We start from the raw sequence: 72,089 nt of genomic DNA on the forward strand, positions 1-72,089 counted from the left end.
TGAATGTGTATGTGCTTACCAGATCTCTGGGCTCCAGGCACACAAGTCTTACTGCAGGTATCCTCCAGGTGGGATCTGTAGTGAAGTGGGTTCTGTAGGAGTCTCCAATGACCAGGCAGCTGCAGAGACAGGAACAGGAGTCATGGCAAGCCTGCATTGGAAGCACAGCGGAATGGGCAGCACTAGAGGACTAGCAGACCCCTCACCAGTCAGTGACCACGTCCCATTGCGGGCTGGAGTCCAGTTCAAGTGGTCAGTCTGGCTGTAGGGCTGCAGGAGCTCAACCTGCAGAAACACGGGCTCCAGCAGAGACTGGGACACAGGGAACGCAGAGTAGAACTGGGAGTAGCTCACATCTAGAGGAGGAAAAAAAAAAAAGCTTTGTAGGTCACTGCTATGCTTTTGAAGCACTTGAGGACTCACTTCATATCAAGGACAGAGGCTCATGGGAGTTGTAGTCTAATCTGTTGGATGGGCCAATGTGTTCAGCTTTGGGAGTTTAGAATGAAGACTACAGAGCGCATCAGCGTCCACGAGAAGCGCCGCGCACAGCAGTGCGAATCGGGAAGAGAGACTTCAGCGTTAGTATAGGTCCGTGTAACGAGCGCGCTGCAGGGTATGCGCTAATCGAGTGAGGGGAAATGAACAATTAAAATTAACCGTTTAAGGTAATAAGACTGCACTTACTGTAAAAAAAGAGCGCGACGGCCATTGTATCTGTCCTCCACGCTGATTGCCCGAATAACCACGACACCTCAACACCACCGACATCGTTTAACCGGACCCGACCCGAGTATATATACTGGAGACGCCGGGTCTCGGCAGCGATAGCAGGTGGGATTGATCAAGCAATTCCGACCCATTGCGCGCTCTGGAGGATCAATTGAGGAAATCGACACGCATTGCGTCATTAATTAAATTAAACTCAGAAAACAAAATACTGCTAATGATGATGATGATGATGATAATTGGGGACACCCGATCAGCAGTTAATCACGCGTGATTAAGACCACGTGTTGACTCTTCAGTTCAATCTCAGTCAGGTGCTGTGATCGGGGCGCGTGTGAACGGAAGCGGTGTGATTCTGAGGGCTTTATAAACCCCGGGGCGCGCCGTGTCCCAACAAGCGAGCGAACGAACGCAGCGGCTTCTTTCTGTTGGAGAGAAGCGCGGGTTTGTTAGTGACTGGTGATCTGTGGTGGACACGGCTGGAGAAATCGTATTGAGATGGGGTTCAGGCTGCTTTTAGGGTGAGTTTAATTTTTTTAAATTGAATTTTAAGATAGATATAGATGTTGTTTCACTATTCGTGGACTGTGGTTATCACATTTTCAAGCAATTCCACCAATTCCTCTATCTGTGCACATTTAAAATAATTAACAATTTAGCATAGTCCTTGGTCTGTAAGTTAATTTGAACTTTAGCATTCTACTTCAGTTAACTGGCTACTGCGGATGAGTGTGCCGGATGTCTAAGAATTCATATGTATGTGATTTATTATTATTATTATTATTATTATTATTATTGTTATTATTATTATTGTTCCAGAGTTGCCTGGTTATGCGCGGTGTTGCCGGCTGGCTTGGTCGCTCAGGACTTGTCGGGTAAGATCAATATTCACTCCGAAGAACAGTCTCCAGTCTGCAGCGTAATATATCTGTATCACTTGGGTTCATGTGGTACTTGTGTGTCTTTGGTTCACAAACCCAACTCTACACTAATGTTGGGGTATTTAATGTTACCCAGTTGGGCTAGTCCAGGACTCCCGCTAACTGGAATCTGTGTATTCTGTCTATCACAGTATTATCAGATATGTTTAATAAATTGATTGACCGCCCTTGTATACAGAATAAAAGGGTGATGGCTCTCGGGGCAGATCAGATAATTGACAGTCACTCGAGATGCTTAATGAAGAGAATTAATTGAACTGGGAACTCTCCCTTGATGATTTGGCATGTAACGTTTAGACTTCCTGAACGTTGTAGTTGGTTCAAGTTATGAGTATTCTATTAATTGATTGAATTGGCAGCTTTGTTTAGGCTTATGAAACGCTATATAGCCAACTTAAAAAAACGTTTTATCTATTCTATTTAATATGGTGTGTGACTTTGTGTTGCCGGTGTTCTTAAATAACGGAGCGGCTCTGTGCGTTCATTTCTGACTTCAGGTAACTTTGTGACCGAGTGCCGGGATCGGTACTTCTGGATGTCAACCAATGGCAAGTTTGCCGGCGGTAACTTTCGCTTTGACGTCATCGGTAAGTTGGGTCGGTTTAAGAAACGGCAGCTGTGCGGGCATTTGGGTTTTGAGTATAGGGTAAAACGTTGGGTCTTTTTTTTTTTTGTTAATAAAAACCTTGTAGGGTATCGGAATTAAAGTAATTTAAAGGAAACTCTTATTGGCTGGTTAAGAGTGCCACAGATAAACGGAATCTCTGAAATGATTTCAATCCCTATGGGATTTGCTCGGTAGCCCGTTGCGATGTTCTCCCTCATTTTTATCCCCCTTCCAGATAGAAGCGGGGTTTACCCGCTGAATGACAGCTACGCAGCGGCGTGCGGGTTTACGTATTCCTTCAACCTTCCCGGAGACTTGATCTTCAGAGCGTCGTTCTTGGCCTGTCACGTGGAGAGCGTGGTGAGTACGTCACTGCAGTAAAAAAAAAACCCGCTTCACACTCGTACACTGCAACGCTGGACTGAAAAAACACACATGCACCTATATAATCCTGTTCCCTTTATCAATTACAATGTTCATTAAGTCTGCAATCGGCAGGTAAACATCTCGCAATGGCAACGCATTCATTTGAAGTCGGTTTGGTGCATTAAGTTCCTTTCAATTGAAAGAGGTGAACTATCTCAGAAATGGTCTCCCATTCCTTTTAGGGGTGCAATGGTCTTGTCATCCACCCTGTTTTTGGAAGTCCTAGCCCCGTATGCCACTTGTGAAGAAGTCTCCCGTACCGACCGGTTCTTTCTCTGTTGTCTCTAGAATGACGTCTCCTATGCGCTTCAGTACCGCTTCGTGAGACTGGACTCTCTGGGCAGAGAGACGGTCCACCCCTTCTCCCTGTCCTGCAGGATGGAGAGCCCCTGGAACCCCCGTGAGATCGTCTGTGAGGATAACTACATGGAGGTGAAGGGGACCCCCGAAACTAGGGTTCACAATTGAGCAATGTATCTGCTCCTATTAATAGATCAATCACATCCTAGTGATTTAAGGATGGAAATGACTCCTATTGCATAGCAGTTTCACCCATTCCAGGTTTTATGATCAGCTTGATTTTACCCACAGTGTGTAGGTAACAACCTTGGGTGTCTTAATTGTAGTAAAACCAGGATTGGATCAAACTGCTTTGCATTGGGAGTCTTATTTTGCTCCCTGGGCAGCAGTGAAGTGGTGGTGCTGTACCCTTGAACAAGGTACTTTACCTAGTTTGCTCCAGTAAAAACCCAACTGTATAAATGGGTAAGTGTATATAAAAATAATGCGATATCTTGTAACAATTGTAAGTCGCCCTGGATAAGGGTGTCTGTTAAATTATTCTAACTAATGGAGTTCCACTTCAGGGGTAAACGCAATTCCTGTTGCATAGCAGTTTCACTTCCGGTCCAGGTTTTACTGTGAGCTTGATTTTAGCCACAGTGTGCCTAGGTAACAAGCTTGTCACAAAACCAGGCACGTCTCTGCCTGCTATGCATGGGGAGTCTTGGCTCCAATCCCTGCTGTTCAAACCTCCTGCCCCCAGGTGTCTGTCAGGAAGAATGTCCCGGTCATCGCTCAGGAAGGACTGGAGAAGGAGGACTGGGAAGCGGCTCTCTCCATAGTGAGTGAACTTTCAACTGGGATGGGGGGTGGGGGGGTACAGGGCTTCCCAGGTCCTGGAGGACCCCTTGTGTGTTTAATTCCGCCTGAGCGCTCAATTGAACTATTGGCTTAAGACCTTTAATTGTGTTCGGCGTCTAAATGGTTGGCAGTGTATTCAACTTTTAGAAGTAACTTAAGTTGAGGACAATTGCAGGTTTAAGCACTATTAGATGAATGAAGGGTGTAAGCAATTGATAAACTGGTTGGAATGAGAATCTGCAAGTGCAGGGGGTCCCCAGGATGGGGGGGGGGGGGTCTGGTGTAGAGCAGGGTTGTCAAACTGTTCCTGGTGGACCACAGTGTCTTCAACCCACAGCTCTGAAGCACTTCGTTTCATTTGATTAATAGGACGCATTACCATCTCTCCCGGGCCTCTGTTTGTATAGGTAGTGTACCTTGAATGAATTTTCTGGAATCCACCAAGACCATGCATAAATATTAACCCTATCCAATTGGTTCAAGTAAGTTCATTTGAGAGAAGCTGGAATGGACACTGTCCCTCGGAGTGGAGTTTGATGCCTCTGGTGTAGAGGTTTCTTTCTGTAGCGCTTGCAGTGCCTCTTGTGGACGCTCTCTGAACTGCACCTCTTGCAGCTCCCCCGAATGGCTCTGGGTCTCGGCTGGCTTTTCGTTGTGTTGCTCTGCAGGCACAGGGAGCGGTGATGTCCGAGTGGCAGGTGGTGTTCCACCAGACCGGGATGCCCCCCAAAACCATGACCGCCGAGGACGCCCGTACTGCAGGATACCTCGTCAACTCCACGTCCAGCCGCATCATCTTCAGGTCGCCCTACGGCATGCCCATGTCCGAGGTGCTCCTGGTGAGTTCTTAAAATACTGTGATCCCAAACCAGCTTCCATTATTTAATAGCGTGCTTTTGTGTGTTAACATCTGAGGGCTCTCCAGAAATATACAGCAAGGCAAAAAATAGGATGTTGACGAACTTGACGTTTTTAAATGCTGATGGATTTAAAGTTAAATCTCTTTTGCTATTAACTTAATTTTCTGAATTTTAATTTTTTGGCTATAGCTGCCTTCTCAATTTTGCATAGGACTAGGAGTAAAATCGAGCCCAATTTAATATGCTGTTTTGAACAATTTAGATCTATTTAATGTGTAATGTAAAGTATTTTGTATTGCAAGATGCCATAATAGTAGTCTAGGAATGACTTAAGCAGAGGCGCGGGGCTCGTCGCGGTCTCTGCTCCGGTGAGGCGCGGGGCTTGTCGCGGTCTCTGCTGCAACGCTCTTCTCTATCCTCAGGTGTCGGGGATCCCTGTGGAAGCCATCAGAGCCACTGTGTTCTACAAGCAGAGGTGGATGCTGCTATTGGTGGACACTTCAGCTGCCTGCGCCAAGAGTGAGTCGCGAGGAGCACAGCAATCCTAGGAGGGCTAATGGTCGGGAAGCATTACCTGAGCTGGGAACTTAAGTGGAACAGTCTAGTGCATTGTACACTTGACTTTGAATTGGCTACACTTTGACACGCTATGTGGAACTCATTCTTCCACAACCTATTAACCCATTAAGTGACATTGTCCTCATTTTGAGGGTGGGTGTAACTTTTTGTATTTGAGCATGTGACTGACATAGCTCCATGTTAAATCTCTACCCTATAACAGTATGTCAAACTGCATAAATTCTCCAAAATTAGTTCTGGTGCTAGTGTTTTAGAAGTGCTTCATCTTCCATGCATTAAGACCATAAACATATTGTCATCTGACTTTTTAAAAAGTCTATAAAAACAAATCCCTTTTCTACACCAAGGGGGGGAAAGAATAGTATACCATGGCAAAATGCCTTGTGTTTCATCTCTTTCCAGACCCCTCTGTTTTCGATGGCACCTACTTGAGCTGGGTCACCCCAAGGCTCATCACCCCGCTGGTCCTGCATCCCACCAAGTTCCTGGATAAACTGATCACGATGGGGGTGGAGGGGAGGGGCCTGGATGAGGTCGCTGCTACCAGCAGGGGGTACCAGCTGCTAGTCAACAGCACTGCAGTGGAAATCCGCGTTCCCTTTGGAGCTGTGGGGGGGTATCGCAAGGTAAGATAGCCAGGGACCCTCTGGTTGGGTCTGTCTGTGGAGGCTTGGTGATTTTTAGAGAAGGGCTTTTTCCTGGCTTGACCCTGAGCGAGTCACTTCACCTCCTTGTGCTCTGTCCTTCGGATGAGACGTAAAACAAATGAGGTCCTGTTGGAAGTGACTCTGCAGTTGAGGATGCATAGTTCACACCCCCCCCCCCCCCCCTAGTCTCGTCAAGTTGCTTTAGAGAAGCGTCGTTCTAAATCAAAAGCCCCTTCTCCCTGGGGAAGGGGGTGTAGTGGCAGCAGTTTTGCGTGTCTTCTCCCTGTATCCGGGGAAAATCCCTTGTTAACTACTTGGCCTAAGTTATTGCATATGAGAATCTGGGGATATAGGGGGGGGGGGGGGAGTCTGTTTTGTTTCTTAGCAGATGCTTTTATCCAAGGTGACTTGGAGACTAGGGTGTGTGAACTATGCATCAGCTGCAGAGTCACTTGCAACAATATCTCCCCCGAAAGACTGAGCACAAGGAGGTGAAGTGACTTGCTCAGGGTCACACAATGAGTCAGATGTTGTACTGATTTCTATATCTAACCCCTGTCTTTTTACAGAGTCATGTGATTGATAACAAGTACAACCAGGTGTATGAGATTGACCTTTTCCTGGAGCACCAATGGGCTGACGACCTGTGGGAGGTGACCCAGCACCGCTCCTTCAAGCCAGCCCGCTCCCCCTACCTCCCTGAGACCCCTTATGTGGTGAACAGTGAGTACTCTCCACAGCCCTGCACTGTAGGGGTAACCTTGGAGCACGCGATTGGGGGGTGAACAGGGTTAGAAACTCTAGTGTTGCTGCACCCAGTCCTGGGGTTCAGAGCTCTGCAGTTATGTTTCTTGCGCTTCACCTCTCTAATCCCTGCTCTCAGACACCGTCCCGAGTGAGAAGGGCTTCACAGTGACCCTTGGTAACTTCAAGCCGGACGTTGAGCTGAAGAACCTGACCCTCAACGGGGTTCCTCTGACCCTTCCCGAGGCCCAGAACAGAGGCGTGAAGATCAACGAGGTCCAGCACCCCAACGGCACCAAGGACTTCGTCCTGAAGGTCCCCTTCAACAACCCGCTGGTCTCTGTAGAGGTGAGGATTTTACCCACTCGAATAAGGAGGTACCAAACCATTGAACACAACCATACCAATGGGGGGGGAAAGCCTCCTGTTCATAGTGAAAGCCAGCTTAATTTATATACACGTGACCATGAGGTGTCGCAGGGGAAGGCTCTCGAACAAATCTGCAACATGAATTATACAGGAAATCTAATATTGCACATGGACTGTATCATGCACGGTTTGAGAGTGGCCTGTCTGCAGCAGGTGACAGTCCAGGATTTTGGGGGGTGGGGTGGTTCTGTAACCTTTTGACCTGATTTTCTCTTGCAGTACATTGGGGCTCTCGTCAGGAGGTACACCTTGAACATCAACTACACCTTGAACATTGTCCCCCAGAATGAGCCATATTTTCACCCGGCTGCTATTGTGTGCGATGTAAAGGATGTTAGTAAGTGAACTGGAGGGGGGGGGGGGGGTGTGTGATTTCTTGACTAGTTAAATCTGTAAGAGCTTTGCCAGGTTCACCAACTTGCAACAACCCCATACCTGACATGGGCTACATTGTGACATTGACTTTTCTGTCTTCAACATTGTACCACCGATCTTGTATTGTATGTCGCCGACTGTTTCAAAGCCAATTGGATACAGAATGTGCCAAACTACAATGTGGAGATTTTGTAGTCAACATTTGTTGACCGACCTACCAATCCCTTCCCTCTAGATCTTCCTGATGTCAAAAGCTTTTGTACGAACCGCAGCGTGGTCTTCGAAGTGACCCCGGGCAACATGGACTCCAGCTGGGAGCTGTGCATTGGGAGCCGCCCTCTACCCTACACCATCGTTGAACCCAAGATCACCATCGAGTTGCCACTCTTTAGCATTGGCTACATCTATGAGGTGAGGATCTCCCCAGGGGTTTAACAATGAATCCAGGGCTAGCACTGTCTGGTCAACTGGTAGCCTCTACCGAGGGACTTCTATGCCCAGCCATGCAGAGAATTGACCATTGGGTTGGTTAGTTTTAGTTGCCATTAATCTTGCTACACTCTGTAGGACTGATTTGTTACTGATTGAAATTCTCGCACCAACGCAGGCTTTCTGTAGGTAAATCTAAGTGACATCTTGTTTTCTAATACATTTTGAACACTACTCCTAGATGCACCCCCAAACTGAGGCAGCATGCTTGGTTTCAGAGGTATCAAACTCCCCAGGCTTGTTCACTTCAAGTACGTTGCTCCAAGGGTACTGCCAGCCGTGACGTGTCCCTTGCTTCCTCCCTCCCCAGGACATCTCTCTGAGGGGCCTCACCGTTCGAGTGGAGCTGAACATGAGGAACGTCAAGACCTTGCAGGTCGAGAAGCAGTTTGTGCAACGCTGCCCAATCCCGACCAGGGAGCTGCTGGGTGAGGAGGACTCCTTCACTGTGGTGGACGCCTCGCAGAGTCCTGACCACGCTTCTCACCAGAACTAGCCACTCCAAGGATCCTATTGCCATGCATTCTGAGCCTGTGGGACTTCCGTTCTTGAATGTCCTTCAGATTTTTGAAGTGGTCCCCAGTTTATGGCTGATCTAGTTGCAGAGTTCAGGGTCTTGAGTTTTCATGTCTGTTGGGAATCCTAGCTCTGATATAAGAACTCTAATTAAGTAGCCTTTTGTTTTTGGAGACGACTTAATTGACAAGTTGAATTCACTTGTTGCCACTGTAAATATTTAGTTAATTGCAATCTTGATCAATGTGTTGGAATTCCTTTGGGGAACCCTGCTTTTAACTTGCATGCAAGTCCTAGCAAAAAATGGTTGCACTGTAGTCAATCTGGCTGCATGGAAGCTGGGTGTGAAGAGCTAGCTTGAGGTAGGGTTAGGACAAGGAGTTGAGGAGAATGACACTAGTCCAGCTTGAAGTGTAGACCTCTGACTTGCAGGATCTGGTGATGTTATTGGGGTAGCATGGCGTTGCCTTGATTCTGTCTGGTCTCTAATTCATTCTCCTCCCCCGCCACAGTGTGCTTTCCTAACGGAGTGGTGACGGTGGTGGCTGTCACCATGGAGCCCATACCATTAGTGGATCCCAGCAAGACAACCCTGCTGGACAAGACCTGCAAACCCAAAGAGTTTGACTCGACCAGGGCTCTCTTCACCTTTGGGGTGAACACCTGTGGGACCAGGAGCCAGGTGAGCTGGGGCTTCCTGTGTGGTGTTGTGGGTCAAGGCAATGGTCCTTCATACAGGTCTGGCACTGGTAGACCTGCACTGGATCATTTGGTTGTGTTTTTTAACATTGTTTTATCCAAAGCAACTGGGGAGTGGTTGACTATGCATTAACTGTCTGGTAGTCTTTAGATTTTGCTATTGGGAGGTCAGCTTTGTATTGCCAGCATGCTTTTCTGGCTCCTGTGTTTTCAGATTGTGGGTAACTACCTGATCTACGAGAACGAGGTGCTGTATACCAGAGCGCTGTTCCCACCCAATGCTCCAGTCATCACCAGGGACTCTGAATACAGGTGAGCACAGGGAGTCTCCTGGTTCACAGGGAACTGTGGTGATGTCATAGGCTGTGACATCACACAGCCCATTTGCCCTGAACCGGACTACCCAGCTGGACCATGCAGTCCGTTTTACACACGACTCCAGCCCCTGATCTAAACCCGTGTGTCGTTACCTCGTAGGCTGACGATCCGCTGTCGTTACCCCCTCAACGACACCCTGACGCTGGCTGCTGAAAGGAAGGCGGTCCCTGCTCCAGCCCCCTACTCTGTGCGGGGGCTTGGGTCCCTGCACGTCCGATCTTATGACCCTATGAGCAGAGGTACAGAGTATCTAGCAAGCTGAACCAGGCTTGTCTCCTGGGACTAAAGGATAGAAAATCTCTTCAACAGTTTGCTTTGATCCATTGTTTGTGCTGCCAGCTGGTTAACTTTGCTTATGGTAAATGACTGAACACTCTGTGTGGAGAGAGATGACTTCAAGGTCTTCATTGAACATTGGCTGCATCAAAAATCATTAAATGTTCTACTTGGCATTTACTGTTTCAGCTGAGCATTTTAAATGGAACATTTCTTTAGAGATCTGTCCATTTTGAAATGGATGTGCTTTTCATGTTGTATGGTAGCCCTCTCTCTGTCTTTTTAAGCCTTTTAGCATTTTACCAAATCCTTATTTTGTTTTGCAGCCAAGAGTCCCAGAGATGTTCTGAATCTGAAGGCTCGGCTAGCCAGGGGTGAGTTGAACTCTGTCTTCACTTCCACTTGGCAAATTCTGCTCTGTAGTCTTCATTCTAAACTCCCAGAGCTGGTCACATTGGCCCACTGTCAGGATTAGACTACAACTTCCATGAGCCCCTGTCCTTGCTATGAAGGGAGTCCTGAACTCCAGTGCTTCAAAAGCACAGCAGTGACTACAATTTTTTTTCTCCCCTCTAGATGTGAGCTACTCCCAGTTCTACTCTGCATTCCCCGTGTCCCAGTCTCTGCTGGAGCCCGTGTTTCTGCAGGTTGAGCTCCAGCAGCCTCATGGCCAGACTGACCACCTTATCCTGCAGGACTGCTGGGCCACACTGGCCCCTGAACTGGACTCCAGCCCTCAATGGGACCTGGTCACTGACAGGTGAGGGGTCTGCTAGTCCTCTAGCGCTGCCCATTTCAGCTGTGCTTTCAATGCAGGCTTGTCATGACTCCTGTTCCTGTCTCTCTGCAGCTGCCTGGTCACTGGAGACTCGTACAGGACCCACTTCCACCCAGTGCCGGCCAGCACTCTCACCAGGAGCTCCCCCCAGCTCCAGAGGCTTGAGGTGCAGGCACAGCAGTCTAGCAAGGACTCTGCCTTCTGGAGACAGGTTAGTGCCCCCTCTCTGACTTGAACCTGGGACGATTCACTCCATGCAAAGTGCTTCAGTAGGAATGCTTTTATTAAACTTCAATAGGAAAGAGGGATTGATGCACTACTGACTTCAGCCACAGTGTGGCAGTGTTCTCCTGTTTAACGAGAGCTGCTTCTGTCCCTCCCCAGGTGTATTTCCATTGCATGGCTGTGGTTTGTGATCCCAACCTGGAGGATACCTGCAATAAGACTTGTGTGCCTGGAGCCCAGAGATCTGGTGAGCATCTGGAGATCAGTCCTGTAATACAAGCAAGCATGACCAGCTGCAGTACAGCATCAACGCTGCTGTATTGAAGCTGCTATCGTTGAGTGAAGGGAATACAAAGCCTAATCTATTTAAGATATGAATATTCTGATGGGTCCTTCCTATGTGTAATATATACAATTCTCTATTTGAGTGTTTGTAAGATTTTTTTTTGTATTGTGCTGGTAATGCTCTCTGCATTGAGTGAGTATTTATAATGATGCATTTTTTCATGCAATATCTGTTGCAATTTTAATCCGAACCATTAAACCTGAACACTTCATTACAGTAAAATGAATGCAAAGAAATTTGACTTTGTATTCTATAAAACCCACAAGTCAAACCTCAGAGCTGGCAATAGTCCTTTATCTGTACCCTGGTGAGAGTTGTTTCAATTTTGTCTTTCTCTCAGCCCGTAGTGTGGATCGATACAGCCAGATCAGAGGCTACGTTTCTGCCGGGCCGGTCCAATTGGTAGCAGAAGGACAAGTCCTGGACCTTCAAACAGCAGGTGAGACCTTGAGAGAGTTCTGTTGAATATCCTGGTCATTTGAATTCTAACCCTCCTCATCCGATGCTATGGAGGGGATGCCTTTCTATATATATATATATATATATATATATATATATATATATTTATATATGAATGAGGCTTGCTGCTCCAGAGCTTAAAGGGGGTCTATTAGCAGGAGATTCAAATCCCAGCTCAGCCACTGACTCGCTGTGTGACCGTGAATAAGTCACTTCACCTCCTTGTGCTCCGTCCTTCGGATGAGACGCCAAACAAACAAGGTCCTATTGGAAGTGACTCTGCAGCAGTTGTGATGCAGAGTTCACATCCCTAGTCTAAGTCGCTTTGGCGAAGTGTCTGCTAATCCACTAACTTCCAGTGTTTGCAGTAATAAACCACTAGATGGTGCTAAAGGAGCACAAAGCTTTATTTATTTTACTAGAAGCATGATCAGACTGTATCGGTAACCGGCTCAGGTATGTGTCTTATTAAAATATTAGTGTAAACAGAAATAGACAAAACTATCCAACTGGTCTTATTTCCATTCCTGTGATGCTAAATCGCTATCCTATAGCCGGTATGAAATATCAGTTCTGATTGTCCTTCAGAACTGGATGCAGCAATTTGTAGCCAAAACTAATTATTTAAATTGAGGACTTCTCACACCCCCCCAAACAAATAATAAATTCATGGATTTGCATAAAGATGGTGTTCAAATGTTAGTTTACTCTTTTAATGTTTAGTACCTCCATGCTAACTTGTAGAATTTCTTGAAGTTGCTAAGCAACGCTGACTGTAATTGGAGGCGTCTTGTGGCTCCCACGGGTCCTAGTGCTCACCCCGTCATGTTTTGAATTTCAGGTGACTCCCCCTTGGTTCCGGCGCTGGGCATGGCGTCCGCTCTCCTCGGAGTTCTGCTCGTCATTCTTGTTGCTGTCGGATTCAGGAGATGTTAAACTTGCTGTCTACCCCAATAAAGATTTTTGCATCTCGATTCTTGTGTGTCCTCCCATTGCTTTCTTGTACCCTGAAGGTACACCAGGAATCCAGCGCTGCTTGCTGTTCAAACAGTCTTTTAAGATAGTGTTTGGCTTTCATTCCAATTGAGCTCTTCATTACTTGATTACACCCTTAATTGAAATTATTTGTTTACTTAAATTTCTTAAATCTCTGCAGATTCTAAGTTATCTAGAAAAATCTTAAATCCTATATATAATTATAGCTCTGAAGTCTAGTAAGTGAATTTAGTTCAGTTGCGTAATTCGGCGCTCTGTTAGAAAAGTGACCGATTGAGGGGTCTCCCAGGACCGGGATTTGGGGAACCCTTTTTTTGAAAGGGGTAAAAGCTGCTAGCGTCTGGTCTCAATTCAAACCGATGCATACAGCTCTGGAGTGAATGGGTACCCGGTCAAACTCCACGCTATCGCTGTCAAACGTGACGCGTCCGGGTAAGGGAATGGCACGCAGAATTAAATCTACTGCATTCTGTAAGCAAAGTGCTAAAGACTTACTTACAGAAAGTTAAATTGCAAGGGAGGTCTGTCTGCGCTCCTCCTGTTCATGGTACCTGCACTCGGTCGGGTCACGCAGTGACGTCAGTGTAGGCATGGCTAGGTGGGTGTCCGTTCTATACTCCCCCCTCGCTCTGTGTGACGTGTCTCTCAATCGCCCCTGAATTCACAGCTGTGTCCCGTTTGCTGCACTTAAACTACCAGTTAGTGTAAAGTAGATGTTTTTGGGTATCTATGGCTAAAATGCAGTAACACCGCATTCACAAAACTTCCTGTTTTAATAATTGGGTTTAAGTCTTGGCTTTGCATCTTCAGATATCATGGTAGAAATCTCTCTCTCTGTGTCTCTCTCATATATATATTGTATATATGAGAAATAGTTGATAGGTACACAATGTTTAAGGGATTTAATATATATTGCTACTTTTGTGTTAGAGCTGTACCTTTTCTCTCGCCTGTAAAGTTTTCTCTGTATTTGAAGGGTAATCAGGTTAGCTGGCGCATCGTGTCCACCCCTCGCCTCTCCGTTCAGTTCAAGAGGAGCGTTTCATTACAATCCAGGGACCCTGCTGCTCCGATTGTGAGGGTGCGTTTCATTACAATCCAGGGACCCCGCTGCTCCGATTGTGAGGGAGCGTTTCATTACAATCCAGGGACCCCGCTGCTTCGATTGTGAGGGAGCGTTTCATTACAATCCAGGGACCCTGCTGCTCCGATTGTGAGGGAGCGTTTCATTACAATCCAGGGACCCCGCTGCTACGATTGCGAGGGCGCGTTTCATTACAATCCAGGGACCCTGCTGCTCCGATTGTGAGGGAGCGTTTCATTACAATCCAGGGACCCCTCTGCTCCGATTGTGAGGGAGCGTTTCATTACAATCCAGGGACCCCGCTGCTCCGATTGTGAGGGAGCGTTTCATTACAATCCAGGGACCCCGCTGCTCCGATTGTGAGGGAGCGTTTCATTACAATCCAGGGACCCCGCTGCTCCGATTGTGAGGGAGCGTTTCATTACAATCCAGGGACCCTGCTGCTCAGATTGTGAGGGAGCGTTTCATTACAATCCAGGGACCCTGCTGCTCAGATTGTGAGGGAGCGTTTCATTACAATCCAGGGACCCCGCTGCTACGATTGTGAGGGAGCGTTTCATTACAATCCAGGGACCCCGCTGCTCCGATTGTGAGGGAGCGTTTCATTACAATCCAGGGACCCCGCTGCTCCGATTGTGAGGGAGCGTTTCATTACAATCCAGGGACCCCGCTGCTCCGATTGTGAGGGCGCATTTCATTACAATCCAGGGACCCCGCTGCTCCGATTGTGAGGGAGCGTTTCATTACAATCCAGGGACCCCGCTGCTCCGATTGTGAGGGAGCGTTTCATGGCTGTTTCTTCCGCGGCAGCACCGTGGTGTGTACACGCTGTTGACATGCATCGTGTGTAGCCGTGGCAATGGGTGCACAGCCACAAAATAAATAAAGATATATGTATTTTGCATGACGTTTTTGACAAGTTAGCCCCTCAGTGCGTGAAAAGGTGACTTTGTTATTTTTCTATATAGGTGAGAGTCACTGGAGAGGAGTGACGTTAGCCTATTACGTAACAAATCATAAAAGATTAGTTTTTTTTTTTACATTCGTTAGAATCATACCCTGTGACGTCACGTGTGTTCGGGGGAGGGGGGGGGCGTGTCTGACGGCGTGGATTGACACACGGGGGCGGAGTGACGGAGCGGCGCGGTGTGTGTGTCATTGTATCTGAACGAAAAAAAAAACAAAATACAGCGGGGAAGTCCGACAGCTGATGTTGGGTTAAGAAGCGAAGAACCGCAATGAGCACCGCCCATGTAAGTGAGGAGATAAACGGGGCATCGATACCCTTAAAACAGATTGCAATTTAAACTGGTCTTGTAGAATATATATATATACACACGCACACTACCAGTCAAAAGTTTTAGAACACCTCCATTTTTCCAGTTTTTATTGAAATTTACGCAGTTTAATGTCTCAATGTACTCTGAAATTAAAGCATAGAACAAATAAACAATTGGAGATAAAAAAAAGAAATCATGGAATCGTTTTGTTTAACAAAATTTAATCTAAATTTTTGACTCATCAAAGTAGCCACCTTTTGCAGATATAACAGCCGAACACACTCGTGGCATTCTTTCTGCAATGGAAATCAAATATTGTTCGGAAAGTTCTTCCCAACACTGTTGCAGAAGTTCCCACAAATGTGTTGCACTTGTAGGTTGCTTTGCTTTCACCCTTCTGTCCAGTTCATCCCAAACCAGCTCGATGGGGTTTAAGTCTGGAGACTGTGCTGGCCATTCCATGATTTGAAGCCTAGTCTTGTTCTTTTCTTCTAAGGTAGTTCTGACATAGCCTGGAGGTATGTTTTGGGTCATTATCTTGCTGTAGGATGAACCCCTGACCAACTAGGCATACACCAGAGGGTATTGCATGGCGCTGCAAAATGCTGTGGTAGCAGTTTTGATTCAGGGTGCCACTCACTCTGTGCAAGTTGCCGACTCTGGATCCAGCAAAAGAGCCCCAGACCATCACGCTTCCTCCTCCATGTTTGACAGTTGGCGTCACACACAGAGGAACCATCCTTTCGCCTACTCTACGGCGTACAAAAACCCTGCGTGATGAACCGAAGATTTCAAATTTTGATTCATCGGTCCATAAGACCTTCTTCCAGTCTTCAGTAGTCCACTGGCGGTGCTTCATGGCCCAGGCAAGCCTCTTTTTCTTATTTTGCCATCTTAGCAATGGCTTTCTTACTGCCACTCGACATGTCAAACCTGCAGCTCGAAGTCTTCTCTTCACAGTTGAAACTGAGACGTGCTTACTTCGACCAGTGTTAAGCTATGCTTGAAACTGTTGTCCTATGAGCCGCCTATCACGCAAGCTGTTGACTCTCGGAAACTTGTCTTCTGATTTTGTTGTGGCTTTGGGTCTGCCAGCCCTCTTCCTGTCAGAATTTCCTCCAGTTTCCAAGTGCCTTTTGATGGTGTAGGAAACTGTACTCACTGACACCTTGGCTTTCTTTGCAATTTCTCTAAAGGAAAGACCTACAGTTTTAAGGGTTATAATGGTCTGTCTGTCTTCCTTTGTTAATTGCCTTTTTCTCGCCATTATGAGAGCAATATACTACTTCCTGCAGTACAACACTGCCCAAATAATGCTTAAGAGGGTGTAGTAACACAGTCTGTTCCAACACTGCTTTTATACAGACAGAGGGTTTGTTAGTAATCAACAAAAGTTGGGACACCTGTAGGAATTGTTAGCATCATCTTTCAAGGCTTAATTTACTTCCATTGCTGCAGAATAGCTGTAAGTTGTTAACCCATTACTTGTTCCCTGAAAAAGGCCTTTTTGTATAACTCTGAAATGTACATTATTTTTCAGTTTTTGGTAACCTAAACTTTTTTTTTAACCTCTGGCAGTTTACCGCTTACCTTTGTACCATTTCAGGTTATTCACTGGACTTGAACTGCTTAAATTTCAATAAAAACTGGAAAAATGGGGGTGTTCTAAAACTTTTGCATGTAGGCCTACACTAAGAGGTCAGACTGAACCTCACCTTGCACTGTTTGATAAATCTTTGCCTTATCTACAAAAACAAACCCAGAGAGAGAGAGAGAGAGAGAGAGCAAAAATCTGAAACTTTTAAAACTTACAAACTCTCCAAAAAATGACAATAGGTGAAACTTAGGGATGAATGTCAGATTATTTGGTAGGTTCGATTTGTTTTCTTAATGCAAAACACCAGCGTTAGGACAGACGCACAGACGCACAGACGCACAGATACTGCAATAGGATTTCAAATACGTGTCCGCTGTTATGAAGTATGTCGGGTTGCGTGTAGCGGTTGAAACCAGAGTTCTCACCGTTTGTTTCACGTGGTAACTGTCCTGGAAAAAGGGAAGAAAAAAGAAGTGTTTTATTTTTTTTTAAATGAAGACGGTCAGTAAAGCAATGGGGTCAGCGCGGTTTTATAAATTCTTCATCCCGGTGGCTGTGTTCGCTGTTCTACTCTACCTGACAAGCCTCAGATTGCATGAGTACGAACCTTTAATATTATTATTATTATTATTATTATAATTATTATTATTATTATTTTCTTTAACGCGTTAACACACAAATTGGCTAAATTCTTAAGTTCTCAAAAGCTGTTTATTATTAGGAAGTTCTGTGTTCCAGTGGTTAAAAAAAATGACTTGTAACCAGGAGGTCCCCGGTTCAAATCCCGGCTGACTCACTGTGTGTGTGTGTGTGTGTGTGTGTGACCCTGAGCAAGTCACTTCACCTCCTTGTGCTCCGTATTTCGGGTGAGACGTTGTTGTACGTGTTGTAGGTAGTTCACACACCCAGATTTCTGTAAGTCGTCTTGGATAAAGGCGTCGGCTAAATAATAATAATATATCAAGTTGTCATTAGCACGTTTTTTTTTCTTTCCAGAAACGCAGAATTTGTGTTAGCAGATTTGGTATCCTTGACTTTATTAGGCTGTAAATCTGGTGCAGAGGTTGTGCAGGCTCTCCTGATGAATGCTGCTGGCATTGCTTTGTAACAGCATTGCGTGGCTCTGCTTTCAGCCTCTTCCACAGATAGTGGTGTAGCGCACAGCACTTATGCAAATCTGTTAAAGAGAATGTAGTTCTGGGAATTTAAAATGGCATCAGAACTACATTTCCCAGTGCCTAGTGCTCCTAATGAAGCCAGCAATGACAACCATCTGGGTCAATTGCACCAAACTTGTGGATTCAGTACAGAGCTGCATACTAAGCTGCGGAGCAGCTAATCATAATCTACTTCAAACAAAAGATGGAGGCATTGTTGCTAAAAGTCCCATTTCCAAGTATTGAAAATCCCTGCTCTGTCTTCCATTCCCAATTCTGCAGTTTATAAATCCTCCATCCCTGATTCTAACTTCCATGCAGGCGTGTGAGATTGCTGTTTAAAATCTCACAACCTTGCAATCTAAAACACTACAAATAATAACGACTTGAAACTACAGATCATAAAATATCTAACGAGAGTGCATTTCCCAAAATCATAAATAATAAAAAGTTATAACAAACTTGTAAGCGCGGGGAACATTTTACAGGAAAGCGATGAACTGAAACGGGCTTCAAAGCAACATCAAGTTAAACATGTAAAAACTATTTGTATAAACCACAGAGCTATAGAATACTTAATGACAAAATATATGCCTGATTGCACATGGATCGCTTGTATGAGCAGACAGCAGTTTAAAAAGCTGCTCCAGTCATGGTATATATAAGAAATGCAGAAACAAGGACATCTACGGTATTTATTACTGGATTTTTAAAATGAAATCCTTGATTGACAAGACACTGAACAACATTTAAAACAGCATTTAATACAGGCAGCAAAGCATTTTTAATATAGATTTTATTTGGTTTAGTAGTCTCATTGTCAAACAAATTGATATTAAAAACACAGAACCTGCGTTTGTTAATAGAGTACCCGAGAGAGAGAGGGCAGTGTTAAACACATCCTGAGCAGAAATCATCTCGTTAAGAAGCAATGGTATGCAGCCCATTACATTCCTAAAAGCTGTCTGGTGCCCCCTGCTGGAAACAGTATTGCTTTACACTGCAAGCTGCCCGCATGATAACTGCAGTACACTGTGCTGTGTCTTGAGGTACCGCAGATTCACCGTGGTATCGGGGGAAGTTTCCACAGAACCCACTGCAAGAGGCTGAGCAACGCATGAGAAAGGAAAGAGAAACGTGCATTCATAATAACAATCTATTTAATATATTACTAATGTCACGTAACACAATCCGAATGCTCAACAAGACGATGAATACAAGACGTACTCGTTCATATTTGAGTCTGTGAGCTTTTGATCTGAACAGATTGTGATTCGGGGGGACCCTGTTTATCAAGCAGGTTTATTCTTTTGTATTCAGTAAATATTTCTGTATTTAGTCAAATATCTTCCTGTTGTTTAGGGGTCTACAATTCTGAGAATGTTCTCGAGTCCAGTAAGAGCCTGCAACTGACTTCACTTCTCCACACTAAGTGCAGGGAGAGGATTACACACCTGTGTGAATTTTATGGTGTCTTTTAAGGTCTCCTAACTGGCTGAATCGCTTCCCACAAACATCACAGTGATGAGGTTTCTCTCCTGTGTGAATGGCTTTGTGTTTTTTAAGGTTTCCTATGTGACTGAATCTCTTCCCACACTCAGTGCAGTGATGAGGTTTCTCTCCTGTGTGAATTTTATGGTGTCCTTTAAGGTTTCCAAACAGGCTGAATCTCTTCCCACAAACAGAACAGTGATAAGGTTTCTCTCCTGTGTGAATTTTATGGTGTCTCTTAAGGTCTCCAGACTGGCTGAATCTCTTCCCACAAACATCACAGTGATGAGGTTTCTCTCCTGTGTGAATGGCTTTGTGTTTTTTAAGGTTTCCTATGTGACTGAATCTCTTCCCACACTCAAAGCAGTGATGAGGTTTCTCTCCTGTGTGAATTTTATGGTGTCTCTTAAGGTCTCCAGACTGGCTGAATCTCTTCCCACAAACATCACAGTGATGAGGTTTCTCTCCTGTGAATGGCTTTGTGTTTTTTAAGGTTTCCTATGTGACTGAATCTCTTCCCACACTCAGTGCAGTGATGAGGTTTCTCTCCTGTGTGAATTTTATGGTGTCTCTTAAGGTCTCCAGACTGGCTGAATCTCTTCCCACAAACATCACAGTGATGAGGTTTCTCTCCTGTGTGAATGGCTTTGTGTTTTTTAAGGTTTCCTATGTGACTGAATCTCTTCCCACACTCAGTGCAGTGATGAGGTTTCTCTCCTGTGTGAATTTTATGGTGTCCTTTAAGGTTTCCAAACTGGCTGAATCTCTTCCCACAAACAGCACAGTGATAAGGTTTCTCTCATGTGTGAATTTTATGGTGTCTTTTAAGGTCTCTTAAATGGCTGAATCTCTTCCCACAAACATCACAGTGATGAGGTTTCTCTCCTATGTTAATGTGCTGGTGTGAATTAAGATTTCCCAAGTGTGTGAAACTCTTATCACTGGACTGTATGTGGGAAGGTTTCTTGCCTGTGTGAATGTGCTGGTGTCTTTTAAGCAGTGATATATGATTGAAACTCTTCCCACAATCAGCCCAGGAAAACGTAGTCCCTCCTGTGGGATTTCCCTTGTGAGTTTCAGGAATGTCTAATTGACAGGAACTCCTCCCATCTTTAATAGAATGAGGCAAGGTCTTCAAGTTGCCCTGGGTTTCTGAGTTGTTAAAACATGCAGAATGTGGCGTCTCTGTACTCTCCACAGTAAGTGGGTGTCTGTCTTGTAAAGAAGGGATTGTAACTGAGTGAGTTCTCAATGTCTTCACATACTCTTCTTGGGGTGTCGTTTCTCTGTGTTTCTTGCTCTGTGGTTTGCCTCTAGAAGAGTTTTTGCACTGGGGTGATGGAGTGGAGTCGTGTTCTCCTTCATCTACTTTAGAAGCTAAAGAAAGAAAGAGAAGAGAGACAAAGGTTATTGTACAGCATTCTCTCACATGCACTGTTCTGCAGGGCTTCATGACATAAATATGACAACTAGAGTGAACTCTTATGACTGTGTATTGAGAGCATACAGTCAAACCCAATTCATATCACTCCAGTTAAGCTCAGCCTCCTTTTACTATCACCATGATTTTTGTGTAAAATATCTGTAGAGTAGAGATCTGGTAAAACTACAATTCCCAGAATCCCCCTCCCAGCTGAAACTGATTCGCTGGTCTGCTGTACAGAACCCCTCCACACACGTACTTACTGTACTGTGACAATAATAACACAGCAATGCTTACTGTGAGACACACAAGAGTGAAATGTGCCGCTGCCAGCAAACATTCAGTCCCTGGGATAGTTGTAGTGAGATGAGCTTTTAAAAATGATATTGTATTTGAATAAAATGTAAGAAATAAAATAAGACTGATGGGTCATACAATACGGGTTCACTCTCATTGTGGCGATGCTGCTGCATACTCTCCACAGAAATGCTCTACTGAAATGTTTCTTCTGGGGACGCTAAGCAACCAGACTGGATGTGACATCACCCCGTGATGGGACATGTGATCCCTGCAGCTCTGTAAAGCTGTGGGAGCAGCACAACTGCAAACAGTCTATCAGAAATGGGGAAAGATCTAACAGATCTAACACAGGGGTGTCCAAAGCTGGCCCTTCCACTCCTGCTCTTTGTTCCAACCCTGTTCTAAGTTGTTTAAATGAACCAATTAAAGCTCCATCCAGGCACAGGAGCAGCATTGAACCTGTTCAATGTGGAGTGGAATGGCCTCCAGGAGCGTGATTGGACAGCGCTGATCTCACAGCATTCTAAAGAGGCGTGGCAGTGGCTGCACATCTAGCGTGATTGGACAGCGCTGATCTCGCAGCATTCTAAAGAGACATGGCAGTGGCTGCACATCTAGCGTGATTGGACAGCGCTGATCTCGCAGCATTCTAAAGAGACATGGCAGTGGCTGCACATCTAGCGTGATTGGACAGCGCTGATCTCACAGCATTCTAAAGAGGCGTGGCAGTGGCTGCACATCTAGCGTGATTGGACAGTGCTGATCTCACAGCATTCTAAAGAGGCGTGGCAGTGGCTACACATCTAGCAGGTGCCTCAGGAGCAAGCACAGTGATGTTCTTGTTGACATAGTGGTTGGGCAGCTCCCCTTGTTTAAAATATTAATCTCAAGCACACTGCTGGTGTTCAGTACCAGGTTCTGCAGGATGAATAGGCAGCTCAATGCTGCTTGTTTTGTAGGATTACCTCCAAATCCCAGATCACATTCAGTTGGAGAATCATCACACAGGTTGGATCCCAGCTTGTTGTTCTCCTCAAGTGTACAGACATTATTTTCAGTAGGAAGTTCCTCTGCGATGGAGACACATTCCTGTTCTATGAATTCCTCTTTAATAGGAACACATTCCTGTTCAGGGACGTCTTCATCTTTAACACATGGCAGCTCTGTAACCTGTATTAGACTTGCACACCACTCCTGCTCAAAGGACTCCTCTTGTGTGTAAACTGCTTCTATCTTTGGCCCCTCCTGTGCTTCAGATTCAGGGATAGCGTGGCTCTCTATGGGATCTGTGGGAAACAAAATTGTATAAAATTACAACTCTTACTTACTAGCTAGGTTCCTCTACAAAGCCAGCCCTTTGTCAGAATGACTGAATAGATTCAATTATTTTAGCCTGTCTGCATACGCCTTTTAAACCCAGGATAATTCTGGTTGCTCTTCTTTGCACTCTTTCTAGAGCAGTAGTATCCTTTTTGTAACGCAGTGACCAGAACTGAACAGAATATTCTAGATGTGGTCTTGCTAATGCATTGTAAAGTTTTAACATTACTTCCCTTGATTTAAATTCAACACTTTTCACAATATATCCGAGCATCTTGTTGGCCTTTTTTATAGCTTCCCCACATTGTCTAGATGAAGACATTTCCGAGTCAACATAATGCCAGCGGGTCTAAGAGGAGCTATCTCTCTTATTTTATTGATTTATTTTTAATTAAGAGTGCTACTTTACCCTGTTTTTAACTCCCAAATTAAAACACATTTTTCCTCGCAGCAGGAAACCGCACAACAGCTGTGGACAACAGAGGCAAGTCTCAGCAAAGTGTCTGAGGAATGTCTTTCTGTGAACTCATACTGTATTGTGATCATGGTTTGGATGGAAACTGTCAACACAGAATACAAGTTTCAATGTGTCAAATACAACGAGCAGACAAGGGGCTGCAGCAGGAGAGCTGCTTATTCTCAAAGCAGCTTCATGGAAACAAGTGATTTACACAATGCTGACTCTTCAAAGTGCAGCAACATGTTTTTTTGTACAAACTCCACCTGTGTAATAATCATTAATAACAACATTGGAAGCTTACTTGTGCAACGCCATGTGAACTGTATATATACAGCCAATCACATCCCTTCTAGTATTACAATACATTTGTAATGGTGTGGCTCTCCTTATTGCATGCATCCTCTGCTCTTAAATAGTATCCTGTATTAGTAAGTGTCTGGAATTGAAACAATATGAGCGATCGTTTCCTAATTCTGTTATACCCTGTATTAGTAAGTGTCTGGATTTTAAACAATATGAGAGATCGTTTCCTAATTCTGTTTACCATCAGCTGAACAAAGTACTTTATTTATTTTATCTGCAGCATCACGCTGTTTTGAGCAAATGATAGATGTTAATAATAGAATAATACACTGTTATAGTATAATATATACTGCACCGCTATCCATTCTTAATACACACTGTTATAGTATAATATATACTGCACCGCTATCCATTCTTAATAATACACACTGTTATAGTATAATATATACTGCACCACTATCCATTCTTAATACACACTGTTATAGTATAATATATACTGCACCACTATCCATTCTTAATAATACACACTGTTATAGTATAATATATACTGCACCACTATCCATTCTTAATACACACTGTTATAGTATAATATATACTGCACCGCTATCCATTCTTAATAATACACACTGTTATAGTATAATATATACTGCACCACTATCCATTCTTAATACACACTGTTATAGTATAATATATACTGCACCGCTATCCATTCTTAATAATACACACTGTTATAGTATAATATATACTGCACCACTATCCATTCTTAATACACACTGTTATAGTATAATATATACTGCACCACTATCCATTTTTAATACACACTGTTATAGTATAATATATACTGCACCACTATCCATTCTTAATAATACACGCTGTTATAGTATAATATATACTGCACCACTATCCATTCTTAATACACACTGTTATAGTATAATATATACTGCACCACTATCCATTCTTAATAATACACACTGTTATAGTATAATATATACTGCACCACTATCCATTCTTAATAATACACACTGTTATAGTATAATATATACTGCACCGCTATCCATTCTTAATAATACACACTGTTATAGTATAATATATACTGCACCGCTATCCATTCTTAATAATACACACTGTTATAGTATAATATATACTGCACCACTATCCATTCTTAATAATACACACTGTTATAGTATAATATATACTGCACCACTATCCATTCTTAATAATACACACTGTTATAGTATAATATATACTGCACCACTATCCATTCTTAATAATACACACTGTTATAGTATAATATATACTGCACCACTATCCATTCTTAATAATACACACTGTTATAGTATAATATATACTGCACCACTATCCATTCTTAATACACACTGTTATAGTATAATATATACTGCACCACTATCCATTCTTAATACACACTGTTATAGTATAATATATACTGCACCACTATCCATTCTTAATACACACTGTTATAGTATAATATATACTGCACCACTATCCATTCTTAATAATACACACTGTTATAGTATAATATATACTGCACCACTATCCATTCTTAATAATACACACTGTTATAGTATAATATATACTGCACCACTATCCATTCTTAATAATACACACTGTTATAGTATAATATATACTGCACCACTATCCATTCTTAATACACACTGTTATAGTATAATATATACTGCACCACTATCCATTCTTAATAATACACACTGTTATAGTATAATATATACTGCACCACTATCCATTCTTAATAATACACACTGTTATAGTATAATATATACTGCACCACTATCCATTCTTAATACACACTGTTATAGTATAATATATACTGCACCACTATCCATTCTTAATAATACACACTGTTATAGTATAATATATACTGCACCACTATCCATTCTTAATAATACACACTGTAATAGTATAATATATACTGCACCGCTATCCATTCTTAATAATACACACTGTTATAGTATAATATATACTGCACCACTATCCATTCTTAATAATACACACTGTTATAGTATAATATATACTGCACCACTATCCATTCTTAATAATACACACTGTTATAGTATAATATATACTGCATCACTATCCATTCTTAATAATACACACTGTTATAGTATAATATATACTGCACCACTATCCATTCTTAATAATACACACTGTTATAGTATAATATATACTGCATCACTATCCATTCTTAATAATACACACTGTTATAGTATAATATATACTGCATCACTATCCATTCTTAATAATACACACTGTTATAGTATAATATATACTGCATCACTATCCATTCTTAATAATACACACTGTTATAGTATAATATATACTGCACCACTATCCATTCTTAATAATACACACTGTTATAGTATAATATATACTGCACCGCTATCCATTCTTAATAATACACACTGTTATAGTATAATATATACTGCACCACTATCCATTCTTAATAATACACACTGTTATAGTATAATATATACTGTACCACTATCCATTCTTAATAATACACACTGTTATAGTATAATATATACTGCACCAATATCCATTCTTAATACACACTGTTATAGTATAATATATACTGCACCACTATCCATTCTTAATACACACTGTTATAGTATAATATATACTGCACCACTATCCATTCTTAATACACGCTGTTATAGTATAATATATACTGCACCACTATCCATTCTTAATAATACACACTGTTATAGTATAATATATACTGCACCACTATCCATTCTTAATACACACTGTTATAGTATAATATATACTGCACCACTATCCATTCTTAATAATACACACTGTTATAGTATAATATATACTGCACCACTATCCATTCTTAATAATACACACTGTTATAGTATAATATATACTGCACCACTATCCATTCTTAATAATACACACTGTTATAGTATAATATATACTGCACCACTATCCATTCTTAATAATACACACTGTTATAGTATAATATATACTGCACCACTATCCATTCTTAATAATACACACTGTTATAGTATAATATATACTGCACCACTATCCATTCTTAATAATACACACTGTTATAGTATAATATATACTGCACCACTATCCATTCTTAATAATACACACTGTTATAGTATAATATATACTGCACCACTATCCATTCTTAATAATACACACTGTTATAGTATAATATATACTGCACCACTATCCATTCTTAATACACACTGTTATAGTATAATATATACTGTACCACTATCCATTCTTAATAATACACACTGTTATAGTATAATATATACTGCACCACTATCCATTCTTAATAATACACACTGTTATAGTATAATATATACTGCACCACTATCCATTCTTAATAATACACACTGTTATAGTATAATATATACTGCACCACTATCCATTCTTAATAATACACACTGTTATAGTATAATATATACTGCACCACTATCCATTCTTAATACACACTGTTATAGTATAATATATACTGCACCACTATCCATTCTTAATAATACACACTGTTATAGTATAATATATACTGCACCACTATCCATTCTTAATACACACTGTTATAGTATAATATATACTGCACCACTATCCATTCTTAATAATACACACTGTTATAGTATAATATATACTGCACCACTATCCATTCTTAATACACACTGTTATAGTATAATATATACTGCACCACTATCCATTCTTAATAATACACACTGTTATAGTATAATATATACTGCACCACTATCCATTCTTAATAATACACACTGTTATAGTATAATATATACTGCACCACTATCCATTCTTAATAATACACACTGTTATAGTATAATATATACTGCACCGCTATCCATTCTTAATAATACACACTGTTATAGCATAATATATACTGCACCACTATCCATTCTTAATACACACTGTTATAGTATAATATATACTGCACCGCTATCCATTCTTAATAATACACACTGTTATAGTATAATATATACTGCACCACTATCCATTCTTAATACACACTGTTATAGTATAATATATACTGCACCACTATCCATTCTTAATAATACACACTGTTATAGTATAATATATACTGCACCACTATCCATTCTTAATAATACACACTGTTATAGTATAATATATACTGCACCACTATCCATTCTTAATAATACACACTGTTATAGTATAATATATACTGCACCACTATCCATTCTTAATAATACACACTGTTATAGTATAATATATACTGCACCACTATCCATTCTTAATAATACACACTGTTATAGTATAATATATACTGCACCACTATCCATTCATAATACACACTGTTATAGTATAATATATACTGCACCACTATCCATTCTTAATAATACACACTGTTATAGTAGAATATATACTGCACCACTATCCATTCTTAATACACACTGTTATAGTATAATATATACTGCACCACTATCCATTCTTAATAATACACACTGTTATAGTATAATATATACTGCACCACTATCCATTCTTAATAATACACACTGTTATAGTATAATATATACTGCACCACTATCCATTCTTAATAATACACACTGTTATAGTATAATATATACTGCACCACTATCCATTCTTAATAATACACACTGTTATAGTATAATATATACTGCACCACTATCCATTCTTAATAATACACACTGTTATAGTATAATATATACTGCACCACTATCCATTCTTAATAATACACACTGTTATAGTATAATATATACTGCACCACTATCCATTCTTAATAATACACACTGTTATAGTATAATATATACTGCACCACTATCCATTCTTAATAATACACACTGTTATAGTATAATATATACTGCACCACTATCCATTCTTAATAATACACACTGTTATAGTATAATATATACTGCACCGCTATCCATTCTTAATACACACTGTTATAGTATAATATATACTGCACCACTATCCATTCTTAATAATACACACTGTTATAGTATAATATATACTACACCACTATCCATTCTTAATACACACTGTTATAGTATAATATATACTGCACCACTATCCATTCTTAATACACTGTTATAGTATAATATATACTGCACCACTATCCATTCTTAATACACACTGTTATAGTATAATATATACTGCACCACTATCCATTCTTAATAATACACACTGTTATAGTATAATATATACTGTACCACTATCCATTCTTAATAATACACACTGTTATAGTATAATATATACTGCACCACTATCCATTCTTAATAATACACACTGTTATAGTATAATATATACTGCACCACTATCCATTCTTAATACACACTGTTATAGTATAATATATACTGCACCACTATCCATTCTTAATAATACACACTGTTATAGTATAATATATACTGCACCACTATCCATTCTTAATACACACTGTTATAGTATAATATATACTGTACCACTATCCATTCTTAATAATACACACTGTTATAGTATAATATATACTGCACCACTATCCATTCTTAATAATACACACTGTTATAGTATAATATATACTGCACCACTATCCATTCTTAATAATACACACTGTTATAGTATAATATATACTGCACCGCTATCCATTCTTAATACACACTGTTATAGTATAATATATACTGCACCACTATCCATTCTTAATAATACACACTGTTATAGTATAATATATACTGCACCACTATCCATTCTTAATAATACACACTGTTATAGTATAATATATACTGCACCACTATCCATTCTTAATAATACACACTGTTATAGTATAATATATACTGCACCACTATCCATTCTTAATAATACACACTGTTATAGTATAATATATACTGCACCACTATCCATTCTTAATAATACACACTGTTATAGTATAATATATACTGCACCACTATCCATTCTTAATACACACTGTTATAGTATAATATATACTGCACCACTATCCATTCTTAATAATACACACTGTTATAGTATAATATATACTGCACCACTATCCATTCTTAATAATACACACTGTTATAGTATAATATATACTGCACCACTATCCATTCTTAATAATACACACTGTTATAGTATAATATATACTGCACCACTATCCATTCTTAATACACACTGTTATAGTATAATATATACTGCACCACTATCCATTCTTAATAATACACACTGTTATAGTATAATATATACTGCACCACTATCCATTCTTAATACACACTGTTATAGTATAATATATACTGCACCACTATCCATTCTTAATAATACACACTGTTATAGTATAATATATACTGCACCGCTATCCATTCTTAATAATACACACTGTTATAGTATAATATATACTGCACCGCTATCCATTCTTAATAATACACACTGTTATAGTATAATATATACTGCGCCACTATCCATTCTTAATAATACACACTGTTATAGTATAATATATACTGCACCACTATCCATTCTTAATAATACACACTGTTATAGTATAATATATACTGCACCACTATCCATTCTTAATAATACACACTGTTATAGTATAATATATACTGCACCACTATCCATTCTTAATAATACACACTGTTATAGTATAATATATACTGCACCGCTATCCATTCTTAATAATACACACTGTTATAGTATAATATATACTGCACCACTATCCATTCTTAATAATACACACTGTTATAGTATAATATATACTGCACCACTATCCATTCTTAATAATACACACTGTTATAGTATAATATATACTGCACCACTATCCATTCTTAATAATACACACTGTTATAGTATAATATATACTGCACCGCTATCCATTCTTAATAATACACACTGTTATAGTATAATATATACTGCACCACTATCCATTCTTAATAATACACACTGTTATAGTATAATATATACTGCACCACTATCCATTCTTAATAATACACACTGTTATAGTATAATATATACTGCACCGCTATCCATTCTTAATAATACACACTGTTATAGTATAATATATACTGCACCACTATCCATTCTTAATACACACTGTTATAGTATAATATATACTGCACCACTATCCATTCTTAATAATACACACTGTTATAGTATAATATATACTGCACCACTATCCATTCTTAATAATACACACTGTTATAGTATAATATATACTGCACCACTATCCATTCTTAATAATACACACTGTTATAGTATAATATATACTGCACCGCTATCCATTCTTAATAATACACACTGTTATAGCATAATATATACTGCACCACTATCCATTCTTAATACACACTGTTATAGTATAATATATACTGCACCGCTATCCATTCTTAATAATACACACTGTTATAGTATAATATATACTGCACCACTATCCATTCTTAAGAATACACACTGTTATAGTATAATATATACTGCACCACTATCCATTCTTAATAATACACACTGTTATAGTATAATATATACTGCACCACTATCCATTCTTAATAATACACACTGTTATAGTATAATATATACTGCACCACTATCCATTCTTAATAATACACACTGTTATAGTATAATATATACTGCACCGCTATCCATTCTTAATACACACTGTTATAGTATAATATATACTGCACCACTATCCATTCTTAATAATACACACTGTTATAGTATAATATATACTGCACCACTATCCATTCTTAATAATACACACTGTTATAGTATAATATATACTGCACCACTATCCATTCTTAATACACACTGTTATAGTATAATATATACTGCACCACTATCCATTCTTAATAATACACACTGTTATAGTATAATATATACTGCACCACTATCCATTCTTAATAATACACACTGTTATAGTATAATATATACTGCACCACTATCCATTCTTAATAATACACTGTTATAGTATAATATATACTGCACCACTATCCATTCTTAATAATACACACTGTTATAGTATAATATATACTGCACCACTATCCATTCTTAATACACACTGTTATAGTATAATATATACTGCACCACTATCCATTCTTAATAATACACACTGTTATAGTATAATATATACTGCACCACTATCCATTCTTAATACACACTGTTATAGTATAATATATACTGCACCACTATCCATTCTTAATACACACTGTAATAGTATAATATATACTGCACCACTATCCATTCTTAATAATACACACTGTTATAGTATAATATATACTGCACCACTATCCATTCTTAATACACACTGTTATAGTATAATATATACTGCACCACTATCCATTCTTAATAATACACACTGTTATAGTATAATATATACTGCACCACTATCCATTCTTAATAATACACACTGTTATAGTATAATATATACTGCACCACTATCCATTCTTAATACACACTGTTATAGTATAATATATACTGCACCACTATCCATTCTTAATACACACTGTTATAGTATAATATATACTGCACCACTATCCATTCTTAATAATACACACTGTTATAGCATAATATATACTGCACCACTATCCATTCTTAATACACACTGTTATAGTATAATATATACTGCACCACTATCCATTCTTAATACACACTGTTATAGTATAATATATACTGCACCACTATCCATTCTTAATACACACTGTTATAGTATAATATATACTGCACCACTATCCATTCTTAATAATACACACTGTTATAGTATAATATATACTGCACCACTATCCATTCTTAATAATACACACTGTTATAGTATAATATATACTGCACCACTATCCATTCTTAATAATACACACTGTTATAGTATAATATATACTGCACCACTATCCATTCTTAATAATACACACTGTTATAGTATAATATATACTGCACCACTATCCATTCTTAATAATACACACTGTTATAGTATAATATATACTGCACCACTATCCATTCTTAATACACACTGTTATAGTATAATATATACTGCACCGCTATCCATTCTTAATAATACACACTGTTATAGTATAATATATACTGCACCACTATCCATTCTTAATAATACACACTGTTATAGTATAATATATACTGCACCACTATCCATTCTTAATAATACACACTGTTATAGTATAATATATACTGCACCACTATCCATTCTTAATAATACACACTGTTATAGTATAATATATACTGCACCACTATCCATTCTTAATACACACTGTTATAGTATAATATATACTGCACCACTATCCATTCTTAATAATACACACTGTTATAGTATAATATATACTGTACCACTATCCATTCTTAATACACACTGTTATAGTATAATATATACTGCACCACTATCCATTCTTAATACACACTGTTATAGTATAATATATACTGCACCACTATCCATTCTTAATAATACACACTGTTATAGTATAATATATTCTGCACCACTATCCATTCTTAATAATACACGCTGTTATAGTATAATATATACTGCACCACTATCCATTCTTAATACACACTGTTATAGTATAATATATACTGCACCACTATCCATTCTTAATACACACTGTTATAGTATAATATATACTGCACCACTATCCATTCTTAATAATACACACTGTTATAGTATAATATATACTGCACCACTATCCATTCTTAATAATACACACTGTTATAGTATAATATATACTGCACCACTATCCATTCTTAATAATACACACTGTTATAGTATAATATATACTGCACCACTATCCATTCTTAATAATACACACTGTTATAGTATAATATATACTGCACCACTATCCATTCTTAATAATACACACTGTTATAGTATAATATATACTGCACCACTATCCATTCTTAATAAGAACATAAGAACATAAGAACATAAGAAAGTTTACAAACGAGAGGAGGCCATTCAGCCCATCTTGCTCGTTTGGTTGTTAGTAGCTTATTGATCCCAGAATCTCATCAAGCAGCTTCTTGAAGGATCCCAGGGTGTCAGCTTCAAAAACATTACTGGGGAGTTGGTTCCAGACCCTCACAATTCTCCGAGTAAAAAAGTGCCTCCTATTTTCTGTTCTGAATGCCCCTTTATCTAATCTCCATTTATGACCCCTGGTCCTTTTTTCTTTTTTCAAGTCAAAGAAGTCCCCCGGGTTGACATTGTCTATACCTTTTAGGATTTTGAAATGTTTGAATCAGATCGCTGCGTAGTCCTCTTTGTTCAAGACTGAATAGATTCAATTCTTTTAGCCTGTCTGCATACGACATGCCTTTTAAACCTGGGATAATTCTGGTTGCTCTTCTTTGCACTCTTTCTAGAGCAGCAATATCCTTTTTGTAACGAGGTGACCAGAACTGAACACAATATTCTAGGTGAGGTCTTACTAATACATTGTAGAGTTTTAACATTACTTCCCTTGATTTAAATTCAACACTTCTCACAATATATCCGAGCATCTTGTTGGCCTTTTATGTAGCTTCCCCACATTGTCTAGATGAAGACATTTCTGAGTCAACATAAACTCCTAGGTCTTTTTCATAGATTCCTTCTTCAATTTCAGTATCTCCCATATGATATTTATAATGAACATTTTTATTGCCTGCATGCAATACTTTACACTTTCTTTTATTAAATTTCATTTGCCATGTGTCTGCCCAGTTCTCAATGCTGTCTAGATCATTTTGAATGACCTTTGCTGCTTCAGCAGTGTTTGCCACTCCTCCTATTTTTGTGTCCTCTGCAAATTTAACGAGTTTGCTTACTATACCAGAATCTAAATCATTAATGTACATTAGGAATAGTAGAGGACCTCTGATCCCTGTGGTACACCACTGGTTACCTCGCTCTTTTTTGAGGTTTCTCCTCTAATCAGTACTTTCTGTTTTCTACATGTTAACCACTCCCTAATCCATGTGCATGCATTTCCTTGAATCCCTACTGCATTCAGTTTGAGAATTAATCTTTTATGCAGGACTTTGTCAAAAGCTTTCTGGAAATCTAAATAAACCATGTCGTATGCTTTGCAATTATCCATTTTCAATGTTGCATCCTCAAAAAAGTCAAGCAGGTTAGTTAGACACGATCTCCCTTTCCTAAAACCATGCTGACTGTCTCCCAGGATATTGTTACCATATAGGTAATTTTCCAATTTGGATCTTATTATAGTTTCCATAAGTTTACATATAATAGAAGTCAGGCTTATTGGTCTGTAGTTACCTGGTTCGGTTTTGTCTCCCTTTTTGTGGATCGGTATTACGTTTGCTATTTTCCAGTCTGTCGGTACAACCCCTGTGTCAAGAGACTGTTGCATGATCTTGGTTAGCGGTTTGTAAATAACTTCTTTCATTTCTTTGAGTACTATTGGGAGGATCTCATCTGGCCCAGGGGATTTGTTTATATTAAGAGCTCCTAGTCCCTTTAACACTTCTGTCTCTGTTATGCTAAAGTTATTTAAATTTGGATAGGAACAGGTCGACATGTGGGGCATGTTGTCCGTGTCCTCCTTTGTAAAAACCTGTGAAAAGTAATCATTTAATATATTTGCTATTTTTTTTCTTCGTCTGTGATTTTGCCGTTTGTGTCTCTTAGACATTTAACCTCCTCTCTTACTGTTATAATATTGGAAAAACGTTTTGGAATTGGTTTTAGCCCCCTTAGCAATGTTCATTTCTGTCTCTCTCTTGGCCTTTCTAACTTCCTTTTTGACTTGTGTTTGCAGTTCCAAACAGGAGGAGTTGCAAACACTGTTGCAGCAGCAAAGGTCATTCAAAATGATCTAGACAGCATTCAGAACTGGGCAGACACATGGCAAATGACATTTAATAGAGGAAAGTGGAAGGTGCTGCACGCAGGCAATACATTTCTCCCCCCTTCCTTTCTATATTGGTTAATTGTGGGCTCCAGTTATTTTATTTAACATCGCTGAGTCCCTTGTCCCTGTGGATTGCAACCACAATGTAGAAACATCTAGAGAATGGATGGGAATGGGCAATAAACATCACTGCTGTTTCTCTTAAAGCGTGTTTATTTATTTCTAATACTGGACTCTGTCTTAATACTGTATTACATTCTGAATATGAATATAGCTGAGTTATTAATTGTACATAATACTTAGAATACCAGATACACATTTAGTACCTGTGTGTGTGTGTGTGTGTGTGTCACTATCTGTGTGTGTGTGTGTGTGTGTGTCACTACCTGTGTGTGTCAGTTCCTGTGTGTGTCAGTGTGTGTATCAGAGTGTGTGTCACTATCTGTGTGTGTGTGTGTGCATGTGTGTCACTATCTGTGTGTGTGTATGTCACTATCTGTGTGTGTGTCTCAGTGTGTGTGTGTGTCAGTGTGTGTGTCTCAGTGTGTGTGTGTTTGTCAGTACGTGTGTGTGCGTGCGTGACAGTATCTGTGTGTGTGTGTCAGTACCTGTGTGTGTCAGTACCTGTTTGTGTGTCTGTCAGTACCTGTGTGTGTGTGTGGGTCACTACCTGTGTGTGTGTGTGTGTGTGTGTGTGTGGGTGTGTTTCAGTACCTGTGTCTGTGTGTCAGAACCTGTGTGTCAGAACCTGTGTGTGTGTCAGTACCTGTGTGTGTGTCAGTACCTGTGTGTGTGTCACTATTTGTGTGTGTGTGGGGGGGGGGTCAGTATCTGTGTGTGTGTGTGTCTGTACCTGTGTGTGTGCGTGTGTGTGTGTGTGTGTGTGTGTGTGTGTGCGCGTGCGTGCGTCAGTACCTGTGTGTCTCTGGGAGATGTATTTTTTGTCTCAAGTCCCCTCCCGCGCTCCGTTCATAACTGATGGAAAACTAAAACAACTCCTCAGAACTATTCATGACGAGGGACATGTTAATAAAAACATAAACCATGGCGATTGTGTTGATAAAGATATCGCAGGAATAAGTCCAGGCAGCCGAACGCCAGGGAAAGCGACGCGTTGTGTTTTAAACCTGTCAGCGAGCCCGGCTCTGAAGAACAACAAAACACAAAACAAGAGACGCACATCGAGGGCCTGTCAAATTTGAAAATTCATTTATTACATTTCTCTTCATAGAATCCTCTGTAAGGTTAACATACAACCAGTCATATACAGAACAAGAGATTTTGATAATTTACTCTAGTTATTGATAAAAAAAAAAAAATTGTAATATTTGTAAAACTTCCATCCTTTCCACAAGTCTCAAAACACCTGAACCGTGCCGTCTGAAGATATCCCTGTGTCTCTATCAGATGAATCTATAACAGCACAGCAGCTCAAATTAAAATGTGCATCGCTGCCCGAACCCAGAGACTGTCTATCACATGTCTGCAAACCTCAAGCCTAGAGGCCGTCCCAAACAGCTAAATATTTAACTAAATATTAAATCTCTTAGCTAGATTGAACATTTAGCTAAATATTTAAATAAATCTTAAATCTCTTAGGTAGATTTAACATTTAGTTAAATATTTAAATTGCCGCTAAATCTGGAGTTTGTATGCAAATGAGCTCCGCCCGCTTTGAGATTTCACGCGATTTGATTGGCTCTTGTAATGTTGAAATATGCATATCTACCAATTAGCAACACATAAGTGTGTGTGTGTTTGTCAGTACCTGTGTGTGTGTGTGTGTGTGTGTGTGCGTTCAGCCTTGTTGACCCCTGTGTGTGTGTGTGTGTGTGTGTGTGTGCGTTCAGCCTTGTTGACCCCTGTGTGTGTGTGTGTGTTCAGCCTTGTTGACCCCTGTGTGTGTGTGTGTTCAGCCTTGTTGACCCCTGTGTGTGTGTGTGTGTGTGTGTTCAGCCTTGTTGATCCCTGTGTGTGTGTGTTCAGCCTTGTTGACCCCTGTGTGTGTGTGTGTGTGTTCAGCCTTGTTGACCCCTGTGTGTGTGTGTGTTCAGCCTTGTTGATCCCTGTGTGTGTGTGTGTGTGTGTGTGTGTTCAGCCTTGTTGACCTCTGTGTGTGTGTGTGTCTGTGTGTGTGTGTGTGTGTGTGTGTTCAGCCTTGTTGACCCCTGTGTGTGTGTGTGTGTGTGTGTGTGTTCAGCCTTGTTGACCCCTGTGTGTGTGTGTTCAGCCTTGTTGACCCCTGTGTGTGTGTGTGTGTGTTCAGCCTTGTTGACCCCTGTGTGTGTGTGTGTTCAGCCTTGTTGATCCCTGTGTGTGTGTGTGTGTTCAGCCTTGTTGATCCCTGTGTGTGTGTGTGTGTTCAGCCTTCTTGACCCCTGTGTGTGTGTGTGTGTGTGTGTGTGTGTGTTCAGCCTTGTTGACCCCTGTGTGTGTGTGTGTTCAGCCTTGTTGATTCCTGTGTGTGTGTGTGTGTGTGTTCAGCCTTGTTGACCCCTGTGTGTGTGTGTGTGTGTGTGTGTTCAGCCTTGTTGACCCCTGTGTGTGTGTGTGTTCAGCCTTGTTGACCCCTGTGTGTGTGTGTGTGTGTGTGTGTGTGTTCAGCCTTGTTGACCCCTGTGTGTGTGTGTGTTCAGCCTTGTTGACCCCTGTGTGTGTGTGTGTGTGTGTGTGTGTGTGTGTGTGTGTGTGTTCAGCCTTGTTGACCCCTGTGTGTGTGTGTGTGTTCAGCCTTGTTGACCCCTGTGTGTGTCTCTGTGTTTCAGGTTCCGGTGTTGGAAGCTGGGGGAGGATATCGATCTGATCGCTCGCTGTGAACACGATGGTGTGATGACCGGAGCCAACGGGGAAGTGTCCTTCATCAACGTCAAGACCCTCAACGAGTGGGACTCCAGGGTAGGGACCCCTTTCAATACCTTTAATCACAGCTTCAACCCGAGGAAACCCCACACCACTGATACAGGGGAACCCCAGAGAGAGAGACCGCTTTCAATACCTTTAATCACAGCTTCAACCCGAGGAAACCCCACACCACTGATACAGGGGAACCCCAGAGAGAGACCGCTTTCAATACCTTTAATCACAGCTTCAACCCGAGGAAACCCCACACCACTGATACAGGGGAACCCCAGAGAGAGACCGCTTTCAATACCTTTAATCACAGCTTCAACACGAGGAAACACCACACCACTGATACAGGGGAACCCCAGAGAGAGACCGCTTTCAATACCTTTAATCACAGCTTCAACACGAGGAAACCCCACACCACTGATACAGGGGAACCCCAGAGAGAGACCGCTTTCAAAACCTTTAATCACAGCTTCAACACGAGGAAATGTGGGGAAGCTATAAAAAAGGCCAACGAGATGCTCGGATATATTGTGAGAAGTGTTGAATTTAAATCAAGGGAAGTAATGTGCAAAGAAGAGCACCCAGAATTATCCCGGGTTTAAAAGGCATGTCGTATGCAGACAGGCTCAAAGAATTTAATCTGTTCAGTCTTGAACAAAGAAGAATACGCGGCGATCTGATTCAAGCATTCAAAATCCTAAAAGGTATTGACAATGTCGACCCAGGGGACTTTTTCAACCTGATAAAAGAAACAAGGACCAGGGGTCAGAAATGGAGATTAGATAAAGGGGCATTCAGAACAGAAAATAGGAGGCACTTTTTTACACAGAGAATTGTGAGGGTCTGGAACCAACTCCCCAGTAATGTTGTTGAAGCTGACACCCTGGGATCCTTCAAGAAGCTGCTTGATGAGATTCTGGGATCAATAAGCTACTAACAACCAAACGAGCAAGATGGGCTGAATGGGGCCTCCTCTCATTTGTAAACTTTCTTATGTTCTGCCTCTGTTATGCTAAAGTAATCATTTAATATACTCGCTATTTTTTTTCCTTCGTCTGTGATTTTGCCGTTTGTGTCTCTTAGACATTTAACCTCCTCTCTTACTGTTATAATATTGGAAAAACATTTTGGAATTGGTTTTAGCCCCCTTAGCAATGTTCATTTCTGTCTCTCTGTTGGCCTTTCTAACTTCCTTTTTGACTTGTGTTTGCAGTTCAAACAGGAGGAGTGGCAAACACTGTTGCAGCAGCAAAGGTCATTCAAAATGATCTCGACAGCATTCAGAACTGGGCAGACACATGGCAAATGACATTTAATAGAGGAAAGTGGAAGGTGCTGCACGCAGGCAATACATTTCTCCCCCCTTCCTTTCTATATTGGTTAATTGTGGGCTCTAGGTTTTTTATTTAACATCGCTGAGTCCCTTGTCCCTGTGGATTGCAACCACAATGTAGAAACATCTAGAGAATGGATGGGAATGGTCAATAAACATCACTGCTGTTTCTCTTAAAGCGTGTTTATTTATTTATAATACTGGACCCTGTCTTAATACTCTATCACATTCTGAATATAGCTGAATTATTAATTGTAGGTAATACTTAGAATACCAGATACACATTTAGCATTAAAAAGCAATCCATGTGATTTCTTTACCAGTCGTTCATTATTTTGTGTATCAGCCTCCACACAAAGCCGAGCGCAGTGCGGTATACTGTAATGATGCTGCAGTCAGTGTGCCCGGACTGCACCTGAACCATCTTAAAAACACGAAGCCTCCAATAAGCTCATTTGTAAAAGTTAGTAAAGAATGGCGCTATATAATCTAAGGAAGCTGAATGTGAACTCCTAGCTGGAGCAACGAGAGAGGGAGAGAGGGGGCGGGGCAGAGAAGGAGGCGGAGACGCTGCTAGGCAACCGGCTCCTGAACATTCCACTCCGCTGAGCAGAGACCGTTAGGATTTAAAAATGCCAAAGTTCCGAGCGGCGTCAGGCGCTTCGTTTAATTAACACACCGTTGCTGATATTTTAATTTTGAAGTAACCATATTTTAAATACTCAAATAGCACTGTATTAAAAAATACTTGCTTTGGCCAACTAAAAGCTATGACCAGCAATTATAAGCGAGATTTAATATAAATGCTTGACGCGCACTGACATTTAGGGACACACACACACAAATAATAATAATAATAATAATAATAATAGTATTTTGCTTAAACGTATTGTTGAATGTCTACAGATCTTTTTGTTCCTTCTTTCTTATATAACATGTGTGCAGTTTAATTCTTTTGCATCAACACAATTAAAATGGTTAATGTTTTATTTATTTATTTATGTATTTATTTATTTATTTTAGCTGCCTGCTCGCATGTTCCTCAGAAGGCGCTGCTTGCTGTTCATGGCGGCGCGCTGAGCTGCCTCTCCGTTTTGAAGCGCTGTGTTTAAGATATTTTCATGTTTGAACTCCTGGCTCCCTGTTAAAATGCAGTCTGTCCTGCCATCAGTTCCCCTGCATCCTGATAAAACGTGCAAAACATGGATTTTTTTAATATTGTCAAACTTAAGCCAGGGTAAATCTCTTAGCCACTGTTGGTTGAACTTGTATTTTACACGACTGTGAACACGCTGCAACTAACTCGAAGCTCCCTGTTCGCTTTCAATTTCTGACACACCTGCATTGCTCATTCCCTGTAAAGACGCCGACATATCTGAATTTGTTATTTTCCTCATCTTGGTTTGACAAACTGTCTGGAAACGAGTAGCCATCGCACTGATAATTCAGTGAAACTGGCGGGTATGGGATTTGTAGTTTTTAATGTGTGATTAACAGTGGGCAGTGGACACCAATAAACTACATTCCCAGGGTGCATTACGATTGAGCTTAGAGTTTAGATCCGAATGTGAGGTTTTTTTTTTTCTTTTACTTTCCAGCTGAAAAAATAAATCACGTTTATTTTTTATAGTCTACCTTTAGGAATGTCTAGTCGCCTACGTGCGCCTAAATTAAAATGTATTTTCGCACAAGCATTTTGTTTGTCTCAGACGCAGAAACTGTTGAGATTTCATCTGTGCTACTGGACGACACAAAAGACTCTGCCCATCATCCGAAGCAAACACTGTTGTGTGAGTATATGCTGTGATTCGACCCGACATCCACCGATAATCTTTGCGATCCACGTACCGGCCACCACTGCATTAAACTAACATGTTATTTGATCTGAACACAGCTCCGTGACAAGCGGTCGCTGGTGCCCTCTGCTGTTTACAAGAGGTAGTACAGGTAGCGAAAATCAGCAATGACATTACTACTGTTATTAATATTTATTTCTTAGCAGACATTCAGGTCGACTTACAGTTGTTACAAGTTATCACAGTACAAAGTATCACATTATAAAATATCACATTACAGAATATTATAATACAGATAAGAGCAGAGGCATTTCAAGTGGAGCAATAAAGTGGAGCGAAGCGATCAAAAAAAGGAGCCAAGTTAGAAGCAAGAATTGTGTGAATCTTGGGCCCCAGCACCTTTCCAAGTGTGCCTATTTGCTTGATGCTTGACAAGATTGGCCTGATTGCTTCTCCTAACTTGTTCTTTTGTGTTTGATATCACCCCTTTAAACGGCTGTTGCGTTTATCTAACTTGTTTATTTACATTGACAATGTTTTTGTCGTGGGATTGAGAGGATTTAGAAAAACGTGTTTGAAACAACCGAGAGTCTCTATACAGCTCCAAGAGTTTAGCTGTTTTCACCATGTTGCAGCGGCAAAACGAAATCACTTAGAATTACCATCTGTACCAAAAGACTGAAACACTCTTACATCAAATGTGATAAAAAAAACGTACATACCTCTTATACACAATGAGATATAAGTCGTCAAACTAAGGTCAAATTGTTATTCTCCTCCTTCTTCATCTTCCTCTTCTGTCTACTTTTTAAGGGTGTGTAGCGACTTTTCAAACAGAAAAGCTAAATAACTGGACATCTACCAATCCTGTGATTCCACATGTTGGTCAACGTCAAAACAAACCAGGGAATGCAAGCAGTTTGATATCCACACCATTTATATTAAACAATGGATTTGTTTTCAAACAGCACATATCGCAGGAAAAAAATAAAATCTCGTGGTTTGAACTTGCATCATGACGTTCTTGAAGCGCACACCACCTTACCCCGCTGCACCGCTGCACAGTTGTTGAAATGCGTTTATTTTCTAAGCTTACATCCAAGCCTGACCAGCTTTCACTGAAAACCTGAAGGTTCTGCTCCATACTAGAAATGTTCTATTTCCTGTTTGAAAATCTCCTGTTTCCTGTATGTCTGTGTGTGTGTGTCTCAGTGTGTGTGTGTCTGTGTTTGTGTGTGTCTCAGTGAGTCTCAGTGTGTGTGTGTTTGTGTCTCGGTGTGTCTGTTTGTGTGTGTGTCTCAGTGTGTGTGTCTCAGTTTGTGTCTCAGTGGTGTGTGTGTGTGTCTCAGTGTGTGTGTTTGTGTGTGTCTGTGTGTCTCAGTTTGTGTATCTCAGTGTTTGTGTCTCTGTGTGTGTGTGTCTCAGTGTGTGTGTCTCAGTGTGTGTGTTTGTGTGTGTGTGTGTCTCAGTGTGTGTGTCTGTGTGTGTGTCTCAGTTTGTGTATCTCAGTGTTTGTGTCTCTGTGTGTGTGTGTCTCAGTGTGTGTGTCTCAGTGTGTGTGTTTGTGTGTGTGTGTGTCTCAGTGTGTGTGTCTCAGTGTGTGTGTCTCAGTTTGTGTATCTCAGTGTTTGTGTCTCTGTGTGTGTGTGTCTCAGTGTGTGTGTCTCAGTGTGTGTGTTTGTGTGTGTGTGTGTCTCAGTGTGTGTGTCTGTGTGTGTGTCTCAGTTTGTGTATCTCAGTGTTTGTGTCTCTGTGTGTGTGTCTCAGTGTGTGTGTCTCAGTGTGTGTGTTTGTGTGTGTGTGTGTCTCAGTGTGTGTGTCTCAGTGTGTGTGTCTCAGTGTTTGTGTCTCTGTGTGTGTGTGTCTCAGTGTGTGTCTCAGTGTTTGTGTCTCTGTGTGTGTGTGTCTCAGTGTGTGTGTCTCAGTGTGTGTGTTTGTGTGTGTGTGTCTCAGTGTGTGTGTCTCAGTGTGTGTGTTTGTGTGTGTGTGTCTCAGTGTGTGTCTCAGTGTTTGTGTCTCTGTGTGTGTGTGTCTCAGTGTGTGTGTCTCAGTGTGTGTGTTTGTGTGTGTGTGTCTCAGTGTGTGTGTCTCAGTGTGTGTGTTTGTGTGTGTGTGTCTCAGTGTGTGTGTCTCAGTTTGTGTATCTCAGTGTTTGTGTCTCTGTGTGTGTGTGTCTCAGTGTGTGTGTGTCTCAGTGTGTGTGTGTGTCTCAGTGTGTGTGTGTGTCTCAGTGTGTGTGTCTCAGTGTGTGTGTCTCTGTGTGTGTGTGTCTCTGTGTGTGTGTGTCTCTGTGTGTGTGTCTCTGTGTGTGTGTGTCTCAGTGTGTGTGTGTGTGTGTGTCTCAGTGTGTGTGTCTCTGTGTGTGTGTCTCTGTGTGTGTGTGTCTCAGTGTGTGTGTCTCTGTGTGTGTGTTTGGTTTTTTTTTTTATTTTAGTATTTATTTTTTCTTTTACATATTTACAATGTGGCAAACAGTATATATTCTTTGTCATACAATGATACAAGATATATGACTGCGGAGCGCAGTGTGGTATACTGTAATGATGCTGCAGTCAGTCTGCCCGGACTGCACCTGAACCATCTTAAAAACACGAAGCCTCCAATAAGCTCATTTGTAAAAGTTAGTAAAGAATGGCGCTATATAATCTAAGGAAGCTGAATGTGAACTCCTAGCTGGAGCAACGAGAGAGGGAGAGAGGGGGCGGGGCAGAGAAGGAGGCGGAGACGCTGCTAGGCAACCGGCTCCTGAACATTCCACTCCGCTGAGCAGAGACCGTTAGGATTTAAAAATGCCAAAGTTCCGAGCGGCGTCAGGCGCTTCGTTTAATTAACACACCGTTGCTGACATACATTTTAATTTTGAAGTAACCATATTTTAAATACTCAGATAGCACTGTATTAAAAAGTACTAGCTTTGACCAACAAAAAGCTATGACCAGCAATTATAAGCGAGATTAAATATAAATGCTTGACGCGCACTGACATTTAGGGACACACACACACAATAATAATAATAATAATAATAAACATGTTTTGCTTAAATGTATTGTTGAATGTCTACAGATCTTTTTGTTAATTCTTTCTTACATAACACGTGTGCAGTTTAATTCTTTTGCATCAACACAATTAAAATGGTTAACGTTTTATTTATTTATTTATTTATTTATTTTAGCTGCCTGCTCGCATGCTCCTCAGAAGGCGCTGCTTGCTGTTCATGGCGGCGCGCTGAGCTGCCTCTCCGCACACTGCGTGTCGTTTTGAAGCGCTGTGTTTAAGATATTTTCATGTTTGAACTCCTGGCTTCCTGTTAAAATGCAGTCTGGTCTGCCATCAGTTCCCCTGCATCCTGATAAAACGTGCAAAACATGGATTTTTTTTAACACTGTCAAACTTATGCCAGGGGAAATCTTTTATCCCCTGTTGGTTGAACTTGTATTTTACTCGACTGTGAACACGCTGCAACTAACTCGAAGCTCCCTGTTCGCTTTCAATTTCTGAAACACCTGCATTGCTCATTCCCTGTAAAGACGCCGACATATCTGAATTTGTTATTTTCCTCATCTTGGTTTGACAAACTGTCTGGAAACGAGTAGCCGTCGCACTGATAATTCAGTGAAACTGGCGGGTATGGGATTTGTAGTTTTTAATGTGTGATTAACAGTGAGCAGTGGACACCAATAAACTACATTCCCAGGGTGCATTACGATTGAGCTTAGAGTTCAGATCCGAATGTGAGGTTTTTTTTTTTTTTATATATACTTTCCAGCTGAAAAAATAAATCACGTTTATTTTTTTTATAGTCTACCTTTAGGAATTTCTAGTCGCCTACGTGCGCCTAAATTAAAATGTATTTTCGCACAAGCATTTTGTTCGTCTCAGACGCAGAAACTGTTGAGATTTCATCTGTGCTACTGGACGACACAGAAGACTCTGCCCATCATCCGAAACAAACACTGTTGTGTGAGTACATGCTGTGATTCGACCCGACATCCACCGAAAATCTCTGCGATCCACGTACCGGCCACCACTGCATTAAACTAACATGTTATTTGATCTGAACACAGCTCCGTGACAAGCGGTCGCTGCTGCCCTCTGCTGTTTACAATGGGTAGTACAGGTAGTGAAAATCAGCAATGACATCATTACTACTGTTATTAGTATTTATTTCTTAGCAGACATCCAGGGCTGCTTACAATTGTTACAAATTATCACAGTACAAAGTATCACATTATAAAATATCACATTACAGAATACCATAATACAGATAAGAGCAGTTATGAAAATGCAATAAAATCAATTCAAGTAAGAGCAAAATAATAAAGCACACAGTAAATGATAAGAGTGAATTCGACTAAGAGCAGCTAAACCTGATAGTAACTATTTGCTTATATGAGTCCAGTAAGAACACGTAGTAAGCATGATAAACACATGAGAATGATTTCAAATAAGAGCAATTACGTTATTATTTATACACACAGTACTCTCCTGGCTATCCTGTAAATATTCTGTTTGCTGTATTTTAAGAAAATATCTGAAATGTTTATCTTTACACAGGGGTTAAGGTTATCCGAGTCATTTCAAAGGGCAACTGCGCTAATAGATAGATAGATAACAAACAGTTCTAGTAATTGACCACACGATGGCAGCATTGGATAAGGAAAAGCGTGAGCTGCGTTCTGCCCATCTCCATGAAGTCCAGGTTTACAGCACAGGAAGGCTTGTAACCTGACAACTCTCCATGCCAGTTTAATTATTTATTCTTAAAACCAATACTATTTTAATCCACAGCAGGGACTGATAAAACAGCCTTTGTACAGCAGTTGCTCTGCGGTGTGCAGGTCAGGGAGCTGTGTGGGTGCTGGAGTGCGCTGCAGAGCGGATTCCCACTCGATCACACAACGGAATATAAAGGATGCCGTGTTCAGAGCTAACTCTGTGATTTAGTGCGTGGATATGTTGAAACCACTGAAGCTGAAGTAAAGAAAATGTACGTGATCTCCAACTCGCTGTTTGACAAATAACAATTCAAAAAATAAACGCGTGTGTGGTGCTTATTTCCCTAAAAGCCCTTGTCTTTAACCACGGGAGCACACAGCCTCTTACGGGGGTTTGAAACCGCACATCACATTGTGCGTATCCTTACTCATGTCTGTCCCACAGGAGTTCCCTGGCTGTAGTTTATGTGGCTGTTCTTTGATCTGGTTGATGTTAGTGTGTGCAGAACTGCTAGTCTGTGATGGTTGATTCTAGTGTGTGCAGAGCTACTAGTCTGTGACGGTTGATTCTAGTGTGTGGAGAGCTACTAGTCTGTGACGGTTGATTCTAGTGTGTGGAGACAATCCTGTTATTGTAACCGATTTGCCAGGACACTGACTGGTGCCTGGTTTATGTTCTCCACTAGATGTCACTGTTTACTGAGCTTTCTGTATTTTAACATTCAGGATTCTTGACATGAATATAAATTAATGGATGACCACAGGCACGGAATAGGGGAGGGGTGGGAAGTAAAGTTGATCCTCTGTTATATAATTAATTATAACTCTGTGTTACATGATTCAACTACAGCAGTGCAAGCTGATTCTTCAGCTCTGGTTTATAGTTATGTTTCATTTTATTAAATAAAAAATAATCAGGAGTGTTTTGCACACTTTCTGGTGCTGGGACTCTGTATCAGCCTACAGCGTTAACTAATACTACACTGTACTTTCTTTATTAGCTTGTTTTTCTCTTCATGTCTCAGATGAAATCTGGATTCCAAGAGTGTGTGTGTATATATGTGTGCATGAATATGTATGTGTGTGTGTGTGTGTGTGCTTACCAGATCTCTGGGCTCCAGGCACACAAGTCTTACTGCAGGTATCCTCCAGGTGGGATCTGTAGTGAAGTGGGTTCTGTAGGAGTCTCCAGTGACCAGGCAGCTGCAGAGACAGGAACAGGAGTCATGGCAAGCCTGCATTGGAAGCACAGCAGAATGGGCAGCACTAGCAGACCCCTCACCAGTCAGTGACCAGGTCCCATTGAGGGCTGGAGTCCAGTACAGGTGGTCAGTCTGGCTGCAGGAGCGCAACCTGCAGAAACACGGGCTCCAGCAGAGACTGGGACACAGGGAACGCAGAGTAGAAATGCGAGTAACTCACATCTAGAGGAGGAGGAAAAAAAAAAAGCTTTGTAGGTCACTGCCATGCTTTTGAAGCACTGGAGTTCAGGACTCACTTCATATCAAGGACAGAGGCTCATGGAAGTTGTAGTCTAATCCGTTGGGCCAATGTGTTCAGCTTTGAGAGTTTAGAATGAAGACTACAGAGCGCGCACAGCAGTGCTAATCTGGAAGAGAGACTTCAGCGTTAGTATTGCCTCCTTAAGACTCACCTCTTCAAACAGCACCTGTAGAACTCCTCTGTTTGTATCCTGGGACACTATCACCCTTCATGTAAATGTGCTTTATTTTGCTCTTATCTGCCCCCTATTTTACTGCATTTAATCCTGTACTTCAGAATACTGTAATCTGCCAAGTTTTTAACCTGTAGTACTTTGTATTTAATCATATCCTGATGTAACTATCACTATTATCTGCTGTATTATTGAATTGTGGTTTGTCACACTTGTACTTCGCTTGAACAAAAGTTATTGTATTTCTTGCTCTTATTGTATTACTTGTATTGTAACGCTTGAAATGTATTTGCTTACGATTGTAAGTCGCCCTGGATAAGGGCGTCTGCTAAGAAATAAATAATAATAATAATAATAATAATAATAATTAATAATAATATAGACAGGTCCGTGTAACGAGCGCGCTGCAGGGTATGCGATAATCGTGTGAGGGGAAATGAACAATTAAAATTAACCCTTTAAGGTACAGGTTACTACTACTACCCCCCCCCCCCCCAAACAGAATTATACCAAATCATTATTACAACGAAGTGCACCGATTCAAACGTACAGACAGGTTGGATGCGGGCGTTTAAATTTGTCAGTTTTTCTCCTCTTGAGTCACTCTACAATATTAATTGGATACCGTTTGAACAACAAACAGCGAAGAAAAAAGTTAACTATTAGTTTGGTTAAAAAAGATATTATTAGGTTTTTAAAAGACATATTAACGTTTGAATGTTATCACCGTTGGAAAAGAATAAAGTTAAGCTTCCCAAAGCAAGTGCTCGACACACACAAAAAAGAAAGATTTTTTTTTTTTTTAGTTTACTTTACATTATATATATTACACACACATATTATATATATATCACCTACCTACTAATTTAAATAAGATTTTTTTTAAAAAAACATAAATAAGACTGCACTTACTGTAAAAAGAGCGCGACGGCGATTGTATCTGTCCTCCACGCTGATTGCCCGAATAACCACGACACCTCAACACCACCGACATCGTTTAACCGGACCCGACCCGAGTATATATACTGGAGACGCCGGGTCTCGGCAGCGATAGCAGGTGGGATTGATCAAGCAATTCCGACCCATTGCGCGCTCTGGAGGATCAATTGAGGAAATCGACACGCATTGCGTCATTAATGAAATTAAACTCAGAAAACAAAATACTACTAATGATGATGATGATGATGATGATGATGATGACTGGGGACTCCCGATCAGCAGTTAATCACGCGTGATTAAGACCACGTGTTGACTCTTCAGTTCAGTCTCAGTCAGGTGCTGTGATCGGAAGCGGTGCGATTCTGAGGGCTTTATAAACCCCGGGGCGCGCCGCGTCCCACCAAGCGAGCGAACGCAGCGGCTTCTTTCTGTGGTAGAGAAGCGAGGTTTTGTTAGTGATTGTTGATCTGTGGTGGACACGGCTGGAGAAATCGTATTGAGATGGGGTTCAGGCTGCTTTTAGGGTGAGTTTAATTTTTTTAAATTGGATTTTAAGATAGGTATAGATGTTGTCTCACTATTCGTGGACTGTGGTTATCACATTTTCAAGCAATTCCACCAACCCCTCTATCTGTGCACATTTAAAATAATTAACAATTTAGCATAGTCCTTGATCTGTTGGCATTCTACTTCAGTTAACTGGCTCCTGCGGATGAGTGTGCCGGATGTCTATGAATTCACATGTATATGTGATTATTATTGTTCCAGAGTTGCCTGGTTATGCGCGGTGTTGCCGGCTGGCTTGGTCGCTCAGGACTTGTCGGGTAAGATCAATATTCACGCCGCAGAACAATCTCCAGTCTGCAGTGTAATATATCTGTATCACTTGGGTTCATGTGGTACTTGTGTGTCTTGGCTTCACAAACCCAACTCTACACTAATGTTGGGGTATTTAATGTTATCCAGTTGGGCTAGTCCAGGACTCCCGCTAACTGGAATCTGTGTATTATGTCTATCACAGTATTATCAGATATGTTTAATAAATTGATTGACCGCCCTTGTATACAGAATAAAAGGGTGATAGTTCTCGGGGCAGATCAGATAATTGACAGTCACTCGAGATGCTTAATGAAGAGAATTAATTGAACTGGGAACTCGCCCTTGATTTGGCATGTAACGTTTAGACTTCCTGAACGTTGTAGTTGGTTCAAGTTATGAGTATTCTATTAATCGATTGAATTGGCAGCTTTGTTTAGGCTTATGAAACGCTATATAGCCAACTTACAAAACGTTTTATCTATTCTATTTAATATGGTGTGTGACTTTGTATTGCCGGTGTTCTTAAATAACGGAGCGGCTCTGTGCGTTCATTTCTGACTTCAGGTAACTTTGTGACCGAGTGCCGGGATCGGTACTTCTGGATGTCAACCAATGGCAAGTTTGCCGGCGGTAACTTTCGCTTTGACGTCATCGGTAAGTTGGGTCGGTTTAAGTAACGGCAGCTGTGCGGGCATTCGGGTTTTGAGTATAGGGTAAAACGTTGGGTCTCTTTTTGTTAATAAAAACCTTGTGGGGTATCGGAATTAAAGTAATTTAAAGGAAACTCTTATTGGCTGGTTAAGAGTGCCACAGATAAACGGAATCTCTGAAATGATTTCAATCCCTATGGGATTTGCTCGGTAGCCCGTTGCGATGTTCTCCTTCATTTTTATCCCCCCTCCAGATAGAAGCGGGGTTTACCCGCTGAATGACAGCTACGCGGCGGCGTGCGGGTTTACGTATTCCTTCAACCTTCCCGGAGACTTGATCTTCAGAGCGTCGTTCTTGGCCTGTCACGTGGAGAGCGTGGTGAGTACGTCACTGCAGTAAAAAAAAACCCGCTTTACACTCTCGTACACCGCAACGGGGAACTGAAAAACATGCATCTATATAATCCTGTTCCCTTTATCAATTACAATGTTCATCAAGTCTGCAATCGGCAGTTAAACATCTCGCAATGGCAACGCATTCATTTGAAGTCGGTTTGGTGCATTAGTTCACCTCTTTCAATTGAAAGGAACTTATCTCTGAAATGGTCTCCAATTCCTTTTAGGGGTGCAATGGTCTTGTCATCCACCCTGTTTTTGGAAGTCCTAGCCCCGTATGCCACTTGTGAAGAAGTCTCCCGTACTGACCAGTTCTTTCTCCGTTTTCTCAAGAATGACGTCTCCTATGCGCTCCAGTACCGCTTCGTGAGACTGGACTCTCTGGGCAGAGAGACGGTCTACCCCTTCTCCCTGTCCTGCAGCACGGAGAGCCCCTGGAACCCCCGTGAGATCGTCTGTGAGGATAACTACATGGAGGTGAAGGGGACCCCCGAAACTAGAGTTCACAATTGAGCAATGTATCTGCTCCTATTAATAGATCAGTCGCACCCTAGTGATTTAAGGATGGTTCAAGTAAGTTCATTGAGAGAAGCTGGAATGGACACTGTCCCTTGGAGTGGAGTTTGATGCCTCTGGTGTAGAGGTTTCTTTCTGTAGTGCTTGCAGTGCCTCTTGTGGACGCTCTCTGAACTGCACCTCTTGCAGCTTCCCGAATGGCTCTGGGTCTCGGCTGGCTTTTCGTTGTGTTGCTCTGCAGGCCCAGGGAGCGGTGATGTCCGAGTGGCAGGTGGTGTTCCACAAGACCGGGATGCCCCCCAAAACCATGACCGCCGAGGACGCCCGTACCGCAGGATACCTCGTCAACTCCACGTCCAGCCGCGTCGTCTTCAGGTCGCCCTACGGCATGCCCATGTCCGAGGTGCTCCTGGTGAGTTCTTAAAATACTGTGATCCAAAACCAGCTTCCATTATTTAATAGCGTCCTTTTGTGTGCGAACATCTGAGGGCTCTCCAGAAATATACAGCAAGGCAAAAAATAGGATGTTAACGAACTTGGCATTTTTTAAATGCTGATGGATTTAAAGTTAAATCTCTTTTGCAATCAACTTAATTTTCTGAATTAAAGCTTTTGGCTATAGCTGCCTTCTCAATTTTGCATATGACTAGGAGTAAAATCTAGCCCAATTTAATATGCTGTTGTGAACAATTTAGATCTATTTAATGTGTAAAGTGTTGTATTGCAGGATGCCATGATAGTAGTCTAGGAATGACTTTAGCAGACTCCTTTTATCCAAGGTGACTGACAGGTGTTAAAATGCAAGATTCATTTTTGCCCTTGCTGTAAACCACACTATTCAAATAACTTCTAGGATGCAACAAGTTAGGATTATAGCAAGTTGTGTCTATAGTAGTGCAATAATGTATCAGCTGAGGATCCAGTAATGTGGTGCTGAGGTCAGCGAGTCCAGAGCAGGAGGGGCGGATCGGGAGATCTACAAGCGCAGACTGAACAGGGGGGTCTTGAGGGGGCGGGGATCGTCGTGGTCTCTGCTCCAACACTCTTCTCTATCCTCAGGTGTCGGGGATCCCTGTGGAAGCCATCAGAGCCACTGTGTTCTACAAGCAGAGGTGGATGCTGCTATTGGTGGACACTTCAGCTGCCTGCGCCAAGAGTGAGTCACCGAGGAGCACAGCAATCCTAGGAGGGCTAATGGTCTGGAAGCATTACCTGAGCTGGGAACTTAAGTGGAACAGTCTAGTGCATTGTACACTTGACTTTGAATTGGCTGCACTAGCTACACTTTGACACCTGGTGGCACTGTGTGCTATGTGGAACTCATTCTTCCACAACCTATTAACCCATTAAGTGCCATTGTCCTCCTTTGAGGATGGGTGGGTGTAACTTTGTATTTGAGCATGTGACTGACATAGCTCCATGTTAAATCTCTACCCTATAACAGTCTAGTGTCAAACTGCATAAATTCTCCAAAAAGTTATAGTTCTGGTGCTAGTGTTTTAGAAGTGCTTCATCTTCCATGCATTAAGACCATAAACATCTTGTCATCTGACTTTTTAAAAAAGCCTATAAAAACAAATCCCTTTTCTACACCAAGGGGGGGAAAGAATAGTATACCATGGCAAAATGCCTCGCGTTTCATCTCTTTCCAGACCCCTCTGTTTTCGATGGCACCTACCTGAGCTGGGTCACCCCGAGGCTCATCACCCCGCTGGTCCTGCATCCCACCAAGTTCCTGGATAAACAGATCACGATGGGGGTGGAGGGGAGGGGCCTGGATGAGGTCGCTGCTACCAGCAGGGGGTACCAGCTGCTAGTCAACGGCACTGCAGTGGAAATCCGCGTTCCCTTCGGAGCTGTGGGGGGGTATCGCAAGGTAAGATAGCCAGGGACCCTCTGGTTGGGTCTCTGTCTGTGGAGGCTTGGTGATTTTTAGAGAAGGGCTTTTTCCTGGCTTGACCCTGAGCGAGTCACTTCACCTCCTTGTCCTTCGGATGAGACGTAAAACAAACGAGGTCCTGTTGGATGTGACTCTGCAGTTGAGGATGCATTGTTCACACCCCCCTAGTCTCGTCAAGTTGCTTTAGAGAAGCGTCCTAAATCAAAAGCCCCTTCTCCCTGGGGAAGGGGGTGTAGTGGCAGCAGTTTTGCGTGTCCTACTTCTCCCTGTATCTGGGGAAAATCCCTTGTTAACTACTTGGCCTAAGTTATTGCATATGAGAATCTGGGGATATAGGGGGGAAGTCTGTTTTGTTTATCTTAGCAGATGCTTTTATCCAAGGTGACTTGGAGACTAGGGTGTGTGAACTATGCATCAGCTGCAGAGTCACTTGCAACAATATCTCCCCCGAAAGACAGAGCACAAGGAGGTGAAGTGACTTGCTCAGGGTCACACAATGAGTCAGATGTTGTACTGATTTGTACATCTGTAACTCGTGTCTTTTTACAGAGTCATGTGATTGATAACAAGTACAACCAGGTGTATGAGATTGCCCTTTTCCTGGAGCACCAATGGGCTGACGACCTGTAGGAGGTGACCCAGCACCGCTCCTTCAAGCCAGCCCGCTCCCCCTACCTCCCTGAGACCCCTTATGTGGTGAACAGTGAGTACTCTCCACAGCCCTGCACTGTAGGGGTAACCTTGGAGCACGCGATTGGGGGGTGAACAGGGTTAGAAACTCGTGTTGCTGCACCCAGTCCTGGGGTTCAGAGCTCTGCAGTTATGTTTCTTGCGCTTCACCTCTCTAATCCCTGCTCTCAGACACCGTCCCGAGTGAGAAGGGCTTCACGGTGACCCTTGGTAACTTCAAGCCGGACATTGAGCTGAAGAACCTGACCCTCAATGGGGTTCCTCTGACCCTTCCCGAGGCCCAGAACAGAGGCGTGAAGATCAGCGAGGTCCAGCACCCCAACGGCACCAAGGACTTCGTCCTGAAGGTCCCCTTCGACAACCCGCTGGTCTCTGTAGAGGTGAGGATTAACCCACTCGAATAAGGAGGTACCAAACCATTGAACACAAAACCATACCAATGGGGGGGGGAAAGCCTCCTGTTCATAGTGAAAGCCAGCTTAACTTATATACACGTGACCATGAGGTGTCACAGGGGAAGACTCTCGAACAAATCTGCAACAATTATACAGGAAATCTAATATTGCACATGGACTGTATCATGCACTGTTTGAGAGTGGCCTGTCTGCAGCAGGTGACAGTCCAGGATTTTGGGGGGTGGGGTGGTTCTGTAACCTTTTGGCCTGATTTTCTCTTGCAGTACATTGGGGCTCTCATCAGGAGGTACACCTTGAACATCAACTACACCTTGAACATTGTCCCCCAGAATGAGCCGTATTTTCACCCGGCTGCTATTGTGTGCGATGTGAAGGGTGTTAGTAAGTGAACTGGGGGGGTGATTTCTTGACTAGTTAGATCTGTAAGAGCTTTGCCAGGTTCACCAACTTGCAACAACCCCATACCTGACATGGGCTACATTGTGACATTGACTTTTCTGTCTTCAACATTGTACCACTGATCTTGTATTGTATGTCGCCGACTGTTTCTAAGCACAATTGGATACAGAATGTGCCAAACTACAAAGTGGAGATTTTGTAGTCAACACTTGTTGACCGACCTACCAATCCCTTCCCTCTAGATCTTCCTGATGTCAAAAGCTTTTGTACGAACCGCAGCGTGGTCTTCGAAGTGACCCCGGGCAACATGGACTCCAGCTGGGAGCTGTGCATTGGGAGCCGCCCTCTACCCTACACCATCGCTGAGCCCAAGATCACCATCGAGTTGCCACTCTTTGGCATTGGCTACATCTATGAGGTGAGGATCTCCCAGGGGTTTAACAATGGATCCAGGGCTAGCACTGTCTGGTCAACTGGTAGCCTCTACCGAGGGACTTCTATGCCCAGCCATGCAGAGAATTGACCATTGGGTTGGTTAGTTTTAGTTGCCATTAATCTTGCTACACTCTGTAGGACTGATTTGTTACTGATTGAAATTCTCGCACCAACGCAGGCTTTCTGTAGGTAAATCTAAGTGACACATCTTGTTTTCTAATACATTTTGAACACTACTCCTAGATGCACCCCCAAACTGAGGCAGCATGCTTGGTTTCGGAGATATCAAACTCCCCATGCTTGTTCACTTCAAGTACGTTGCTCCAAGGGTACTGCCAGCCGTGACGTGTCCCTTGCTTCCTCCCTCCCCAGGACATCTCTCTGAGGGGCCTCACCGTTCGAGTGGAGCTGAACATGAGGAACGTCAAGACCTTGCAGGTCGAGAAGCAGTTTGTGCAACGCTGCCCAATCCCCACCAGGGAGCTGCTGGGTGAGGACTCCTTCACTGTGGTGGACGCCTCGCAGTGTCCTGGCCACGCTTCACACCAGAACTAGCCACTCCAAGGATCCTATTGCCACGCATTCTGAGCCCGTGGGACTTCTGTTCTTGAATGCCCTTCAGATTCTTGAAGTGGTCCCCAGTTTATGGCTGATCTAGTTGCAGAGTTCAGGGTCTTGAGTTTTCATGTCTGTTAGGAATCCTAGCTCTGATATGAGAACTCTAAGTAACTTTTTGTTTTTGAGCCAACTTAATTGACAAATTGAATTCACTTGTTGCCACTGTAAATATTTAGTTAATTGCAATCTTGATCAATGTGTTGGAATTCCTTTAGGAACCCTGCTTTTAACTTGCATGCAAGTCCTAGCAAAAAAATGGTTGCACTGTAGTCCATCTGGCTGCATGGAAGCTGGGTGTGGAGAGCTAGCTTGAGATAGGGCTAGGACAAGGAGTTGAGGAGAGTGACACTGCTGTAGTCCAGCTTGAAGTGTAGACCTCTGGCTTTCAGGATCTCTTGATGTTATTGGTAGCATGGTGTTGCCTTGATTCAGTCTTGTCTCCAATTCATTCTTCTCCTCCCCTGCCACAGTGTGCTTTCCTAACGGAGTGGTGACGGTGGTGGCTGTGACCATGGAGCCCATACCATTAGTGGATCCCAGCAAGACCACCCTGCTGGACAAGACCTGCAAACCAAAGAGTTTGACTCGACCAGGGCTCTCTTCACCTTTGGGGTGAACACCTGTGGGACCAGGAGCCAGGTGAGCTGGGGCTTCCTGCGTGGTGTTGTGGGTCAAGGCAATGGTCCTTCATACAGGTCTGGCACTGGTAGACCTGCACTGGATCATTTGGTTGTTTTTTTTTTAGCATTGTTTTATCCAAAGCAACTGGGGAGTGGTTGACTATGCGTTAACTGTCTGGCAGTCTTTAGATTTTGCTATTGGGAGGTCAGCTTTGTATTACCAGCATGCTGTTCTGGCTTCTGTGTTTTTCAGATTGTGGGTAACTACCTGATCTACGAGAACGAGGTGCTGTATACCCGAGCGCTTTTCCCACCCAATGCTCCAGTCATCACCAGAGACTCTGAATACAGGTGAGCACAGGGAGTCCTGGTTCACAGGGAATTGTGGTGATGTCATAGGCTGTGACATCACACAGCCCATTTGCCCTGAACTGGACTACCCAGCTGGACCATGCAGTCAGTTTTACACACGACTCCAGCCCCTGATCTAAACCCGTGTGTCGTTACCTCTTAGGCTGACTATCCGCTGTCGTTACCCCCTCAACGACACCCTGACGCTGGCTGCTGAAAGGAAGGCGGTCCCTGCTCCAGCCCCCTACTCTGTGCAGGGGCTTGGGTCCCTGCACTTCCGGTCTTATGACCCTATGAGCAGAGGTACGTCGTATCTAGCAAGCTGAACCAGGCTTGTCTCCTGGGACTAAAGGATATGAAATCTCTTCAACAGTTTGCTTTGATCTATTGTGCTGGATTTAGGAACCTGCCAGCTGGTTAACTTTGCTTATGGTAAATGACTGAACACTCTGTGTAGAGCGAGATGACTTCAAGGTCTTCATTGAACATTGGCTACATCAAAAATCACTAAATGTTCTACTTAGCATTTACTGTTTCAGCTGAGCATTTTAAATGGAACATTTCTTTAGAGATTTGTCCATTTTGAAATGGATGTGCTTTTAATGTTGTATGGTAGCCCTCTCTCTGTCTTTAAGCCTTTTAGCATTTTACCAAATCCTTATTGTTTTGCAGCCAAGAGTCCCAGAGATGTTCTGAATCTGAAGGCTCGGCTAGCCAGGGGTGAGTTGAACTCTGTCTTCACTTCCACTTGGCAAATTCTGCTCTGTAGTCTTCATTCTAAACTCCCAGAGCTGGTCACATTGGCCCACTGTCCAGATGAGACTACAACTCCCATGAGCCCCTGTCCTTGCTATGAAGGGAGTCCTGAACTCCAGTGCTTTTGAAGCACTGGCAGTGACTAATTTTTTTTCTCCCCTCTAGATGTGAGCTACTCCCAGTTCTACTCTGCGTTCCCTGTGTCCCAGTCTCTGCTGGAGCCTGTGTTTCTGCAGGTTGAGCTCCAGCAGCCCCATAGCCAGACTGACCGCCTCATCTTGCAGGACTGCTGGGCCACACTGACCCCTGAACTGGACTCCAGCCCTCAATGGGACCTGGTCACTGACCGGTGAGGGGTCTGCTAGTCCTCTAGCGCTGCCCATTCAGCTGTGTTTTCAATGCCGGCTTGCCATGACTCCTGTTCCTGTCTCTGCAGCTGCCTGGTCACTGGAGACTCATACAGGACCCACTTCCACCCAGTGCCGGCCAGCACTCTCTCACCAGGAGCTCCCCCCAGCTCCAGAGGCTTGAGGTGCAGGCACAGCAGTCTAGCAAGGACTCTGCCTTCTGGAGACAGGTTAGTGCCCCCTCTGACTCGAACCTGGGACTTTTCACTCCATGCTAAGTGCTTCAGTAGGAATGCTTTTATTAAACTTCAATAGGAAAGAGGGATTGATGCACTACTGACTTCAGCCACAGTGTGGCAGTGTTCTCCTGTTCAACAAGAGCTGCTTCTGTCCCTCCCCAGGTGTATTTCCATTGCATGGCTGTGGTTTGTGATCCCAGCCTGGAGGATACCTGCAATAAGACTTGTGTGCCTGGAGCCCAGAGATCTGGTGAGCATCTGGAGATCAGTCCTGGAATACAAGCAAGCATGACCAGCTGCAGTACAGCATCAACGCTGCTCTATTGAAGCTGCTATCATTGAGTGAAGGGAATACAAAGCCTAATCTATTTAAGATTTGAATATCCTGATGGGTCCTTCTTCCTGTGAAATATACATTTCTCTATTTGAGTGTTTGTAAGAGGAGATTTTTTTTGTATTGTGCTGGTAATGCTCTCTCTGCATTGAGTGAGTTTATAATGATGCCTTTTCATGCAATATCTGTTGCAATAATTTAATCCAAACCATTAAACCTGAAAATTTCATTACAGTAAAATGAATCCAAAGTAATCTGTCAAACCTCAGAGCTGGCAATAGTCCTTTTTTATCTGTACCCTGGAGAGTTGTTTTCAATTTTGTCTTTCTCTCAGCCCGTAGTGTGGATCGATACAGCCAGATCAGAGGCTACGTTTCTGCCGGGCCGGTCCAATTGGTACCAGAAGGACAAGTCTTGTTGCTTCAAACAGCAGGTGAGACCTTGAGAGTGTTCTGTTGAATATCCTGGTCATGGAATTCTAACCCTCCTCATCCGATGCTATGGAGTGCTCTGGCTCTAGAAGGGATGCAAACTAAAACCTCTCAATATATATGGGAGGCTTGCTGCTCCAGAGCTTAAAGAAAGGGGGTCTATTAGCAGGAGGTTCAAATCCCGGCTCAGCCACTGACTTGCTGTGTGTGACCGTGAATAAGTCACTTCACCTCCTTGTGCTCCGTCCTTTGGATGAGACGCCAAACAAACAAGGTCCTATTGGAAGTGACTCTGCAGCAGTTGTGATGCAGAGTTCACATCCCTAGTCTAAGTCGCTTTGGTGAAGTGTCTGCTAATCCACTAACTTCCAGTGTTTGCAGTAATAAACCACTAGATGGTGCTAAAGGAGCACTAAGCTTTTTCTGGGGTGTATGTGGTTTTATTTTTTTACTAGAAGCATGATCAGACTGTATAGGTAACCGGCTCAGGTGTTTGTCTTATTAAAATATTAGTGAAAACAGGAATAGACAAAACTATCCAACTGGTCTTAGTTCCATTCCTGTGATGCTAAATCGCTATCCTATAGCCGGTATGAAATATCGGTTCTGATAATTGTCCTTCAGAACTGGATGCAGCAATTTGTAGCCAAAACGAATTATTTAAATTGAGGACTTTCCTCACGCCCCCCCTCCCCCCCAAACAAATAAAATTTATGAATTTGCATGAAGATGGTGTTCAAATGTTAGTTTACTTTTTTAATGTTTAGGACCTCCATGCTAACTTGTAGAATTTCTTGAAGTTGCTAGGCAACGCTTGCAGTAATTGGAGGTGTCTTGTGGCCTCCCGGGTCCTAGTGCTCACCTTTGTTTTGAATTTCAGGTGACTTCCCCTTGGTTCCGGCGCTGGGCGTGGCGTCCGCTCTCCTCGGAGTTCTGCTCGTCATTCTTGTTGCTGTCAGATTCAGGAGATGTTAAACTTGCTGTCTACCCCAATAAAGATTTTTACATCTTGATTCTTGTGTGTCCTCCCATTGCTTTCTTGTACCCTGAAGGTACACCAGGAATCCAGCGCTGCTTGCTGTTCAAACAGTCTTTTAAGATAGTGTTTGGCTTTCATTCCAATTGAGCTCTTCATTACTTGACTACACCCTTAATTGAAATGATTTGCTTACTTAAATTTCTTAAATCCCTGCAGATTCTCAGTTATCTAGAAAAATCTTAAATCCTATATATAATTATAGCTCTGAAGTCTAGTAAGCGAATTTAGTTCAGTTGCGTAATTCGACGCTCTGTTAGAAAGAAGTGACAGATTGAGGGGTCTACCAGGACCGGGATTTGGGGATCACTTTTTTGAAAGGTGTAAAAGCTGCTAGCGTCTGGTCTCAGTTCAAACCGATGCGTACAGCTCTGGAGTGAATGGGTTCCTGGTCAGAAACTCCACGCTATCGCTGTCAAACGTGACGCGTCCAGGTAAGGGAATGGCACGCAGAATTAAATCTCCTGCTTTCTGTAAGCAAAGTGCTAAAGACTTGCTTACAGAAAGTGAATTTGCAAGGGAGGTCCGTCAGCGCTCCTCCTGTTCATGGTACCTGCGCTCGGTCTGGTCACGCAGTGACGTCAGTGTAGACGTGGCTAGGTGGGTGTCCGTTCTATACTTCCCCCCCCCCCCCCCTCACTCTATGATGTGCCTCCCAAAATCGCCCCTGAATTCACAGCTGTGTCCCGTTTACTGCACTTAAACTACTACTACTTAGTGTAAAGTAGATGTTTTGGGGTATCTATGGCTAAAATGCAATAACGCAGCATTCACAAAACTTCCTGTTTTAAGTCTTGGCTTTGCATCTTCAGATATCATGGTAGAAATCTCTCTCTCTCTCATATATTTATATATGAATGAAAATAGTTGATAGGTACACTGTTTAAGGGATTAAATATATATTTCTACTTTTGTGTTGGACCCGCACCTTGCCTCTCGCCTGTAAAGTTTTCTCTGTATTTGAAGAGTAATCATGTTAGCTGGCGCATCGCGTCCACCCCTCGCCTCTCCGTTCAGTTCAAGAGGACTGAGGCGCCGTTTCATTACAATCCAGGGACCCTGCTGCTCCGATTCTGAGGGCGCGTTTCATTACAATCCTGGGACCCTGCTGCTCTGATTGTGAGGGCGCGTTTCATTACAGTCCAGGGACCCTGCTGCTCCGATTGAGGGAGCGTTTCATTACAATCCAGGGACCCCGCTGCTCCGATTGTGAGGGCGCGTTTCATTACAATCCAGGGACCCTGCTCCTCTGATTGTGAGGGCGCGTTTCATTACAATCCAGGGACCCTGCTGCTCTGACTGTGAGGGAGCGTTTCATTACAATCCTGGGACCCTGCTGCTCCGATTGTGAGGGCGCGTTTCATTACAATCCAGGGACCCTGCTGCTCTGATTGTGAGGGAGCGTTTCATTACAATCCAGGGACCCTGCTGCTCCGATTGTGAGGGCGCGTTTCATTACAATCCAGGGACCCTGCTGCTCCGATTGTGAGGGAGCGTTTCATTACAATCCAGGGACCCTGCTGCTCTGATTGTGAGGGCGCGTTTCATTACAATCCAGGGACCCCGCTGCTCCGATTGTGAGGGCGCGTTTCATTACAATCCTGGGACCCTGCTGCTCCGATTGTGAGGGCGTGTTTCATTACAATCCTGGGACCCTGCTGCTCCGATTGTGAGGGCGCGTTTCATTACAATCCAGGGACCCTGCTGCTCCGATTGTGAGGGAGCGTTTCATTACAATCCAGGGACCCTGCTGCTCTGATTGTGAGGGCGCGTTTCATTACAATCCAGGGACCCTGCTGCTCCGATTGTGAGGGAGCGTTTCATTACAATCCAGGGACCCCGCTGCTCCGATTGTGAGGGCGCGTTTCATTACAATCCTGGGACCCTGCTGCTCTGATTGTGAGAGCGCGTTTCATTACAATCCAGGGACCCCGCTGCTCCGATTGTGAGGGTGCGTTTCATTACAATCCTGGGACCCTGCTGCTCTGATTGTGAGGGCGCGTTTCATTACAATCCAGGGACCCTGCTGCTCCGATTGTGAGGGAGCGTTTCATTACAATCCAGGGACCCTGCTGCTCCAATTGTGAGGGAGCGTTTCATTACAATCCAGGGACCCCGCTGCTCCGATTGTGAGGGAGCGTTTCATTACAATCCAGGGACCCTGCTGCTCTGATTGTGAGGGCATGTTTCATTACAATCCAGGGACGCTGCTGCTCTGATTGTGAGGGCACATTTCATTACAATCCAGGGACCCTGCTGCTCTGATTGTGAGGGCGCGTTTCATTACAATCCAGGGACCCTGCTGCTCTGATTGTGAGGGCGCGTTTCATTACAATCCAGGGACCCTGCTGCTCCGATTGTGAGGGCGCGTTTCATTACAATCCAGGGACCCTGCTGCTCCGATTGTGAGGGCGTGTTTCATTACAATCCAGGGACCCTGCTGCTCCGATTGTGAGGGCGCGTTTCATTACAATCCAGGGACCCTGCTGCTCTGACTGTGAGGGAGCGTTTCATTACAATCCTGGGACCCTGCTGCTCCGATTGTGAGGGCGCGTTTCATTACAATCCAGGGACCCTGCTGCTCCGATTGTGAGGGAGCGTTTCATTACAATCCAGGGACCCTGCTGCTCTGATTGTGAGGGCGCGTTTCATTACAATCCTGGGACCTTGCTGCTCCGATTGTGAGGGAGCGTTTCATTACAATCCAGGGACCCTGCTGCTCTGATTGTGAGGGCGCGTTTCATTACAATCCAGGGACCCTGCTGCTCTGATTGTGAGGGCGCGTTTCATTACAATCCAGGGACCCTACTGCTCCGATTGTGAGGGCGCGTTTCATTACAATCCTGGGACCCTGCTGCTCCGATTGTGAGGGCGCGTTTCATTACAATCCAGGGACACTGCTGCTCTGATTGTGAGGGTGCGTTTCATTACAATCCAGGGACCCTGCTGCTCTGATTGTGAGGGCGCGTTTCATTACAATCCAGGGACACTGCTGCTCTGATTGCGAGGGCGCGTTTCATTACAATCCAGGGACCCTGCTGCTCCGATTGTGAGGGTGCGTTTCATTACAATCCTGGGACCTTGCTGCTCCGATTGTGAGGGCGCGTTTCATTACAATCCAGGGACCCTGCTGCTCCGATTGTGAGGGTGCGTTTCATTACAATCCAGGGACCCTGCTGCTCCGATTGTGAGGGCGCGTTTCATTACAATCCAGGGACCCTGCTGCTCCGATTGTGAGGGTGCGTTTCATTACAATCCAGGGACCCTGCTGCTCTGATTGTGAGGGCGCGTTTCATTACAATCCAGGGACACTGCTGCTCTGATTGCGAGGGCGCGTTTCATTACAATCCAGGGACCCTGCTGCTCCGATTGTGAGGGAGCGTTTCATTACAATCCAGGGACCCCGCTGCTCCGATTGTGAGGGCGCGTTTCAAGGCTGTTTCTTCCGCGGCAGCACCGTGGTGTGTACACGCTGTTATGCATCGTGTGTAGCCGTGGCAATGGGTGCACAGTCACAAAATAATAAAAAAAAAAAGTTATATGTATTTTGCATGATGTTTTTGACAAGTTAGCCCTCAGCGCGTGAAAAGGTGACTTTGTTATTTTTCTATATAGGTGAGAGTCACTGGAGAGGAGTGACGTTAGCCTATTACGTAACAAATCATAAAAGATTAGTTTTTTTTTTAATTCGTTAGAATCATATCCTGTCACGTCACGTGTGTTCGGGGGGGCGTGTCTGACGCCGTGGATTGACACACGGGGGCGGAGTGACGGAGCGGTGCGGTGTGTGTTTCATTGTTTCTGAATTAAGGAAAACCCAAAATATCGCGAGGAAGTCCGACAGCTGATGTTGGGTTAAGAAGCGAAGAACTGCAATGAGCACCGCCCATGTAAGTGAGGAGATAAACGGGGCATCGATACCCTTAAAACAGATTGCAATTTAAACTGGTCTTGTAGTGTATGTATATATATATATATATATATATATATATATATATATATATATATATATATATATAAAATATACACTACCGGTCAAAAGTTTTAGAACACCTCCATTTTTCCAGTTTTTATTGAAATTTACGCAGTTTAATGTCTCAATGTACTCTGAAATTAAAGCATAGAACAAATAAACAATTGGAGATAAAAAAGAAATTTAATCTAAATTTTTGACTCATCAAAGTAGCCACCTTTTGCAGATATTATTATTTATTTCTTAGCAGACACCCTTATCCAGGGCAACTTACAATTGTTAGAAGATATCACATTATTTTTACATACAATTACCCATTTATACAGTTGGGTTTTTACTGGAGCAATTTTTTAGGTAAAGTACCTTGCTCAAGGGTACAGCAGCAGTGTCCCCTACCAGGGATTGAACCCACAACCCTCCAGTCAAGAGTCCAGAGCCCTAACCACTACTCCACACTGCTGCCCTAATATAAAAGCCGAATGCACTCGTGGCATTCTTTCTACAATGGAAATCAAATATTATTCGGAAAGTTCTTCCCAACACTGTTACAGAAGTTCCCACAAATGTGTTGCACTTGTAGGTTGCTTTGCTTTCACCCTTCTGTCCAGTTCATCCCAAACCAGCTCGATGGGGTTGAAGTCTGGAGACTGTGCTGGCTATTCCATGATTTGAAGCCTACCGTCTTGTTCTTTTCTTCTAAGGTAGTTCTGACATAGCCTGGAGGTATGTTTTGGGTCATTATCTTGCTGTAGGATGAACCCCTGACCAACTAGGCGTATACCAGAGGGTATTGCATGGCGCTGCAAAATGCTGTGGTAGCAGTTTTGGTTCAGGGTGCCACTCACTCTGTGCAAGTCGCCGACTCTGGATCCAGCAAAAGAGCCCCAGACCATCACGCTTCCTCCTCCATGTTTGACAGTTGGTGCCACACACCGAGGAACCATCCTTTCGCCTACTGCTTCATGGCCCAGGCAAGCCTCTTTTTCTTATTTTGCCATCTTAGCAATGGCTTTCTTACTGCCACTCGACCTGTCAAACCTGCAGCTCGAAGTCTTCTCTTCACAGTTGAAACTGAGACTTGCTTACTTCGACCAGTGTTAAGCTGTGCTTGAAGCTGTTGTCCTGTGAGCCGCCTATCACGCAAGCTGTTGACTCTCAGAAACTTGTCTTCTGATTCTGTTGTGGCTTTGGTTCTGCCAGACCTCTTCCTGTCAGAGTTTCCTCCAGTTTCCAAGTGCCTTTTGATGGTGTAGGAAACTGTACTCACTGACACCTTGGCTTTCTTTGCAATTTCTCTACACTTTTAAGGGTTACAATGGTCTGTCTGTCTTCCTTTGTTAATTGCCTTTTTTCTCGCCATTATGAGAGCAATATACTACTTCCTGCAGTACAACACTGCCCAAATAATGCTTAAGAGGGTGTAGTAACACAGTCTGTTCCAACACTGCGTTTATACAGACAGAGGGTTTGTAAGTAATCAACAAAAGTTGGGACACCTGTAGGAATTGTTAGCATCAACTTTCAAGGCTTAATTTACTTTCATTGCTGCAGAACAGCTGTAAGTTGTTAACCCATTGCTTGTTCCCTGAAAAAGGCATTTTTGTATAACTCTGAAATGTACATTACCTTTCAGTTTTTGGTAACCTAAATTTTTTTTTAACCTCTGGCAGTTTACCGCTTACCTTTGTACCATTTCAGGTTATTCACTGGACTTGAACTGCTTAAATTTCAATAAAAACTGGAAAAATGGGGGTGTTCTAAAACTTCTGCATGTAGGCCTACACTAAGAGGTCAGACTGAACCTCACCTTGCATTATCTACAAAAAACAAACCCAGTCAGCAAACGTGGGTTACAGAGTGCGAGAGAGAGAAGCAAAAATCTGAAACTTCTAAAACTTAAAAACTCTCCAAAAAATGACAGTAGGTGAAACTTAGGGATGAATGTCAGATTATTTGGTAGGTTCGATTTGTTTTCTTAATGCAAAACACCAGCGTTCGGACAGACGCACAGACGCACAGACACTGCAATAGTATTTCAAATACGTGTCCGCTGTTATGAAGTATGTCTTGTTGCGTGTAGCGGTTGAAACCAGAGTTCTCGCCGTTTGTTTCACGCGGTAACTGTCCTGGAAAAAGGGAAGAAAAAAGAAGTGTTTTATTTTTTTTTTTTAAATGAAGACGGTCAATAAAGCAATGGGGTCAGCACGGTTTAATAAATTCTTCATCCCGGTGGCTGTGTTCGCTGTTCTACTCTACCTGGCAAGCCTCAGATTGCGTGAGTACGAACCTTTATTATTATTATTATTATTATTATTATTATTATTATTATTATTATTATTATTATTATTATTATTTAAAGCGTTAACACACAAATTGGCTAAATTCTTAAGTTCTCAAAAGCTGTTAATTATTAGGAAGCTCTGTGGTCCAGTGGTTAAAAGGACTTGTAACCAGGAGGTCCTCGGTTCAAATCCCGGCTGACTCACTGTGTGTGTGTGTGACCCTGAGCAAGTCACTTCACCTGAGACGTTGTTGTACGTGTTGTAGGTAGTTCACACAGATTTCTGTAAGTCGTCTTGGATAAAGGCGTCAGCTAAATAATAATAATATATCAAGCTGTCATTAGCACGTTTTTTTTTCTTTCCAGAAACGCAGAATTTGTGTTAGCAGATTTGGTATCCTTGACTTTATTAGGCTGTAAATCTGGTGCAGAGGTTGTGCAGGCTCTCCAGATGAATGCTGCTGGCATTGCTTTGTAACAGCATTGCGTGGCTCTGCTTTCAGCCTCTTCCACAGATAGTGGTGTAGCGCACAGCACTTATGGAAATCTGTTAAAGAGAATGTAGTTCTGGGATTTTAAAATGGCATCAGAACTACATTTCCCAGTGCCTAGTGCTCCTAATGAAGCCAGCAATGACAACCATCTGGGTCAATTGCGATGAACTTGTGGATTCAGTACAGAGCTGCATACTAAGCTGCGGAGCAGCTAATCATAATCTACTTCAAACAAAAGATGGAGGCATTGTTATCTTCCATTCCTGATTCTGCAGTTTATAAATCCCCCATCCCTGATTCTAACTTCCATGCAGGTGTGTGAGATTGCTGTTTAAAATCTCACAACCTTGCAATCTAAAACACTACAAATAATAACGACTTGAAACTACAGATCATAAAATATCTAACAAGAGTGCATTTCCCAAAATCATAAATAATAAAAAGTTATAACAAACTTGTAACAGCGGGGAACATTTTACAGGAAAGCGTAGAACTGAAATGGGCTTCAAAGCAACATCAAGTTAAACATGTAGAAACTATTTTTATAAACCACAGCTATAGAATACTTAATGACAAAATTCTTAAGTTCTCAAAAGCTGTTCATTATTAGGAAGATCTGTGGTCCAGTGGTTAAAAAAAAAGGACTTGTAACCAGGAGGTCCCCGGTTCAAATCCTGGCTGACTCACTGTGTGTGTGTGTGACCCTGAGCAATTCACCACCTCCTTGTGCTCCGTCTTTCGGGTGAGACGTTGTTGTACGTGTTGTAGGTAGTTCACACACCCAGATTTCTGTAAGTCGCCTTGGATAAAGGCGTCAGCTAAATAATAACACTGTGTAACAATTTTTTTTTTTGGTTCCTGGGTAGTAAGTGTTATTTCCTAATTGCTTATGCCTCAAAAGTATAGAAAATGGCTATTATTCCCCACAAACTTTGCTTTTGTGACCAGGACAGTGATATTTTGAAATTTACATATTTCCAATGAGAAAACAGGCGAATTTGTGTATTTTTGTTCACAGTCAGAAAAAAACAACATATGAATCCAAATTAACATGTATTTATACTAAAGTAATACAAAAATGACTACAAAAGATTTAGAAGTGAGTAGTTTTTCGAGATTTACGATTATACTGTAAATCACTTTCACGAATCAGCCCCCAAATGTAGTCTCATGTTCTCGTTATACTGTCCTTCATTGACAGCTCATCCAGGAGCCTCAAAGCCGTGCTGTTCCATAATGGTAACAAGTACCCGTCTCTTCCCCTGGCTCACTCGGTGCACCTCAAAGAGGATTGCAACAGCATCAAGACCTTGCTGGACGCCTTGAAGTATGATGAGTACGGCTGGGAGGTCATAGGAGACTTCAAAATGGTGGCATTCCTGATGGTTCTCCAAGGCGGTTTTACCAAGTTTCCCTGCTATCTTTGCCTTTGGGGCAGCAGGGACACCAAGGCACACTACCACAGACGGGACTGGCCACAGTGGACCGAGTTCTCTGTGGGGAGGAACAACGTCAAGTGGAAGCCACTGGTGGACCCCCGGAAGGTGCTGATGCTACCACTGCACATCAAATTGGGCCTTATGAAACAATTTGTCAGAGCTCTAGTTAAGGAGTCGGCAGCCTTCAAGTACCTTCAAGACTTCTTCCCTAAGCTGTCTGAGGCAAAGGTCAAAGCCGGTGTCTTCGTCGGACCACAGATAAAGAAGATCCTGGAGTGCAATGAATTCCCCAAGAAGCTCACAAGTAAGGAGAAAGCTGCTTGGAACAGCTTTGTCGCAGTGGTTCGGGGCTTCCTGGGCAATCACAAGGCCGAAAACTATGTGGAGCTGGTTGAGACTCTGGTGAAGAACTACGGCACAATGGGCTGTAGGATGTCCCTCAAAGTCCATATCCTTGATGCTCATCTTGATAAATTCAAGGAGAACATGGGAGCATACTCGGAGGAGCAAGGCGAGCGCTTCCACCAGGATATACTGGACTTTGAACGCCGCTACCAAGGACAGTATAACGAGAACATGATGGGAGACTACATTTGGGGGCTGATTCGTGAAAGTGATTTACAGTATAATCGTAAATCTTGAAAAACTACTCACTTCTAAATCTTTTGTAGTCATTTTTGTATTACTTTAATATAAATACATGTTAATTTGGATTCATATGTTGTTTTTTTCTGACTTTATGTGAACGAAAAGACACAAATTCGCTCGTTTTCTCATTGGAAATAGGTAAATTTCAAAATATCACTGTCCTGGTCACAAAAGCAAAGTTTGTGGGGAATAATAGCCATTTTCTATACTTTTGAGGCATAAGCAATTAGGAAATAACACTTACTACCCAGGAACAAAAATGGTGTTACATAGTGTAATTATTCATTTGAAATATCTGCAATGCAAGCTGGTCCTGTTGCTTTTGCTGGTCTCTCTCTGCTCTGCATACCAGTGATGCCCTTCTACCCAGTGTGCAGATCTACTGTGCTGCTTCACTGCTTTCATTCAGTATTAGGTATGAACAAGGTTTCTGTGATGCCTTTATAATAATAAAACAAAACTAAAGAGAGTGACTTTTTACAATGAAAACATGTAACTGAAGAAATCAGACCTTTAGTTTTCTTTCATCCTTTCAGGTAATTTAAATGATTTATGAGTTTCTCTGACATATATTATCTGGGCAGCAGTGTGGAGTAGTGGTTAGGGCTCTGGACTCTTGACCGGAGGGTTGTGGGTTCAATCCCAGGTGGGGACACTACTGCTGTACCCTTGAGCAAGGTACTTTACCTAGATTGCTCCAATAAAACCCAACTGTATAAATGGGTAAGTGTATGTAAAACTAATGTGATATCTTGTAACAATTGGAAGTTGCCCTGGATAAGGGTGTCTGTTAAGACATTAATATTATTTATTTCTTAGCAGACGCCCTTATCCAGGGCGACTTACAATTGTTACAAGATATCACATTATACATTATTTCACGTTATACAGATATCACATTATTTTTTACATACAATTACCCATTTATACAGTTGGGTTTTTACTGGAGCAATCTAGGTAAAGTACCTTGCTCAAGGGTACAGTAGCAGTGTCCCCCACTGGGGATTGAACCCACAACCCTCCGGTCAACAGTCCAGAGCCCCAACCACCACTCCACACTGCTGCCCTAATAATATCTGCTTTCATTATTCATTCAATACATTTAGTTTATTAACCTGCTCTGTCACTCCACTGGGTAGTTACTCATATAATAAAAAGCATTTCATTCAAAGAGCTTTAGTTTTCTAACGCCTCGCAGGTTTTTCTTGTGGAATGGGACGCTTTTTAATCACAATAAGACACCTCAGGACATCTTTTCAAAGCTTTTACGCCAGTCTTTAATTAACTCCTATTTATTTTAAAGAGGTAAACCACCTGTTCATTTTACAAAACTAGAACCACACAGCTGAGTGATACACTGTATTTCAAGCCCTCTTCAGCGCTCTCAGTGTGTTTAGTTTTTCATGTTGTAACATTAACATGATGTCTTGTCCTTTTTTAAATCAATAGCAGTTAATTAAAGCCTGGAGGAAGCGCTTTGATAATGCGTCCCCTCGAGTCTCACAGAGCAGCGCACTCCTTGGCGTGTCTCATTGCTGGTGACTCTTCTGCTGCTGTGGACGCGGCTCTGTTGCCTGGTTTAGTTCGCAGCGCAGTCTGAGGAAGAGTCTAAATCTGTGCCGCTGGACAGCAGGGAGGAATACTGTCCTGGATAAAGAACAGGAGACAATAATACAGTTTAAGAGAAACTAAATAAAAGCATGGGGTAGAAATAGCAGAGGTTACTGCCTGGAAGTTTACTCGTAAAGAATGACCTTTCTGCGACCCTGTGCTGTATTTACCCAAAACAAGTTCACACGCCCTGAACCTGCAAGACTAGCGAAGAGAAAGCTATGAAACTGCGCCCATGCCTACGCCATTGTGGATCTGTTTGTGACAGCGGGGCTCAACTTGAATTAACCTGATATACTTCTAAAAAACATTATCAGGGGTATCGCGTTAGTGTTTGAACATCTCGTTCTGAAGAAGAGGACGGGAAATAGCAACATTGGTGCACAAAACACAGAGTATATATCTGCGAAAAACTCACTGTATCGGCGCTGCTGCCTCCAGCCACAGCGTCCCGGGTGATAATATAGGGCCATACCAACTCTGTCAGAGGCGAGGGGGTTACCTGACTTCAAATGGTATTCACTTGAAAAACTATAGCTCCACAAACAGCTCATTTACGATGTTCAGATTGAAACTCATAGACATTTTTTATTAAAAGATCCCAGGTATCACGATTCCCTTTATTAGATGAATTACCAAACCGCACTGATCAGTTTGTATTTTGTGATTGGTATATTCCTCGTCCTGTGGGAGACAGACCCGTTCAGACACTGAGGGAGAGCAGAGAGGAGGTGAGAGAGTCTGCATGGAGCTCTACAATGTGTTTATAAACTACAGAGCGCTGTTATATTGTATTATTTTGAAAGGTCCGGGTTGTAGTGTGGTAGGAGCGCGTTGTTTTATCCGTTCAGACACTGAGGGAGAGCAGAGAGGAGGTGAGAGAGTCTGCATGGAGCTCTACAATGTGTTTATAAACTACAGAGCGCTGTTATATTGTATTATTTTGAAAGGTCCGGGTTGTAGTGTGGTAGGAGCGCGTTGTTTTATCCGTTCAGACACTGAGGGAGAGCAGAGAGGAGGTGAGAGAGTCTGCATGGAGCTCTACAATGTGTTTATAAACTACAGAGCGCTGTTATATTGTATTATTTTGAAAGGTCCGGGTTGTAGTGTGGTAGGAGCGCGTTGTTTTATCCGTTCAGACACTGAGGGAGAGCAGAGAGGAGGTGAGAGAGTCTGCATGGAGCTCTACAATGTGTTTATAAACTACAGAGCGCTGTTATATTGTATTATTTTGAAAGGTCCGGGTTGTAGTGTGGTAGGAGCGCGTTGTTTTATCCGTTCAGACACTGAGGGAGAGCAGAGAGGAGGTGAGAGAGTCTGCATGGAGCTCTACAATGTGTTTATAAACTACACAGCGCTGTTATATTGTATTATTTTGAAAGGTCCGGGTTGTAGTGTGGTAGCAGCGCGTTGTTTTATCCGTTCAGACACTGAGGGAGAGCAGAGAGGAGGTGAGAGAGTCTGCATGGAGCTCTACAATGTGTTTATAAACTACAGAGCGCTGTTATATTGTATTATTTTGAAAGGTCCGGGTTGTAGTGTGGTAGGAGCGCGTTGTTTTATCCGTTCAGACACTGAGGGAGAGCAGAGAGGAGGTGAGAGAGTCTGCATGGAGCTCTACAATGTGTTTATAAACTACAGAGCGCTGTTATATTGTATTATTTTGAAAGGTCCGGGTTGTAGTGTGGTAGGAGCGCGTTGTTTTATCCGTTCAGACACTGAGGGAGAGCAGAGAGGAGGTGAGAGAGTCTGCATGGAGCTCTACAATGTGTTTATAAACTACAGAGCGCTGTTATATTGTATTATTTTGAAAGGTCCGGGTTGTAGTGTGGTAGGAGCGCGTTGTTTTATCCGTTCAGACACTGAGGGAGAGCAGAGAGGAGGTGAGAGAGTCTGCATGGAGCTCTACAATGTGTTTATAAACTACAGAGCGCTGTTATATTGTATTATTTTGAAAGGTCCGGGTTGTAGTGTGGTAGGAGCGCGTTGTTTTATCCGTTCAGACACTGAGGGAGAGCAGAGAGGAGGTGAGAGAGTCTGCATGGAGCTCTACAATGTGTTTATAAACTACAGAGCGCTGTTATATTGTATTATTTTGAAAGGTCCGGGTTGTAGTGTGGTAGGAGCGCGTTGTTTTATCCGTTCAGACACTGAGGGAGAGCAGAGAGGAGGTGAGAGAGTCTGCATGGAGCTCTACAATGTGTTTATAAACTACAGAGCGCTGTTATATTGTATTATTTTGAAAGGTCCGGGTTGTAGTGTGGTAGGAGCGCGTTGTTTTATCCGTTCAGACACTGAGGGAGAGCAGAGAGGAGGTGAGAGAGTCTGCATGGAGCTCTACAATGTGTTTATAAACTACAGAGCGCTGTTATATTGTATTATTTTGAAAGGTCCGGGTTGTAGTGTGGTAGGAGCGCGTTGTTTTATCCGTTCAGACACTGAGGGAGAGCAGAGAGGAGGTGAGAGAGTCTGCATGGAGCTCTACAATGTGTTTATAAACTACAGAGCGCTGTTATATTGTATT

General features: G+C 42.3%; 1 protein-coding gene and 1 pseudogene across 1 annotated transcript; both read left to right on the forward strand.

Moving 5' to 3' along the window:
- The first annotated feature begins 1,168 nt into the window (after nt 1-1,168).
- LOC131721141 (uncharacterized) lies at nt 1,169-12,620 on the forward strand. The gene is made up of 23 exons (XM_059014352.1): nt 1,169-1,250; nt 1,549-1,604; nt 2,168-2,257; nt 2,513-2,637; nt 2,992-3,135; nt 3,749-3,826; nt 4,515-4,685; nt 5,129-5,225; nt 5,688-5,911; nt 6,502-6,655; nt 6,816-7,024; nt 7,325-7,442; nt 7,716-7,891; nt 8,280-8,397; nt 8,998-9,167; nt 9,399-9,496; nt 9,662-9,801; nt 10,165-10,212; nt 10,415-10,598; nt 10,689-10,827; nt 11,001-11,088; nt 11,528-11,626; nt 12,488-12,620. The coding sequence occupies exons 1-23, from the start codon at nt 1,228-1,230 to the stop codon at nt 12,580-12,582; spliced, it is 2,844 nt and encodes a 947-aa protein (XP_058870335.1). The 5' UTR covers nt 1,169-1,227; the 3' UTR covers nt 12,583-12,620.
- A 35,890-nt stretch (nt 12,621-48,510) lies between these two features.
- LOC131721150 (uncharacterized) lies at nt 48,511-59,075 on the forward strand (annotated as a pseudogene).
- The last annotated feature ends 13,014 nt before the right edge of the window (nt 59,076-72,089 follow it).

The sequence above is a fragment of the Acipenser ruthenus genome, chromosome 48, assembly GCF_902713425.1.
Source record: "Acipenser ruthenus chromosome 48, fAciRut3.2 maternal haplotype, whole genome shotgun sequence".
Classification (NCBI taxonomy): Eukaryota; Metazoa; Chordata; class Actinopteri; order Acipenseriformes; family Acipenseridae; genus Acipenser; species Acipenser ruthenus.

Excerpts from the sequence above, each read along its gene's own strand:
- LOC131721141 (XM_059014352.1), top strand. The coding sequence starts at position 1,228 with ATGGGGTTCAGGCTGCTTTTAGG. Across the intron at positions 2,258-2,512 it reads CTTTCGCTTTGACGTCATCG|ATAGAAGCGGGGTTTACCCG; the intron begins GTAAGTTGGGTC and ends TCCCCCTTCCAG. Across the intron at positions 3,136-3,748 it reads GTGAGGATAACTACATGGAG|GTGTCTGTCAGGAAGAATGT; the intron begins GTGAAGGGGACC and ends TCCTGCCCCCAG.